Source organism: Nanorana parkeri, unplaced genomic scaffold (assembly GCF_000935625.1).
Source record: "Nanorana parkeri isolate BGI_ZX_2015 unplaced genomic scaffold, ASM93562v1 scaffold1510, whole genome shotgun sequence".
NCBI classification, from domain to species: domain Eukaryota; kingdom Metazoa; phylum Chordata; class Amphibia; order Anura; family Dicroglossidae; genus Nanorana; species Nanorana parkeri.
The window spans coordinates 26745-97864 of NW_017307778.1; the positions used below are offsets into that span (position 1 = coordinate 26745).

At 40.2% G+C, this 71120-nt stretch overlaps 1 long non-coding RNA gene across 1 annotated transcript; it reads left to right on the forward strand.

The window, feature by feature from the left end:
• The first annotated feature begins 36546 nt into the window (after window positions 1–36546).
• Window positions 36547–53188, forward strand: LOC108798576. The gene is made up of 4 exons (XR_001941961.1): window positions 36547–36556; window positions 39870–39875; window positions 45681–45683; window positions 53077–53188. It is a non-coding gene; the product is annotated as an uncharacterized LOC108798576 (long non-coding RNA).
• Window positions 53189–71120: the final 17932 nt, after the last annotated feature.

Here is a 71120-nt window from a genome sequence, read left to right on the forward strand (position 1 = left end):
TTCATATAAAAGATCTTTTAATAACATTTTCAGATACACTTTGTGTGTGTCTGATAGTTTCTGGTGCATATTTAACTGAGACATTTTTGAAAAATGTGGTATCACAGGAGTAAAGTACTTTGTGTGCAAACTTGGCAAACTATCTAGAAGGGGTGTTCCCAGCCTTGTTACTGACTAAGGCGAAGTGTCATACAGCACCCACTGGCCTGGCCCATGGCTAACACTGTAGCTGTGCAAACCTCAGAAAAAAACACTTCATTAGCTATGTGTTCATTTTTTTAAATCCTGCAACCAAATATCTTCCATTATTAAAAAGACAACTTTCACACAGACAGTCTAGTCCAGTGATGGCGAACCTTTTTGAACCCCAGTGCCCAAACTGCGACGCAAAATCAATTTATTTACCTCAAAGTGCCAGTGCTGAAAATAAGTTTAAGAAACGTTCAACATCACTGCCTTAGGCCCTAATTCACACCGAGCGACATACCTTACAAGCGGGTCCGGGATAGCGCGACTGTTCGGGGCGACGTTCCAGCAAAGATCGCGCGACCCTCACTGTCGGGCTGCATTCAGAAGTAGAAAAATCGCTCGACATCCGCGGGAAAAAGGGGCCTGCTGAAGCGACAGAGACGAGCGACATGGAGCTGTACATTAGAACAGCTCCATTGAATAACATTGGCCGGCGACTTCTCGCGATAATGTGCGAAATAGCTGGATTTTATGCACAGTGTGAATGGGGCCTTAAGCAAAATAGGCAAACACGCATATTCAAACATTTATACACTTACAAAAACACATACACATACACACGTAATGAAACACACACACATCACACACTTATTAAAACACACATTACACACACACAGAACTACTAATAAAAATGATGCGATAGATCAGAGATAATTGAATGTAAATGGATTCATTTCCACTTACATCTGATTGCTCATAGACCTAACATGTGTCCGTTAGTTCAGATTTGCCTCCATCACAAGATGAAGGAAAAACTGAACAGACACAGACGTCAAAAAAGTGGCATCCATTTCGATCAGCAGGGGATCGGTGCATGGATTATTCACAAAGGAGCCGAAGCAACTAGCTGTAGCTTTGGCTGATCATTCAGCTCACCGAAGGGCTGCTGTATGAGCTATTCACAGTAGCTCGTAAAGCAGCTGAAGGCAGCCAAGTGGCTCAGCCAAGCCAAACGCATATGCTTCAGCTCCAATGAGCCGAAGTCACAGCTGAAGAGGGGACAGCGGTCTGGCAAATTCGCAAATGTAAACAACTGGGCAGAGTCAATTGTGATGTTGCGGCCGACTCCACCCATCTGTTTTGATTTGTCCTGGACCTGCGGACTCTGACAGGTGCCAGACAAATGTAAACAGTTGAGCGGAGCTAGCGGTGATGTCACCGCTAGCTCTGCCCAACTGTTTATATTTTGCCAGCATCTGTCAGATTCTTCATTCTGCGGTGGAAATTCGTTGCAAGTGGTTGGGTTGCAGGTTTTTTTTAATTTCGACTCGTCGTCGTTGTGGACAATGCTGGGGTCATGACCCCTGGATTACGTTTTTTTTTTATTAGTAAGGGAATTGTCAAAATTGTTATTGTGGGTTTTTTTTTCAAGTAAAGGATTTTTTTCAAACGTCTGGTGTGTTTTTATTTTACTGTTAACCCTTTAGTGAATGAGTAGGAGTATAAGTACCCCTTACTCATTCACAAGAGGGGTAGCATCTGGGTGCCACTTAATTAAAGGGGTACCCTGATTCAAATAAGCCCCCCTGCCCACAGACCCCCACAACCAACACCCCAGGGCTTGTGGGAAAGAAGGCACGTCCCCTGGAAAAGCATCCTCCCAGGGATGAGGGCATGCGGCCTGGCGTTGCGCAAGCACATCCCCCTTTCCTGCCCTGCCAGGCCTGTGCTCGGATCAAGGGTCTGGTTGAGAATTTTAGGGGGGACCCCACGTTTTTTTATGCTATTTTGGGTGTGGGGGTTTCTCCTTAAAATTTCTACTAGACCTAAAGGGCCTGGTATGACTTGGGGTAAAACCCAACGCATATTTTTTTTAAACTTGGGGTCCCTCCTAACATTCCTACCAGAGCTAAAGGGTCTGGTATGGTCTGGGAGGGAGACCCCACACTGGTTTTTTTAATTTTTCTTTCTTTTACATTTTTTTATTATTTTCTTAACATTTTTTAAACTTTTTCCTTTTTGTTTACATTTTTTAAATGTATTTATCTTTTCTTTAAATTTTTTTTATTCTACTTTAAATTGCAATAGCCAATAGCAGACTGGCTATTGAAACCTCTTCTGCTAAGCAGAGGAGCAGACCTGAGAGAGAAAGTTCTCTCTTTGGTCTGCTCCTCTGCTCAGTGGGTGGACACAATAGCCAGCCTACTATTGCAATTTGAAATAGCCAATATCAGTCTGGTTATTGCTCCCGGCTGCTTACAATAACCAGTTGGCTGCGAAAGCTAGTCGGCAGGTAAATGGGGCTGTGGGGGATGGTGGGGCGCCGCAGGAGGGTGGTTGCTTGCAAATTACTATTAACTCTCAGAAACTTCAGTTATCCGGCACCTACCGATCTCCGTGGATCTGATGACATGACGTTTCAATAAACGAACACTTTGGATTTCAATATTCCTGGTGTGCTGGTGACATCCATTCATTTGTACTACTTGGCAGCACCATCTGCAGTCACTGCGAGCACCCCCCCTCATCTGATTTGGGGCTTTCTGGTAAGGAGTGCGACAAGGCAACTATGTTTGTTCCAGTAACCAGTTCAGATACCAGTGCAGATACTTGCCATTTTCACGAGAACTACCAGGGGTGCAACGGTTGCACCTCCGACTGGGACCTGGTGCTCCACCACTGATCCTGAAATCATTAGTCTGTATTGTTTTAGAAAACCTGTGACATGACACTAAACAAAAATGTACCAGTAATTAAAATCATCCCTAATATATATATATATATATATATATATATATATATATACATATATATATTTATATATATATATAAAATCATGCATTAAAATAGGGATGCACAAATCCCAGGAGCCCCGTTGCCAATGCTCCTTTTGAGTTATTCTCTAGTCTAGTCTTGGAGCTGGAAAAGTATCTGTACTCTTACTTGTACCAAGTATGGTACTTGGTATCTGAACATCCCTATAAAGTATGTGTAAGATTGGTTAAGCCAAGCGTGCAAGTTAATAGGGTTCCCTGCAGTGCTCTGTAATGAATTTGCCCTAAGGACATTTTGATCATGTCTGTACACTTGTCAGTCCTCTGTCATCTGTGTGCAGCTTATAGGTAACTTAGCTACTAACTTTTTCTTGCAAATCATTTTTATTTTAACATAGAGTATAAGAGAGCAAAGTGTGCATATGCAATATCTCAGCCATTGTACTAAAATGGGAACCTTAACATATAGATTATAGATAGACTGTATATGTATATGTAAATGCAGGATGTTCAAGAGAGTGTGAATAGTGTTTGTGCTTCTACATGCATTATCACTTTCTAAAAGATCAGTTGACTGTAGAATGACATTGTAATGCTCACAGATACATGGAAAAAAAGGGAAAGGGGTGCTTAGTGTACACCCCCAATCCCAGTCCTAAAAAGGTGTATCCAGTTGCATGGCACAATATATGCAAACATGTAGGTCTCATAAAACAGCCAATTCCCCAAAAATTAGCTTGCTACAATAAACCGACACAAACAAATATTGGACTGGTTGTCATTAATCAATAATCAACACTGCTTTGTGTACTTTATTAGTTAATGAAAACGCTTCACTAGGTATAAACTGACATTTTCTTGCTGAGATAACAAAACCCAACCTAGCATGAGGAAAAAAAGTTTATTTTTCATCAATCAGTTTATGTTAACAGCAATTACATTTTTAAAAGGATCCTTTTTCACTATAGTAGTTGTATACAGTAATGACAATAATAAGAGAGACACGATATTAAAAGCCATACCTATAACTGTCTTTGATAATTATTTTTGTATTTACTGTTTTCAACATACCATCTGTAGAAACTCCACTTTAGCACAAGTGTGGCAATGGAAACTGAAGGGGTACAGGAAGATATCTCTGTTAGGATTAGTTACATTGCAAAAAGACAAGTGCAGGATGTGAGCCCTGCTTCTCCATCATCCCTATCACTGGCTGCACTTCTGGGACATCACAACTAATTGAACAGCCCCCTCAGCCCTGGAGAGAGCTCAAAACAGGAGGCTAAGCGGTGAATCAAAGCCAGTCAGGCCTCTTGCTCAGCTGCAATTGAAGACTAACCACTGGGCCATCTGGCCGATCCCATGACTATTTTCTGAGCCAGTAATCTGTAACTGATTACTTTTCAAAAAGTAATATAACAGGCAACCCAGCTAGCAGATATTTTACTTTTATTAGTGATCAGCCTTGTGACCACACCTACTTCATAGGGGGACTCTGGCTGAATACATTTATGTGTATCTGTAACAAGTGCAGCAATAATTACACTTAGTTGTTGGTGGCAGATTGTTTCAAGCTTATATGAAAGAATATAGCACCTCTGTTACGTTTTCCATTGAGAGCACAACTATAATAAATATTCTCTACTATCATGACTTATAGTAGAGTGCAGTTCAAAATTTAACCCCATAACTGTTAGGGAATTCATTAAATTGTCAATATGAATGTCACTAGCAGAGACTCAAACATTTGAATTTTCTGTTTGTTAATAGGGTTCATTTCACAAGTATGCTTAAGTAGATCCTCAGCTACAGGATTAATGCACACGTAAAGGCTTTTGACAGCCTTCACCAGGTGCAGGTCGCTGAGCTTTACATTGAGCAATAAGCATGAAGAGGCTGAACATGAAACTTGCTTGTAGAGGTGTTGTGTAATGTGATTCAAAGATATATCTTATGATTAACACTAATATGCATAACAGCCATTCAGAATGTGCAGGTAACACAAGCCCCCTTCAAAAAAACTGGAACTGTATGCTTACATCTATGCGATGACAAAACTATGTCAATGAGGTCCTTGTTCTGGATATAAAACAGCAAGCCACAGCTCCATGCAAGATGGTAACACGTGATGCAATAACATCAGTAAACTCTACCTGCCCGGCTAAATCTGCCATCTCTTAACATTACAGAGGAGAGGGGCGTTCAAGGTACAGCGTGCTTCTGCATCATATGTGCAGTAAGTACATAAAATTCAAACAGCTCTGACATCACTGGTGTCAGAGTTAAAAAATATTCAGCTGAGACAGCGTATAAGCATTACATTTCATACTGCCACACCTGAAGATATACCGATGCGTGTCACGCTTGTTCATGCCTTTTTTTTTTTTACAGTCATCCCAACTTGCACAGTAAAACAATTCTGATGTTTATTGTCTGTTCTGACCTTTCCTTGTATGTCAGATTTCATTTATGTCTGCTAATGCAGCCTTTTAAAAAAAAAATGTACACCATAGATCAGCTATTACCAGTGTACATACCTGAGAATCCCTGATCTGGGATCATCAAGCATTTACTGTAAATCCCATATTACCTTGGACTGGATGCTGTTTAGGTTCTGTACTATGGGTACACATTAAAGCACAGTCAGGAATGTAAGCAAATTCTGATTACTTTCTGGTCCGTTCCTCTATTAGAAGGTCCATACAAGCTTGGCCAAGCTGAGAACAAGAACAAGTCAACTTACCAAGGGGGTACAATAGTAATAAATCCAAGAGGACCTATTGCCATTTCCCCAAATATCCTTTGGCTGGTACTGTTCATTAGTGATGGGCCGAACACCCCCGTGTTCGGTTCGAATTCCAACTTTAGCACATGGAAAAATATGGGGGCTAGAACTTTGAAAATCAATTAACCCCATGCTGAAGGCTTATATGCAAGTTATTGGCCATAAAAATGGTATGGGGATTCGGGTGCAGCCCTGGAGGACAGGCATCAATGAAAAAAACACTTTTATAAAAATTTAAGAAATACAGTTTTTAGAAGAGCAGTGATTTTAACATCACTAACCCTAAGGGAAACAATAAAAATAAAAAAATCCTTTAAATATCGTGCCTGGGAGGTCCCCTTAAACCGGTAATGTGGCGCACCTGTACGATGTAAAGAACCTGCTGCATCAAAAATTACATTTGTAAACAAAAAAATGACATTTAAAAAGAAAAAAAAGCGTGCAATTCCCCTGTCAAACAATACCAGACCCTTTAGGTCTGGTAGAAATGTTAGGAGGGACCCCATTAAAAAACATCATACCAGGCCCTTAAGGTCTGAACCCCCACAAGCCCTGGGACGTTGGTTGTACTTGTACCCCTACCCATTCACGAAAGGGTTACTTGCAAGTCTTAAGAAAGATGCCAGACTTTTGAAAAAATCTTTTAATTGAAAAACAAAAACAAAAGACAAGTTATTGATAAGTCTTTTATTGTAAAAATAAAATAAAAAATAGATCCACCGATGTAATCCTTTGCATACCTTATTTCTCTTTTCTTTCCCAGTCTTCTGGCAGTGGCCATGTTAACTAAGGGCAGGTTACTAGCTCTCCCTTTACTTCCTGAAAATCTAGCACGTGACTAGACATGTGACCATGAACATCATCTCAGGGGAGGAAAATGCCTTTCCCTGAGATCTCATTAGATTACAGATGACATTTCCCAGCAATGCTCTGCTGATGTAACCTTCGCAGGATGCAATGCTTGGGTACATAACATAATTTGTGCCAGAACTGGACCAGGAATTAGATTAACTCTATTTGTATGTAAATAAAAAAAGTTTGTTCAACTAATGATTGTAAGATGATTTTAAATAATTATGCAGAGCTGCACGCTGATGTGATTTTTAGTAAAAGGGGGTAAAAGTCCACTTTAAGAGCATGTCTAAAGCTCCTATACCTGTCACAACCTCCCAGCTCCCTCTGGTGGCTGCTTGTTGCCACTGCACCTATCCCAGTCTTTTGCCAGTCATGTGCTAATGACCATGGCCACACAACCTCAGCATCTCTCTGCCAACTGTGGGCTAATGAGTCTGGCCACACATCCCTCAGCCTTTGGTTTGGTTTGTGGTGCTTTATTTAAACATCACAAGCCCAGAGCTCTGGGCTTGTGATAGTGCTGTCTAGTTCTGTCTGCACAAGCCTGTATCCTGCCACTGTGTATCTTGTAACTGCTATCTGTCTAGATCCTGTATCCTGTACCTGTCTTGATCTTGAATTCTGTACCTGCCTCGTATGTTGAATTTGATATCTGTCATGTATCCTGAACTCTGTACCTGTAGCTTGAATCCTGCACCTGTTTTGTATCCTGCACCTGTGTTGTATCTTGCAACCTGTTTCTGTATTTCTGTATCTTGCTTTCTGTTTATGCCTTGTATCTTGTTACCAGTCAGTGCTACTGCTTTGCACCTGCAACATTCATAGTCAGAATACCTAGTCCAAGTCTTGGGGATATCTAAGTACCAGTAGGCACACTTGCGTTATGGGAAAGGCTGCTGCTAGAGGCTAAGACACTCAACACTATATACTCTGACTAGAGTCTTTGCATCCTGACAGCCTTAAGATTTCAATTATCAATGACAAGCTCTTTGACCAGATTAGGTGATGTCATCACAGGGTTACTGGAATATAAAAGTAAACCTGCAGAAAAAATAATGAATATACTTACCTTTCTGGTGGCTCATACAGAAGCTTAAAAATGCTGCTGCTTCATTACCCAGCAGTTTTTTTTTATTTTCGTGTCTGTAACACAAGTTTATTAACATTAGATCCTGCTAGTAGACCCTTTTATTTTTTTGCTTCCTGTAATAGGGTGACAATGCTGTTCGCTTTGCAATGAAATAGCAGAGCAGCATTGTCAGGTTAGTTTTAGATGGACTAGTAAAGGACAAATAAATTAGAGCCCGAGTCCAGCTAACACTTTTAAGCAGTTACAGCAACAGGTTTTTTTCTCTTTTGGGAAATAGGCTTTAGCAATATGAAAAAAGTTGACCATCATAAGCACCCTCGCCATTGCAATATGGCTGGTTCCAACCATTGTAACTGCCACTGCTGGATAGGTTGACCCAATACAGAAAGTGGATAAATAACAAACCTACTTGGAGGATCAACATGCAAAAAAACTATGTTGCAGCAGGATTTAGGCCTCATTGACACGCTCTAAAGTCCATCTGCAAATTCTTGTGGCAGAATTTGCAGGCGGCTCTGGACAGCTGTCAGCCTGTTATTTCTCTGTACAGGTTGAGCAGCCACAGCTGCCCTGAACCATTGTGATTCCTGCCACAAGAATCCATAGAGTCTTACCACACAACTTCCTTGCCAAACCTTAGAGCCTCGTGTGAATGAGACCTTAGGAAAAAACAAACAAACTGAGGTGTTAATGCTATTGACAAACTGTATTATACGCATAGGGGTGCACACAGGGTGTGCCTGGGCACACCCTAATCACCCCAAGCACAATACCGAAACTGCAACATGGGGCACCGTGTTTTTAGTCACTGAGCCACCCAGCTTCTTGATTGCCTGGGAAGTGGGCTCCATGCTGCTTGGCTGGCTCGATGCTGACTGGCCGGGAAGCCTGCTTCCCAGCCAATAGGCATCAAGCCGGCGGTTTGGCTGTCTCAATGCTGATTGGCCGGCAAGCCGGCATCCCAGCCAATAAGCATAGAGCCGGCTTCCTGGCCAATCAGGAAGCTGCAAGGAGAGTCATTACCTGCTGCCCAGCTTCCTTATTGGCCAGGAAGCAGGCTCCATGCTGATTGGCCGGGAAGTCGGTCTCGTGGCCAATCAGAGTGGAGCCAGTCAAACAGCATGGAGACGGCTTCCCAGCCAATCAGGAAGCTGGGCCGCGAAGAATCTCCCTCTGACCAAGTACTCAGCCAAATACTCGGTATCGGCACTGATACCAATACTACTATAATATATTATAATACTATATATTATACACACGCGTGTGTGTGTTTGCACTTTTGTCTGCACACTGAAATGGAATAGGCCGCGCACGCCTATGATTATACTGCATATGTAATTTTTTATTTGCCCATAGGTATGCTTTAATCTGTAACACCAATCTTTTAGAAACTGTTGAAACTTCACTGATAAAATAGTTTTGCAGTAAATAAAGCTGACCTGATAAAATTAATTTGCAATGTGGGAAATTGCAATTTTTATATATTTTTGTAGAAGATGTACTTAAGGAAACCAGTACCAAGTCAGGTATTTAAAGTGAATGGTACTAATCTCTGCATTTATTTGTGGGGAGGAAATGTAGTGATTAATTGGACAAAATGTAAAGGACAAAGCAATCATGAGAAAGTAGATGCTTCTGGTATTATCATCAATGCCACCAGCGTATTGAAAAACTCTGAAACTAATGAGCCAGTTCTTCCTCTTTTGAGTTAAATGGATGATCCTTTTAGTAACTGTACACTGCAGTAAAACGGTGTAAGGAAAGTTGCAGCAGTCCAGATGGGACTGTTAGTGTGGCAAGAAATTACACATGTGTCCTCACCAAACAGAGAGTGAGACGTGTGAGATGTGCTTGTCCATGGGCAGCCTGCTGAGCTTTGTAGTGTACATGTGAAGTAATGCAGGACCTTTTCGATGGTGGGTCCTTGGAGTGGGCTCCTTTAATTGTGTGAAGATTGTGGAAGTAAGTCAGGAGTGCTGTCCTTGAATAGAAATTCTTGAATACTTTAGCCGATTGGAGAACAATAATGACTTAATTGGTGTAAGGCATAAAACATAGCCAATGGATTTTGGGGATTTGGGGATTTGGATCTGCCTTTTTTTCAGGTTTGGTGGTGTTAGATCTGTTGGTCATGGTGACTGCAGTCTGTGTCCTAATATAGCTAAAGCTGGTCATACACTAGGAGACTCTTTTATAAGGTTGGATATAAATAAAATTAAAACGCTCTTTAACCTCAATTCATTCATAAAACTGTTTATTTATTTTACTCATTGTTATAATACTGACATAATTTACAGTGTTTTTATTACAAACAATGAACAATGCACATCAATTTGTGCCCTTAATGGAGCTTACCATCTTATGTTCCACATAGACTGTCCCTTCAGACAGTTTGGCTGGAAGCCAAATTACCTGCGGGTATGGTAAGAGTTCTAACCATTTGGCTACTGAATTAAAACATAGAGGATATTTTGTTAGATTGTTAGCCTGAACAACATCATGCAAAACCCCTGCAAACTTCAACTTTGCAAAAGACCACCTGGATGTTTCACAATACTTCTACAACAATGTTCTATGGATTAAAAATATAAAATTTGAAGTCTTTGGCAGAAATGTGCAGTGCTATATTTGAAGCACAAATTTTCATAGAGGGTGGGTGCTTTGCTGCCTGAGCCAGGACATATTGCTATTATAGAGGGAACAATTAATTCAAAATGTTGTAGGACCGTGTCAGGGAAACAGGCTGCCACCTGAAGCTTCTTAGAAACTATGTGATACAAAGCAATGGTCCCAAAACATACGAGAAAATTTAGAACAAAAAAATACTTGTATTTCTGGAATGTCTAAGCCCAACTGCAGACCAAACCTTGACCCAAATGAGAAGTGACACAACTCGGAGATGTTCCGCAAAGAAAGCCAAAAATTGCAGTTCAATGACAGGCTGAACAAGTCCACAGGTGTTTGCATATAATTGCAAATGGAGCAATTACCTGCAGTTTGAGACCGATGAGTGCCTCTGGATGCAGAGAGATGAATACAGAGCTTCTCATCTGTCCCTAGCCACATGTAATTGCTCCTTGAGCGATTACATGTGAACAGCCACAGACAGCCATGGACAGTGACAGTCTGTCTATGGTTTGTAAAGGCTTGCTGTCCACAGCTCCACATAAACACAGGGTCATACCATAGTTATGCTGGTCTGGGTGATGTATGGCCCTGCACACCAGTCAACACAGCTAAAGTAATCACCGAGGTTAAAATAGCAGAAACACTCAATGTGGCAAATAAGTTGTCAGAAGTGAATAAAATAAGAAACGAACTACCAACATCAAGGCCAAACAATAAAACTAGTGGGGAACAAGTAGGATATAAACTTTTGTCCCATAACAAGACAGGAATTAAATGTATGTACACCAACGCTAGAAGTCTAGTAAATAAATTAGAAGAGCTTGAAATTATGATACTCGAAGAGGACTTCGATATAGTGGGTATATCGGAGACCTGGCTAGACGGCACACATGATTGGGCTACTAATATAGAGGGCTATAACCTATTCAGGAGGGACAGATGTGGGAGAAGGGGGGGTTTGCATTTACGAATATAGATCGTTGGAGTACGCGATCCAGTTTTGGTCGCCGGTACTGACAAGGTATGTCCTTGAACTGGAGAGAGTCCAGCGGAGGGCAACAAAACTAATTAGGGGAATGGAGGACCAGAGCTATGAGACAAGGCTTCTGACCTTAAACATGTTTACGCTGGAATTAAGGAGATTAAGGGGGGATATGATTTTCATGTACAAGATGTTCAATGGTGACAGCAACATTGGCAACAAACTGTTTGAGATTAACTCCATTACAAAGACTAGAGGCCACCACCTAAAGTTGGTGGAGAAAAAATTCCAGCACAATGGGCGAAGAGGGTTCTTTACAGTAAGAGCGGTTAGGGTCTGGAACTCACTGCCATCGGCAGTGATTTCAGCCAAGAGTGTAGATTTGTTCAAGAAACGTTTGGGCAATTTCTTGAGGGACCGTAATATCCAGGGATACCAGTATCCCTAAGAATAAGATGATGCGTGGACCTATATGGGTTGGACTTGATGGACGTATGTCTTTATTCAACCCCAAATACTATGTAACTATGTAACACCCATGTGAATGAGGCCTAAGCCTCCATTCACATATAGCATTTGCGTCCCCCGCATGGTTTTCCGTGTGGAAGACCACACGGCACGCACATGCTAAAGTAATTTTTACAACTGCACGGATTCCGCTTATTTGTGGCTATTATTATAGCCGCGAACGCGCTGAATCCGCCCCTGAAATTGCGCTTGTACTATTTTGCGGGCCACCGCAAAAGTCTGAACAATGCTCATTACAGTGCATTATTTTTTATGTTTAGAGCGGTTCCACCCATATGTACGGCCGAATACGCACGGACAACCGCTCCTGTGTGAATGGAGCCTAAGTCGGTAGTCAGGATAAACAGATTGGGCGGAATTTATCAAAACTGAAGCAGACACAATCTGGTGCAGCTCTGCATGGCAACCAATCGCCTTATCTCTTCCGTTTGTTCAGTTGGATTTTAAAATGAAAGAGAGAAGCTGATTGCCATGCAGAGCTGCTCCAGATTTTGTCTGCTCCAGTTTTGATAAATTCCGCTCATTGTGTTTGTCCATTATTAACATTTACCACATTGTAGAAGCCATTCATAGAGACATCTATGTAATTCCAAAGAGTTCACTAACTTTTTAAGTCAGCTGCTGATGCAAAGCTCTTTTCTTTTCTTTTTTTTAAATGTTTGGACATCTCCGCATGTCGTTGTTACTTTGCACATTTGAATACCATGGGTGGATTTCTAAATATGAATAAGAATGCTGACTTTAAATAGTCTTATTTCAAAATTGGTGGCAACGTCAAACTAACACTTCCTAATAGGGAAAATATCCTTAAAACTGACCTAATTAATCAAGATTTTTTTTCTGTTTCTATACGAGGAAAAAAATTACTCTTTCAACTGTTTCAAAAAGAGAACATTATCACACTATCTCTTAAAAGATTAGGCACAGAGAAATAAAACACCATTGCATGGGTTTTCAAAGCACCTTCCCTTTCCATCTGCTTTTACATCTCTTCAAAAACCTACTGAACTTGCTTTTAGAAAAGCACACAATGATTTTGTTACTCATCTTTTGCTTTTAGTGAAAAATGCATATTCTAATGCAAAATTCTAGCTGTGTTTGTTCTTTCCACCTTTTCTAGTACAATTTTTTTCCAAGTATAATTAAAGAGACTGTGTCAGTATAAAAATGTGGAAGCTCCTATTTTGTTAATGCTTATACAACCCCAATTCCAAAAAAGTTGGGACAATGTGTAAAATGTACATAAATGAAAGAATGCAATTACTTGCAAATCTCATAAACCCATTTTTTTTATTCACAATAGAAAATAGAAAACATATCCAATATTTAAACTGAGAACATTTACCATCTTTAAGAAACAAAAAGGTAATTTTGAAATTGACGGCAGCAACACTCTCAAAAAAGTTGGGACAGGGCCATTTTTATCATGGTATAGCATCCCTTCTTCTTTTAACAACACTCTATAATGGTCTGGGAACTGTTCGTCAGTCCTGGGTCTTCTTTGTCGTATTTTTTATTTCAAGATGTGCCAAATATTTTCAATTGCTGAAAAGTCTGGACTACAGGCAGGCCAGTTAAGCACCTGGACTCTTCTACGATGAAGTCATGCTGTTGTGATAGATGGAGTAGTATGAGGTTTAGCATTGTCCTGCTGAAATATACAAGGCCTTCCCTGAAAAAGACATTGTCTGGTCAGGAGCATCTGCTGCTCTAAAACCTGGGTATATCTCTCAGCATTAATGGTGCCTTTCCAGATGTGCAAGCTGCCCATTCCATATGCACTAATGCACCCCTGTACCATCAGAAATGCAGGCTATTGAACTGAACGCTGATAACAAGCTGGAAGGTCCCTCTCCTCTTTAGTCGGGAAGAAGCGGCACCCATGGTTGCCAAAAAGAATGTCAAATTTCAATTCATCTGACCACAGAACCGTTTTCCACTTTGTAATAGATCATTTTAAATTAGCTTTGGCCCAGACAGCAGCGTTTCTGGATCATGTTCAGATATGGCTTCTTCTTTGCATTACAGAGCTTTAATTTGCATTTTTGGATGGCACGGCGAACTGTGTTCACAAACAGTGATTTTTGGAAGTATTTCCGAACCCAAGCATTGCTGTCCATCACAGAATCATGCCTGTTTTAATGCAGTGCTTTCCGGGGGCACAAAGATCATAGTCATCTAATATTGCGTTTCTGCCTTGTCCTTTGCACCCAGAGATTTCTCCAGATTCTCTGAATCTTTTGATGATATTATGTACTGTAGATAATGATATATTTAAAGTCTTTGCAATTTTACATTGCGAAACAATATTCTGAAATTGTTCAACAAATTTTAGGCACAGCTTTTCACAGGTTGATGAACCTCTGTCCATCTTTGCTTCTGAGACACTCTGGGGGTGATTTACTAACCTAAACACACGCACGCACCAGGTGCGTCTGATTTTTACACAGCAAAGCGTATTTATCAACCAAAAAGTCTCTATAAGCATATTTCCACTAATGCCACATATGGAAAAATCATGCACATGATGCATATAAAATGCTGCTTCACAGTTTAGACAAAAATGGTTAGCTCATGCATTTACATTCCTGCATTCATCAACGCAAGCAACACAACGCAGAGCTAATTTACACAACATCACCTTGCAATTCAGGGCAGGGCTTTGCACAACACACCTGCTGGGTGTGTACACACTACAAAGGTGTTTAGATTCCACCCATAGATCATGCTGGGAGGGAACACACTACAGAGGTGTATACATGTTCGGGGTGTGTTTATAAGGTTAGTAAATCAACCCCTATGACTCTCTAAGATGCTCTCTTTATACCCACTCACGTTACTGACCTGTTGCTAAATAACCTAATTAGTTGCAAAATGTGCTTCCAGCTCTTCCTTGTTAATACCACTTACTTTGCTAGCTTTTTGTTGCTCTGTCCCAACTTTTTTAAGATGCGTTGATGCCATCAATTTCAAAATTACCTTTTTTTCTTCTTCTTTTTTTTTTTTTTTTGCAATAAAATTTTATTTTATTTTCAAATTTTAACACATATCAAAGATGATAAAAGTATTAATACTGAGTTACATACAATGTTTTGCAAATCATTGCAATTTGTTTTTATGTAGATTTTACACAGCGTCCCAACTTTCTGGGAATTGGGGTTGTTCTTTCTTAAGTGCTTAGTGAGTTACTGACCTAAAACAAGTTACATAGTTACATAGTTACATAGTATTTGAGGTTGAATAAAGACATTAGTCCATCAAGTCCAACCTATTAGGAAGATAAGTGTCTGTATCTGTACAGTTGCTACATTACTAAAGCATTCGTTCTGTAAAGAGTTCATTATTAGCATCATGACTTACGTGGCAGAGGGACTTATGGGGATTTTAGTGCTAAGATGGGAAGAGATAATGTTGACTTGCACACAACAAACTACAGTTCCCAGGAGGCTTTGACAACCTGGAGGAGGTGTGGACTCTCGGGGAGCATGGGCGGAATGGGGGAAAGACTGAAAGTGTCCAGACCTGTTGCTGGATGCTGTCTGATTTATCACTCTGGAGAGAGACCTCTGTTATAATGGTGGCTGCTGAGAAATAGCTGTGGACACCGCTGAGTGGTGAGCTACCTGCTGCACTATAGACAGATACCACTGCCTTCTTGAATGAACGAAGGTTGCAGGGACCATGTGGCTGTCACTGCTGGAGGGATAGAGATTGGCTGCTTCAACACCCCAGACCACCTGCAGAGCCAGGGGAATAGTCGGCTGGAGAGGGGAATGCCCCTTTTGCTGGCCAGTGAGGGAATCACCACCCAGGTTCATCTGCTGCAGGAGTGGTGAGAGGCCATTGGCCATTTGTGTTACTCAGTCCCCAACGCCAGCTAGCCAAGTAAAATAACACTGGCCAGAGGCTAGAGACCCAGGTATATTTGAACTGAGACTTCATTTTCTCGGTTTGCTATAGCCTGACAGAGTTACTTCTAGTCAGTTTAGTACTGCATAGGGTGGGGATTAGACAGCTCCAGCTGAGGGTGTCTGAATGCTTAAATGTGTTATGTCACATGTATATCCAATTCTGAATCTATTGGTTATAGCTATCTGCTGTCTGTACTTCCAAGCCATAGTTTACACAGTAAAACGTCTATAAAAGAAACCCACAAGATGTGTTGGTGTGCTGTGGATCTAGTCTGGGCGATTTAAACTGGTGTGGGAGAGAAGACCCCAAAAGATACTGTGACTCCTTAGGGGGTGAGCGCAACACAAAAATAAGCATAAAAGGTGTCCCAAAACATGCTTGTTCCAATTCAGTGATTCACCAAGTCCTGAACCCAGGAAAAGAGTGATAGCTCCAAAGCATGTACAGTACCTACAAAATAAGGCAGTGATGGTTTCTCCCAAATATGTCTGCCAATAAGAACATTTTAAAGTTGGATTTCCAAAAAAAAAAAAAGCTTTCATAAATTTTAGTATCATAGAGAATTGTAAATTAAATGTTACTTATGTAATTTTAAAGAAGAATTATCCTAAGTGCTACTGCATATAAATATAAGATATTTACATAATATAATCTAATGAAGTTTCAAGAAATAAACTGCTTTTTTATCCTCCAGGTTTTTTTTACTCAGGCTCATTGGTGTACAGTTTGGGTAGTAGTTCATGCTTTTAAGCCACTGCACCACTGCTCTGTACCTCTGTACCTTTAGCAGTTATCTTTTGGGGGCACTTTGTAGACATGCACATAACTTCATAGAGGTGTACTCTAGTTATACTCTGGGTTATCAGCTCTTCATAGCCTGGACGGGACAGGAATTCTGAACAGGAGATTTTTAAGAAAATAGTAAACTAGCAAGGGCCAAAACCAAAAGGGTTATTCACGAAGGAGCCGAAGGAACTAGCCGTAGCTTCGGCTGATCCTTCAGCTCACTTCGGCCGCCAGAGCCCTTCTATTCAGTCAAACCTAAGGGTTGCTGTATGGGCTATTCAAAATAGCCCGTACAGCACCGCTCAGCCTCGTGTCACAGATTGGCAGAACGGTGTGTGGGCGGAGACAGCCAGCGCTGTCACAGGAGGCTGAGCTCTCCACCCTGCACCGCTCACTCAGCCAGTGACAGCGAGTCCGGAAGGAGAGCGGTACAAACACTCAGTGTTTGTAAATAATTGAGGACAGAGTATATTTACTTTTCCTCAATTATGAGTGAATGGGAAGAAATCGACATCACCTCCTGTTGATAATTGTGGTTATTGTGGTTTATTCCATGCATCAGGTTATAGCAGACAACAGGATACAGAAGAATTAATTGGCAGTCAAAGATAATAATGTTTCCAAGCATGCAATGCAGATTAACACTTGGTCCTGTTACAAGTAGCCTTGACACTTGACACTGAGCAAGAAGGGGGAAATACATCATAGATGGGAGGAAACACAGAAAACATGTGCAATAACTAAGTGCAATAACTAAAATGACCACAAGATGTCAGCATATGAAGCAACTATAATGTCAATGAGAAAATGGCTTAAGGAAAATAAACTATATAAATTCTCGTTTGTAAGAATATTAACCATGACTATGAACTGTCATATTCTATGCATCATTGTGGCAGCACAGACACTGTTGACCACCTGCTCCTCTTCAAAAAACTCCACTCGCTTGCAGGCCCTGATTCCCCACAAGGCCATCGAGAAAATAATGATAAAAAATAAACAATAATAAGATAAAAAAATTATAAAAAATTAAAAAAATAAACGATAAGCTAAAAATGTTTTTAAAAAAAGTGATAAAGTAAAAAAAAATAAAGTAACAATAAAAAAAATAAAACTGACCCTGCCGCCCTGCCATCCTGTTGCCATTCTCCATTGATGGGGGGTGATCTTGCGTGTCACTAATCTACTAACTGACATATCAGTCTGGATGTCGCAACACTTCTTAAAACTCAACCTTTCAAAAACCGAGCTCATGATATTTCCTCCCGCCCATGCACCTTCCCCCAACTTTTCCCTTGAGACACAACTATCTAACCCTCCCCCATGCCAAGGTGCTAGGTGTCATCCTTGATTCGGACCTCACCTTTCTTCCCCACATCTAATCACTATCCAAATCCTGCTGCCTTCACCTTTGCAACATCTCCAAAATACGCCCCTTCCTCACCAATGAAACTGCTAAATTATTCACTTGTTATCTCCTGTCTTGACTATTGCAACTCCCTCCTCATTGGCCTACCACTACACAGGCTATCCTCCCTTCAGTTTATTATGAATGCTGCTGATAGACTCATCCACCTAACCAATCGCTCAGTGTCTGCAACCCCCCCACTGCCGATCCCTACACTGGCTCCCAATTGCCCAAAGGATAAAAGTCAAAATATTAACAGCGACTATCAAAGCCATCCACAACTCTGCCCCTGGCTATATCTCAAACCCTGTCTCAAAGCATCACCCTAACCGTCCCCTCCGCTCTTCCAAAGACCTCTTGCTTTCCAGCTCCTCCCATGCTCGCCTCCAGGACTTCCCTAGAGTCTCTCCCATCCTATGGAACTCTTTACCCCAACCTGTCTGACTATCTCCCACTCTGACTGCCTTTAGGCGATCCCTTAAGACTCACCTCTTCAGGGAAGCCTATCCCACCTCAACCTAATCACTCAGCCATCACGCACTCAAACAATTCATCTCCACACAGCTACCTCCTCATATATCACTTGTCCCTCCCTTTAGATTGTAAGCCCTCAAGGGCAGGGCCCCCCTTACCATCTTGTCTTGAATTGTATTGTGATTGTAATGTCTTCCTTATATTGTAAAGCTCTGCGCAAACTGTTGGCGCTATATAAATCCTGTATACTAATAATAATATTAATAATAATAACCTCTTGGACTTTCTGGCCCCTATCTGACCTATTTGCTACATTTTATTCGAGCTCTCTACCAACAATCAAGGTGGTGTTGCTGCTTTATTTTGCTTTGTGCATACAGGGTTGCAAATTAGTAATACTACTGCAACAAAGTCCTGCTAATAATGTGTTGTTGATTGTTAAAAAGTGCCTTGCGAACACAGAACTTGGTACGCTTTACGCCTATATTTCTCAAAGACGTTCAAAGCTTTTGGCCATAGTCTTTTGGACCTTGCATCAACCAAAATCAGCCAACCTCTTTGCTCATGTCTAGCACAAAATGAGAAATAAATATTTCAAAAGACATTTCACTGATTAAGTGGTTTAGCTGTAGATCAGTAATAGAAGACCTATGCATTTAAAATCTTCAGCCACAAATCACCAAGAGAGATATCACTGTAAATTCCTACGCATATCTGAAGGATTAATTTAATTGCAAATAAACAGAATTAAAAATAAATAAGTGTTCATGTAGCAATTATGTTAGTAATGTAAATGATGAACAAAACATAAATTCTTTAAAAATACCAAACCTCAACATGCAACTGTACTAATTAAATATAGGGTAATTTCTGTGCCTTCTCTCTGAGTTTTGTTTGAACTATGGTGTTCCAGAGATTTAAAGAACAGGATGGCTGCTTCAAATTTGGCTTACAGGACTCTGCTCTCTCATGGTTCTCCTGCTACCTATCTAAGCGCTCATTTAGTGAATTTGATCCCTAATGAACACAGCAGGGAGATCTCTAGGACACAGCAGGCTGTTCTCCCACTTTATTTGCTGCAGCTATGGCATATTTCTGAATGGCTGGACTATTAGAAAGTATATGTAGGCACAAATAGACTCATAGCTGAACTCCATGCACAAAAATTATCATTTACAAATATTTCTTAATAGCCACAGAGGATATACATCCAATTTGTGGGCACCAAATGCCTTTGGATACCAAGCTTAGCACTTAGCCTGTGAACAAAGCAGAGCTCTGTGTGGCACCCAGCAGGTCCACCCACTTATGGCTGCCAGCAGAAAAGTACGGGAGGGTGGCGAGGCGGGCAGATGCAAGACCAGTCACCCTACCAATAAGAGAGAGCTTATTCATTACAGGAAGATCCTGTACAGAGGCAAAGTGCAGGAATTGTTCCTGCTGGATTAGTGCCCTAATATGGAAGTAATGCACAAAGGAGACTTTGATTAAAGTAAGAATACAGATGCCTCTTGTATTTAAACACTTAATGGAATCCATTGTGCCCTTTACCTATACAATAGGTATCCCTGGGTGTCACAGATACCCCCATACATATTAGCCGGTATGGTGCTTTTGTCTTCAGATACTTTTTTTTGTTTGTAGTTAGTTTATTTTTAGATCAGACTACTTGGATCAAAAGTGGTGTGTGCTGCATACTTCAAGCATTGACTTTCGAGATGAGACTTCTTGAAGTGATTCCTTTTGATGAATACTCCAATTGATTTGTGTAGGCTTAGCGGCCTAGTGAAGCAGTTCACCACCACCACACTCATGTCAGCTAAACTTTCCAACAGGTTCTTTGCTGCTTTGCTTTTCGTATGCATCCAGACCATGTCTTAACAGTTTATCTTAGCATACACTCCTTAAAGCTGTTCTACTAGCTTTTTAAGATGGCCCCAGCTCCATGCATCTTTGTCTCCATTAAATTGGGAAATACTGTCTCCTTAATGTGATTGAGGCAGCCTTTCCTGTTGAGTAGATTTATGAGGAGTGACCAGTCTCCTCAATGCCCCACTAGCTCTGTAGGATGCACCTATACCAATGCCAGTTGATGACATTTCCCTGGCTTAAAGGAGAACTATGGGGTAAGTGTTTTTCCCCATAGTTCTCCTAAGGGTCACGGGAGGACATAAACTAGCATCCTCCCATGACCCAAAGCTCAGTATATCGCGAGCTACAGCTCGTGGTATACTGAGACCGCCGCAGCCGGGACAGATCCCTACATTACTGTCGAGATTCACCCAGCTGCGTGATTGACAGCTGGCTCTGCCTATCTAGAGGGGGGAATCCCTGCAGGGAGCCGTGAGTGACAGTCACGGCTCTCTGCAGGGACATGATCGAGAAGTGAGCGAGCGACGGTATGTGTTCGCTCACTTCCCGGTGTATTGAGCCGACGTGTGACAGTTTCATTGAACCTTTAAAATAAATGTTTCCCTTAGCAGAAGGGAGGTAAATTAAAAAAGAAAAGGGGAGGGGGAGGGCAGGGGTTTGAGAGTTGCTCTAGAGGGATATAGAGAAGGTAGGGGGGCTTAATAAAAAAGGACTTGCTTAGAGATGAGCTTTTAAAATAAACCTGGCGAAAGGCTGAAAGATTCACAATAGGCATATATTTAACAGATTCAATTAAAAGAAGACATATGGTAAAATGAGTATATCTTGAGAGATAGGCAGCCGTAACTAAAGCAAATATTTAAACCCCATGTGTAAATGATGAGATGGTTCTAAAATAAAGGAAGATGAAGTAGCAGTATTGTAAAATTTCAGCTTTGGCTTGCCCCTTCCAACCTCCTGGGCTTCTTTAATGGTCTTTTTAAATCCATGGGGGACCTCACCAATCAATAGGGGAGGTAGGGCCAGGTTCAACTCTCAGAGCAAAATTGAGATTTGCATAGAGCTACAACTGCCTAAACTTAAGATCAACTCAAAGTTTTAAATGTTTTTTTTGACTGTAACCTCTGATTATGCATTTATTTGTCTCGGGCTCTGTTTGAATTGCCCAGGTTTTTTTTACATTCTAAACAGCAGAAATTGTAAGCAAGATCATTTTGATAACTTTTTAGAGCCTTCCTCTGCTTTGTAAAAGTTATCTTTATGTCCCAATGTTTATTCAGCAGTTTAAAGGAAGTGCCTCCCTGGAACACCCTCAGAGATTCCTGGGGTCAGATGATTTATTAAACTTTGGAATAGTCTTCACAAGATGAAAATATTGCTTTACAAGCCAATTCAATTCTAAGACCTTACAAAATTAAAAAAAAATTTCCAAAACATATTCAATTTAGTAACCTGATAGTGCTGTAATTTGCTGTCACATTTAAAGCAGAAATCCAGGGCAAATTATTATTATGGGTAAGTGTTCGTTTAGTCTAGGGAGGAAACTAACAAAGTTATACTCACCCCGATCCTCTGAGTCAGCCAGGTGTGACAGCAATCCTCACAGCCTGTCTCCTCCTCTGCTGCCTCGATAGTATGTCCTATACATTGTGTATAGAATGTGATGATTTACGGGATCTTAGACCACTGCAGCGAAGATTGGGAGAGGCTCCAGGGACTTGTCTAAGAGCCGGGTGGCTCGGAGCATCAGGTGAGTCTAACTTTTTAAAAATCCTAGGCAAAAATAAGCACTCAACCCTTGCAGTACGGGAGTAGCCCCACTACAATGGTTAATAATAATTTTTCCCGGAGTTCTTTAAGTCTATTCCTGTCAGATGATGTGTCATTTTCTTTTCACTTACAGGATCAGGAAAATATGTACAGTATTTCAACCACCGGTAACCAAACTTTAGCACACAAATGTACATTTTGTTGTCTATGTACTGTACTAAATTATTAAGCTGTGAAAAAGAAAAGGCCTCTGTGCTGATGACGATGCCATTTGAAAGACAGAAACTAGCTTCTCCGCATAAATTCAGGCCTTCATATTTTCTCTACCCACAAAGATTAGGGAACAAGTCCAGGCAACAGTTCAAAGCAGTTAGTGAGCTACTGATGCTATTAACTGAACCCGTCAACTGTACAAAAATCTGAAAATGTACTCAGCTTACCTTATAGCTGATCTGCAGGCAGCGTTTTAAGTCCCCACAATCCTTTCTCTTTCACTGCTTAAATAAAAGTGATAAAAGCCTCACTCACATGCATCCATTTCTATTATCTTAAAGCACGGAAATGGAGGCATGTAGACTAGCCCAGCCCCTTCAATGCAGTGTCACCATTGGTGCTGAAGAATTATATAACATAAGAGTGGGGCAAGCAGAAAAACTGCCATCCCAACCTTCTGGTGATAAGAAAAATAACTCATACATCTAGATTAATAGACAGAAAAGAAGATGTTCAATATGATGAACTGCTTTAACCATGGGCTGAGAACAAAGACTTGGATTTCGGGTAAAATAATCAAAACAAGAAGACTGCACCAGTGACCTCTGAAATTTGACTTACTATCTTCATCTCAAAATAAAGCAGGACACATAATTAGTAATTGTGAACAGTCTGCTTTTAATATTTACCTTAAATAAATACAAAGTGAACAGGAAATGTTTGAGTTAGAATCCTTGTAATGGTGTGCGTCAGAACAGCTAGCAAATAATTACATTTTTCTTAGAATATGGAATATGTTCTTTCTATAAGAATAAGATATGTGAAAAGTAAACCACAGCACATCACACTCTTATTATAAACTGTTAGCCAGAAAAGCTGCCACTTCCTACTATAGCTCATTTAGGAACGAGTGATCAGAATATAACAAAAAAAAAATTATTTCAGCTTTTCTTCATTCCTAATCAGAACTAAAATCTCCCTAAATGTAACCATTCCAAAGGCAGAAAGGGTCATAAAGTAATATACTGGCCTCAAAAAAACAATCTTATCCTGTCCATACAACATTTATTTTGTAATAGATTCCCTTGCTCATTAACTAAAACATACCTACTAGAAAAAAAATAAGGTCTTAGGGCCTAAAATAGAAAGAATTCAGAAAATGTTTTCTTCCGTTATATCTAATCAAGTCAATATTTCTATAAGAGATGAGCAAAGCAATCTGTATAGGTCAGGATCCACCCTAATAATAAGGCTAATTTGTGAGTATTTATGAATGTCTGCCAGTTCACTGGCATATTTGCTAGACTTGTCTGCTCAGTTTTTAAAACCATCTTTTACATTTCCCCTTGTTTAGCACTGCGTTCCGTGCTTTATTATATGTCCATATGTTGCAGCCCTTCAAATATACAGTATATATACAGTATATGTCTGAATTATCTGGTGCTCTGCTTGTGCTTACCCATTGCTGCCACACTGGGAAAAGTAAAATAAAAACATTTTCTTCCACTGTCATCATCTTACTTGTTCAATATGCCTACATACAACCTAGGAAATGAAATTGTCAAAAACATCCTTTTTCCTGTATTATTTTCATGTGAATACCTTTCTAGATGTGAGTTCAAGTCAAAAAAAGGAACTGGGCAGGGGTCATTTTTTTCATCTATTTCCCCAAGAGGTAAACATTTTAACTCTATAAAAACCCGCAGTGGAAAATGCATGAAGCACAATGGATTAGTATGGGGCTAGCACATCTGGCAATTTTTATTGCTGTCTGTGACTCCTCTGGAAATATATCTCTTAATTTCCTGTCTCAGTGACCACACAGAAAATTAGGAGAATTTCCCAAATAATGACACAGAACAGAAAAAAATGGGAGAGAGATTGTAACATTTCCTTACTGTACAAAAGAAAGTGGTTTTATTGATGTGTTCCTGTTATAAAATATTCTGCTCATATCTTGCCCTAATGACCACATAGGGAGCAAAGAGAATCCCCCATCAACAGGGACACACTTATGTACATTCATTCTGTGCGAGTTAACTAGCTGCTGTGAGAATGGGTGAAAATTGTTCTTAGAGTATTTTCTGGTATTCTTCTGGTTGAATGTTCTTTAGAATATAAATGGCATAAATGAGCTGGCCCTTGCTCTCACTAGCAGATGAAATGACACTACTATATTACTCTACATTACATTACATTACATCTACACTACACTACATCTACACTACATTATACATATTCCCATAGATTGCTAAATATACTGACAGCCTCCTGCACGGATCAGTAGCTTAGTGAATATATTTACTTTTCTGTTTTGCAACATTGTTTCAATCTACCAAAGGCAATATTTGGCATTAGTCTATGGTCTTAAAGGAGAACTATTAGGTGAGTGATTTACATAGTTATAGCCGACGTGTAATATTGAAACTGTCACATGTCGGCTCTATAGATCGGGAAGTGTCCGTCCTCGCTCCCCGCAGGGATTCCCTACTCCCCTCTCCAATCTTCCAGCGCTGACTGGAGGTGACGGACGGGGAAGAGGTGGGCACAGCTGACTCGGCCTCTAGATAGGCAGAGCCAGCTGTCAATCAACCAGCTCGGACGATCTTGACAGTAGCTGCGGCACTCTCAATATAGCAGCAATAGCCCACTATATACTGAGCATGGAGTCACGGTCACGGGAGGATGTTAGTATACGTACTCCCTTGACCCTAAAGAGAACTATAGGATAAAAAGGTTACCCCATAATTCTCTTTTAATATTTACAACACTTTTATGGCTAATGTATCTACTTGCAACACAGCAATACCAGTGTTATTCATGATATGCCATTAGTCTGTTCTCCTTTTTGTTGGAGTGCCTTGATAAAGAAGGACTGTGCTACGTTGAAACATTGACAATAAAATGCTGTTGCTTTGAAGGGTGCCTCTATACCTACTATAGATTTGTATGGAAATTTCTTTGTGGATAAGCACTGGGGCATTTACCCCACAAATTGCACAGGACTGCTTAATATACTAGCTGGTTAATTCGCACAGAACCAAGTCACATGCAGCTTCACCCGATGAATAGCTAGATGATTTTTTAATAAATAGACCCCTTAGTCTGTTGTGAGTAAAACCAAGATAGTGACACAACTGGGTGCTGTTTATAAACATGTAAGATTCCCCACTATTGTGAAAGTATTTAAGACTGCACCTTGAAATATTCCATTTAATGGTGGTGTATATATCATCTTCTAGTTTGAGGAAATGATTGGTAATCAATTGCAACCTGGGCAGCAACTAGCTTATGCACCTATACAGCACAGTTCTTCAAAGCTGACCATTCATATCAATGTATTATATGGACCAAAGTAGCTAGCATTTGAAGCTTGGTTGTCTTGAAAAAAGGGTAACTGCAGAGCTAGACTTTTTATAACTAAATAACAATGGACTTGTAAAAGCATTTTTAATGCTGACTAATGATTTCTATTATGCAGTATTGCTTTGTGCTATTCTCAGAGCAAATCTTTTTAAGCCGAGTCTGCACATATCAGTTTAGATTGTACATGAATGCCACAATATCTTTAGTTATATGAAGGTGAATATCCGTCAACTGTGAAAACTAATATTAGAACAATCTTTGTTAAAAATGTACTCTTTCTAAGCATCTCTGAGCTTTCAGTAGAAATTACCTTGGATTCTTTGTTTTAAAGAATAAAATACTTGAAACTAGATCCAACATGCATAGGCTAAATGAAGATTTGACCTTTAATTAAAATAAACATGCAAACAATGTGTTAACTTCTAGAACTATAAATAAATCATATAAATTAAAGACATTGGGTTTTTCAAAATGTTTAACTTTACTTATTTGGTACACATTTTACATGCCACCCACAAGATATGTATGGACATAGTTAAATCTCTTTGACATCATTTTGATATACCACCCAACAAGTATGGACTCGAAGGCCTGTGGGAGAAGCTTGAGGCAGTCTTGGTAATGTTGAGGCATGAGGGAAGGGAAGTCCTGGTGAACTTATTGCACGTCATTAGCGCACACAGTTATAGAGTCAGCATAAGAAATTGGTGTGTGCCCAGTCATTCTCCTTTTTAACAAGAAAAAATAGAGGTGATGGGGAAGGAATCAGCTGTGCTCCGAGGAAGCTGAACTAACTCCTGTTATGCAGTGTGCTGCAGTGATCAGTGAGATTTGTGCACTAGCACAGTAGGCTGTGCAGAGAGTATCTTCCCTAAGAGGTGGAGAGGGTAGAGTGCTAAAAAAAAAAGACTTAGTTCCATAGCAGGACTGTTATCCTTATTAAGAGCTCTCTACACTTGAAGCTACTGAGCTTGTTATACCCAGTTGTGCCGAGTACTCCTTGGAAAGGTATTCTCAATGAAAGAGACTGTTTGATGAACTATGCTGCCATAAAGCCTGGATTGTATTCTCTTTTATCAATGTGTGCATAAACCTGTTACCTAACACAATCATGTCTCTGTTAACCTCTTGCCGTCCGCCCGTAGTAAAAAAACGGACGGACGGCACTGCAGCATCTGCGGGTTGCCGTCTCCAGACGGCAATTTTTTTCTGCACGCGCGCGCCCCCTAGCAGGCACGCACGGGCAGAAAAGACCCGTCCAATGCGAACACCCGGTACCGGGTGTTTCACATATAGGCGATCAGCGGGACGCGGATGTCAACTGGTTAAAAGCATGCATGTTGTGTTAAAAATATGGGGGCTGCCATTGCCACCCTTCTAAGCAAATGTAGCTGCCTGGTATTTTAATTAATTGGCAGTAATACCTTCTAGGTCACTGACCCAGAACAGGTATGCAGATTTGGGAAGTCAAAGAAATCTTTGTACTCTTTATCATCATACTCGTTGTAAGTCATGTTTTAAAGCATTGAATAGAGGGTCAAGATGGGAGCCCGGAAACTAGTATTTTTATAGGGAAAGGTCAGCAGTGGAAGTGTCATGGGTACCGTGCGCAGGTGTCCTTACACATCATGCAGGTACCACCACGGGTGGATCAAATGCGTGACCACATGAGACAAGGCCAATTGAGCTTATATATATATAGTTTATTATACAAAGCAAAACATAACACAAACCCCAACTAAGTAACAATAACCAACTAAATACACACCCAAGCACATACAAAAGATAATATAAAGTAACCAAAACTAGGAGAAAACTGCAGAATACTCACAAACAGTATAACAGGGCAGGGCAACCTGGGGAGCTGGGCAACAGGACTCAGGAACATAAGCAGGTAACATCTCAGGACAACAAGCAGGGAACAGGGCTCAGGACAACAAGCAGGGAACAGGGCTCAGGATTCTCAGGAAATGGCAACAGGACTGGGGTCTCAGGATTCACATGAAACAGGAAACAATACTGAGCCACAGACCTGACTGCAGGGAGGGATTAAGTACCCTCCCAGGGAGCACCAGGTGGTGGATAATCGGTGGCAGCTGGGAGACACCCACCGGTGAGCATTGGAGTTGCAGGTTCCAGAACCACCCAGTGGTGGTCTGGCACCTGACAGTTCCTGGCTAGCTGGAAACACCTGCAGGTGAGCGCATGAACTGCAGGACCTGGCTCCAGCGCCACCTGGAGGTGCTATGGTCCCTGACAGGAAGTCTCTGTTTTGCTCAAGAGAGTTTTCCTTTAAACTGAATCTAATTTAGGGGGAACAAAACATCTAACGCAGATATGAGAGCACATAGCGTGCATCTCTGGGAGTATTCATGCCAGATCTGCTTTTCAGTCCATGTATGCTCTGGTATGGGAAAATGAATTGGGTAGAGAACCAGCCCTTGCCCCATTTTGCCCCTTGCGCTGCAATGGTATGAACAGCTTCACTAGCCAATATTGAGGAGGTAGAAGGGGTTGACTCAGGCTTTCCACCCTTGAAGTTGATTCAGTATTAATACATCAGAGCACCCTCTAACTCTGGACACTTGAGGTGCTTTGTTGGAAATCAGAGCTGAGAGAGAAGTGCTGCCATGGTGGCTTAGATTTATTTTCCTTATTTCAGGTCCAAGTCTATTCCACAACATCCAATATCCAGATTACAGTTGCAGAGAGTGAAGCAACCCGACAGTGACTGTTGAGGAAGCACTTGAAGTAGAACCATCTGTTTTAGTTCAGGATAGGTTAGAACTTCTCTTGGGTTTTTACTGCTGCCTCGGCCCACATTTGGAGGTTTTACCCTCACTTGCCACTGTGCTACCTGAGACAGAAAATAAAGATACATTTATCAATTTGGAAGAGTTGAGAAGGGCTTCTGTCAGATTTATTGTCTGTTCCACCCAGGGGAGATTTCACTTTACTTGTTTTCTTGGCAAATGACAGACAAAAATTACAGCAATACAAATCTTACAATGCGTTTAAAAATAATAAAACAAAAGCCATAAAACACTAACAGGGTTGTTCACAAAAGGATGAAGTTTTTTGTAGAAGGCAGGAGAAGTGAATAATCTAGGACAACATAGCTGAACTGGAAAGTGAGCTGAATTGGAGAATTTTTCCTAATCAGCTATGTTGGCCTAGATTGTTCACTTCCCCTGCCTTCCCCAAACTCTTCACCCTTCTGTGAATAACCCTATTATTTAAAGATTTTTCTTTGTTTTTCTAGTTACATGCAACTAGAATAACATGTTTCCACTAAAACATTTTTTTTTCTACGCAAAAGCAAAGGAAGCAGGCCTCACCAAGTCGACAAAAGTAAATGACACATATTGTATTTATCTAGCTTAAGCTAAAGTCATTTGGTGGATTACATCTTTAAGTACAAATAATAAACAGAAAAAAAACTAGTAACACCTGGTGGGCTAAAGTGAGGGGCAGAGTATATGTGTTTCCCTTTAAAGCCAATCTTTCTCATCGGACATTAAATTCACTTCCTGATCTGAACACTGATCTCATACTTGTTTATAAATTCAGCTTCAATATATATCAAATTGTAGCTGCATATAAAATAAACCGTTTCTGAGAAATCCTGCAAATCCAGAAATACAGATTGAAATGAACTGTACAATACAGTCATTATGGAATGAAATCTGGAAATATTCTAGGAAATCAGACACAGTAGTCTGGTGAAATAATTATAAGTAGTACAGAAAAAAAACTAAACAAAACTGCTAATGACTAGCTTCCGAATGCATTCCCCCCCTTCCATACTGCCCTGCAGACATGCATCCATGTAGAACCAATCTGCATACATGTTCCACACAGCAGCAGCATCATAATGAGAGTGGAACAGATAAATGGTGTTTGAGGACAAGTCATTAGTTCCAGCAATATTATCAGGTTATTTGTTTACGACCATCACACTGTAAGCATAAAGTATTTGGCATCATGGCTGAAAGGCATTAGCATAACATTATGGGTTTCTTATTTACAATCAGATGCTTGACAAGAGAACATGAGCATCAAATAACCTTCCATCCTTTACCATGGGAGCCCACTGGTGTTTTTTCATGTTATGTGACATTCCATTTGGAAATGTGTCTCAGCATGAGCCTGTCAGGATTCAGTCTATCACATCCCCCATCGCTCCCTGTGTCACCAGTCCCATTTGTCAGGGTCAAAGTAATGATATAAGGAATTAATAAAGCATCCAGCAGCAAAGGGTTAAGAAACCGATGATAATGTCTGCTGTCTAGCAGCTCGTATTAGCCAGCAATCCTGAGGAGAGAGGCAAGGATAAATCATATAAAGCAAAAGTGAATACTTGCTATTTGGTGATCATCTGTAGCGTGTGATGTATTGGCCCAGAGTTTCATCTGGATCATATAATTATTCTACCTCTTGGAATTACCTACCTGTACATCCATTATGCAAAGAAATCTCTAGCTTTAGAGAGTTAAATGGCTGAGGGCTCTTCACATAGCCTGAGTGGTCTGCTGTTGCATAAATGCGCTGATCAGTCAAGATGAGAGAGGGCAGAGGGAAGAAATGAAAAAGAAAATGTGTTTGTAGCATCTGCACCTGCTGCAGATGGAAAGCATATCTAAATAACCTTGGAACCTGGGAGCTTGTCATTAAATACTATTCACACCTTTTCAGTATCAATTTATGGGCTAATAGGGTTGACGCAATAGAATGTATAGACAAAGCTGTGACCGTTTCTTAGTGCAACTGGTGACCCATCATCTTTGCTCAACTTCCTACAGCATGTAGCCTTTTCGCCCCATCTAAATCCATACACAGTCTCCTTTACTGCATAGGCTTGCATTTCTTATTGTATCATACTTAAGCTTTTATATGTTTGCTGCCATTTATAGAGCCGCGTATCCCCCCAGGATTCGCAGCATAAGCCCATTGCTTTGGATAATTGACTATATTAGAATGAATTGAATTTTAGTGCTATAAAATAAGCTTAACCCTGAAGAGGAAAAGAGATGCAATTCAGGCAGGAAAACATCATGTTGGTTTCTTTTTAAGGCCTTCTGTTTAATTTTGAGCACCAGGGCTATTGTAAAATGGCCCATACTATGAAGCAAATAATGCAAATTATTCCTACTTTGCAAAAAAATGTAGGTGAAAGAAGAATGTTATCAATAATTCAATAACTTTGCTGCCATTCCTGTTTGCATATAGTTTCATATTTTCCATTAGTGTCTTATTCTTGCTGGTATGGCTTCACCCAGGCTTTAACTGGCCATACACAAGCAGATATCCCTTGAGATTCATGGATGGTGGGATATCTACCTTATATCACCAGTCCATAGTGAGCACCATAACCAATGGTGATATACTCCTAACATTCATAGTGGTACCAACCTGGATTTTAAGGTCTTTAGCTCTTAACCATAGAAAAGCAAAAAATCAAAGATGCACACGCTCAACAGGTTTGAATATTTCCCTATGTAGTGATAATTTCCTTCAACTGAGGTGCTCTCAGGCAGTTAATTGCAAGTGATGCTCAAAATCGGGAACATAATTTGCTTTTATCAGGCCATCCACAGCCAGTTGGGAGAGCTGAGGTTTGACCCTCGTTGGCCTGAAATTGGATTTGGAAAAGCTGTATCAAAATCAGCTTTTGAAATATGAAAAAAAAAGAAATAGCAATAAGCTCTTTGATGCAAGCTTCTTTTATCAAACCTTCTTCTTTTTAAAGAAATTGCTAAGGATCACCACGAGTCGCCACTTAAGGGAAGCCTGCAGTAAGAGAAATATGTAGACTGCCATTGCTAACCTGTTTTTCTAAAAAATGTTTGTTGCTTGGCTGTTATGTTTATGCGTTGGCGTTGATATTTATTGAGTCACTAACCCCGAAAAAGTGCTAAGTGCTAACAAAACTCTGACTTTTTCTGACTTATTTGCTGCATGCCTTCTCTGGGTTGGTTTCAAACCAGACACAGTCAAGCAACTAGCGTTGTCAGAACAAGGCCAGTAATTACAGCTTTCATATCTCTCATGACACAGGTACCTTCAAGAACAACTCCGGGCAGAATAGAAATGAATGCTTGCAGTGGGGCTACCCCCACACTGCAAGGGTTAACTGCTCGTTTTGGTCTAGGGACTAGAATAAAATAAGTTTTACTCACTTGATCCTTGGTCCCGTCTCCGTGTTAACTGTTTCCAGTGGAAAAGTTTACTAAATGTGGGTGTCATAAAATGTTGGCAAATATGCAGAAATTTACTCCAGCCTGACATCTGTACAAAGCAACACTTATGCCCTTCCAAATATGCAGCAAATCAGTTGTAACAGACATGGTCAAGGTCTCCTCGCTTTCTCATAGGGAAGGGGATGTGCATTTCCAATAGAGCATTAAGAAAATCTATATATAGCAAGGCAGACGTGTACTGTTCAGACGTGTCTCTTGTCAAGACAGGCAAGACAATGCACCTGCACATGTAATAGCAGATTCAATGGATGCTATCAACAAAGCAGCTAGCTTTTAAATTCAGCTAGGGTGTAAGACTTTAAAGGGTCCATGCACAAGAAACTCCAGCCTCTTGGCCTGTCTTGAGCTCAAAAAGCCAAGTTTGGTGGATCAATTAAAAAGCAAGTTATTATCTGAAATCACTTTAGCTCATTTGTATATTTTATTTGCCATAAGAGAGCAGATAATCTATGGTCCAGGGCCAAAATGTAATTCCTTGATGTATCCTGAGTAGTAGACATGTAAAGGAATGACACATTTACCGATACATGTAACCAGTGAGTGTTTAGAGTGGATTCAGGGAATCTCAGGTGCCTGTGGTTTGTTAGGTGCGGTTGTGGTTGTGTGGGTACATCTAAAAATTACATGGGGCGGTTGTCTGTTGCTTTCAGTTTAAAGTGTGACATGTTGCTGCAGTACAGTAAAAGTTAATTAATGTATGACCTGTGCCTGACTCATAAGCCTTGTGTCACCTCTGCAGTTGTTGAAGCTCCCCTCTTCAATATGGAAGCTTAAGGCATTTAAAATGAAGGTTGCAATAGACAAGTAAGCAACATTTCAGAAAGCACAGGGGGCTGAATGAACCTTCACTTGGGTTAATTCAGCCACAAGGGCTGTCTGGAATTTAAAGCAGAAGTTGCAGTAAAAATGCAAAGTCTGCTTACACTGTCCAGGCACCCTTTACAAATCACCTACTATTAGTGTACAACGTACCTGTGAAGAATAAAGGAAGGATTTATACCTACCTCGCCCCCGTCTCCCTCCTGTGGTGCCTACGTGAGGATGACATCACACTCCTGCTGGCTAGATTAGCCAAAATTTCACAAGATGTAACTGTAGAGACTTCTTGCAAGATTTCTCCTGCTTTGTGTTCCCCATGAATCTTCTAGGTAGGGCGGTAATGTCACACGCAGCGATGAAGAAGTGGGTAAGGTAAGTATAATTAGAATTTTTTTTACAGGTAAATATTAGACCTACTAAAAGTAGGTGATTTGAAAAGGGTGAGGGGGTCTGGGCAATTGAATACATTTCACATTGCATATTAATGCATTTTTGGGTGGTGAGCCCTCTCCAGTCTTCCAGCCTACATAAATACCATTCTGCTGGTTTGACATGATTTGTGTTTATGTTCTGAAATTTTTTTTATTTATCCAATAGTTTTCTATGCCGAATGCACTTCTCCTCACTCATCTTCCTTTGATGTACTCCCAATCTTTTTTTGGCGTTCTGTAGATATTAATCTTATGGAGATGCCTGTTTAATCCCAGCAGCAGCAATCTTGCAGTTTAATCAATGGTAATGTGCAGGGACACAGACATGGATACCAAACTGTAATAAAACGTACCTCTAAAATGTGTCCTTTTGCCCCGACTAAGGTATAGTAAATAGTCACCATGATTTTAAAAACATTTTGGTAATTGCAGCATGAACCTGTTCAATTTCTGGAAGTTTGTATAAATCTTTGCACCTGTCATGTACTTGTATGTGGAGCCCGAGATGATGAGCAAGGCCTCTTGCACATTTCCTGTCCAAGCACCCCTGGAAGCTGAGACGGGGCCTGCAAAGATGAAGGAAGGGCACACGTGCCTAGGTGCAGGAACTGGAGACTAGAACTCGAGATTTCTGGTATCAGATATACAGAGGTACAGCTGGCGGTGCACCAAGGATTTACCAAGTTTAGATGGGAGCAGAGTCAGGTCACAGGCCAGGGCCCTTAACAGATGAGCAGTGAGGCACCAAATTGTAAGCAGGTTCAGGGTCAGAGACAAGTCAAGGTGAGTAACATGTAGGCAGCGAAGTAGAGTCTCAGTGAGCAGAATCCTGGTCAGAAGTCCAGACTGAGGTCAATGACAAAAGTGAACAGCAATCATAAGCAGATAAGGGAAATCCAAAAGCAGGTCAGCAGGACACAGGGTTAGGAATGAAGGTCAGGCACAAATTAAGGATCAGAGATCACAAGTTACAGGGGTACAGACTGAAAAACCATTCAGCAATAAGACCATGGAGAACTGAGGTTTAAATAGCCTGCTTGGTTCCAATGTAATTTTGGGCATGCACACATGTTCACACGTCAGCGTGCTCTAGCTAACCTGTGAATGTAATGTCACTAAATCTATGTAAGCCTCTGAGCACGGTGACATATGTATGTGTATAACATGTATGCTTATTATACATATAATGCATAATGTACTTATGCGCATGTGTACAAATCTGGTTAATACAATATTTCTGACATCAAACCTTCCTCATTCCACACAACAGGAGAGTTCCAATTGTATATGCACAGAAGGACCCCTCTGGGGGAGTTGGAGACTCCTCCATGTTTGTACAGGGAGGACCTCCAAGAAGAAATGGCATTTATTTTAAACTGGAAATTCCTTTTAACATTTTTTTATGTTTACCTTTCATGTATAGTGTTTTATGAGATATCACGGCAAGCTTGTACTGCACAAACTGACAAGCTGTGAATATATGATAATAATAATAGACTATAAGTAATGTTTCATGCATATCCACATTACATTGTAATGACTGTCATTTAAGGCCGGATGCAGTACAGTATATATATAGCAATACAAAATACATGGCAGAAATAAATGTGTATGTAGAAACACTCATCCCTGATCTTGTCAAAACACACAGACATTATTAGCAGAAAGTGCATATAATATATTAGCTTTTCATCTGCCTGCACACTACAGTGAATAAACTGAAAGGCAAAGCACAGGCGGAGAGGAAGTGAGCTGCATGTGGCCCCAGGGCCATATTTTAAATTCCTACATTATAGATCAAGCTGAAATGTGCTTTGGTAAATTTAAGAAAGGCTGGATTAAAAGGGCATAAATCCATTTCAGTTAATAATTACAGTAGAGGATGTAAGACAGCAATGTCTAAGCTCTGAAAAACAGATTACAGGTACAAGTGGTTGCATGAATTGTCTGTTATTCATCTGGAACAAAGCTATGTTATTTAATGATGATTTAAGTTTGTTTCCAGATTGAACATCACTAGGGTAAGGTGCATTAGAGGCATAATTTTCAGATGAGTGTTTTCAGACTGCACAACTCCTCCTATTTTGAGTCTTATGTAATTCACGTTGACAAGATCAGATGTTCAGTGGGTTGTTTAATATTTCTTAAAGGAAACATGTGCTGCCATTGATGGTCTCTCTTTCTAGTTGTCTTTATTTTATTCTAATCAAAAGTATTTGGTGATTTGAGAAATACAGTGCACACAAAGCATGCTGCATTTTTATAGGTGCCCTATACCTGTACAGAACAGAGAACAGCTAAACACCTGTATATTCCTGAATGATCAAAATAAAGGATGAGCACACCCACTACACAATGGTGTCAAATTCCTAAAGGAGTAGAGGCTGTTCAGCAAAAGGAATATACCTTTAAAAGTGTATGTTCTTTTTGCTCATTAGTGAACATTAGTAAAAATAGGTAAAACTCTGTTCACTAAGAACACCCAATCATATATGATGAAAATTAAAGTAATAGGATTTCTGCTAATATATGATCGGTTGTTTGAAGTGAATACAGTTTTACTAAGCCTTAAACATTCCTTAAACGAGATCTGTGGCCAAACCTTTTTGGCTGTAGTTCTCTTTAGGGTCACAGGAGGAATGTCTCTACAGCTCCTCCATGCCAAAAAAGTTCAACCATAATCCTTTTAGTTTGGTGGAGTAATTAAAGGCACAAGGAACCATTTAAAGCCAATTGTGCCCTTAAACATCCCACAAAACACCTTTTAAATTTGTCTTCCCTATTGGCTTCCTTGCATTTGGCTAAATAGCAAAATTGTGCCAAAATGTGCTGATTTTTATTCAACAAGTAGCGAAGTTAAAAAAAATCCCCAGTTTACTCATCCTAAAACCAATGGGGTGCGTTTACTAAAGGAAAATAGGCAGTGACTTTGCAAGGGAATTTTCACTTGCAGGGGAAGTATACCCTTACAGGGTTATTCACAAAGGGGCGAAGAGTTTGGAGAAGGCAGGAGAAGGGAACAATCTAGAATGGCATAGCTGAACTGGAAAGTGAGCTGAATTGGAGAATCTTTCCAAATCAGCTATTTTGGCCTAGATTGTTGTCTGCTCCTGCCTTCTCCAAACTCTTCACCCTTTCATGAATAACCCTTTTAGTTGTGGGAAGGAGGGGAAGCTCTACTGACTTCCATCATCTAATCATGTGCAAGCAAAAGTACTTTTTTTTGTTTTAAATTTGGTTAATCAACCATAATGTGTGTGCAGCATGCAGAAAAAAAGAACATCCAGTGTTCCATTAAGACATAAATAAAGGAATTTTAATTAACTTACTCTGCACAACTATGCCCTTTACCACCACTTCCTTATCAGATTTTGTGTCCAGCTCTGGCAACCTGTCAAGTGTTCAGCACTGCATGTCATATCATGGTAGCCTTTAATATTTTTCAGCTTTTTACTATGATTTTTATTATTTGCTTCTTTCTGTGGCCTTGTCTCTCTAAACAAAGCAGCTCTGTTGAGTCTTGTGAGTGTGCAAATCTGTAAATAAGAGCTGTCACTCTCAAAGGAAACAAAAATGGCGTTTAGGGGTTCAAAACTCTGTCTTGCACCGTTCAGTATGTGGTTGGTCATGGAATGTCACACCAAAGCTCTTCTCTGCTGTGTTTGCTGCTTGGGATGCTGTTTATTGCCTCAGGGGACAAGACCTGAAAATACTGTTGCTGATATTTTAACATGGTGGAATAATCTAAAGATGGTAACAGTAGGTGTAAAATGGCAATTATATAACAGTTTGAGTAAAGCTATAACTTGGTTTTAAATTTGACAGAAAAATCGTGCCAGGCTTTAACAGAGAAATAATATACTGCACCTAAATGATTTAATTATGCAGGCATGTAAAGGCCTATACTATGCATGAAACAGCTCTGTTAATACTTGCAAGAATGGAACAATTGGAAAAAATTGGTTGAAAGCTCGGTATCATGCACTTTGATTTGTACTGACATTAAACTAGATTTATTTCTTTCATATGTCTAAATATCATTATATTCCAGCTTTAAAGGACAGAAGATATAGCACAGTCATTTACATATTTGTATATAATTGGGTTAGGAGGTTATGAACCAGTTTATTCAACACTGAGCTATGGCACACTTTTTAAATAACTTTTGATCGCAGCTTTACAAAAGAAAGAAAAGCAGTAATAAAAGAAGGCATTTAGGATTGTGGAATAAAAACATACAGCATTCCAACTGCATGGTAGACATTGGAACTATTCATGCTGTTATTGATTGCGCCCCCAACCAATTTACTGTACTCTACCTTGTGCCGTGTAATGGAACCCTGAATGCATTTTATTTACTCAACATTTTTAATAAAGAGGAACCATACAGCATCCAAACATTTACAATGACTGGGGTCCAGTTCTATTTTTTTGACCACACTAGAGTTTGTTTATGCTATTAGGTCGTATGTTACTTGTCCTATTTCAAATAGACCTCTGTCCAGAATTATTTATTTTTATTTTTCAGTTTTGGACAAAGAAAGGAAAGGTTAGAAAAGCCTCTAGGTTTCTGTTGTTGTCTGTTCTGTTAAAGAAATCCCCATAACTTTCATTTAGTTAACATTGGTTTCATTCAGTTAAGATTGATAAATCTTTATGCAGGTCATTTGAAAGAAGTACTATATTTATACTGGAAACTATCCAGGGCCGAGGACAGTTCTAATTTGTTACTATTTTCTGCCAAGATCAAATACAAATTCCAATCCAGAAGTGAAAATAAGGCTCGATAAAGTAAGAATCATTTTAGGTTGGAGCGCTCTTTGGATAGTGACACAGTGACATATATATATACAAATAAAACCAATCAGCAAAGACCAAAGAGCCCAGTCTTTCTACAGGAAGACATGACCCATGTGGAATTTATACTTTCTCTACTGGCTTTCCATGAAAATTCAGCATCAACCCTACAATACACTGCCCCCATACATTGACCAAAATTGAGTGCACTTCAAGTTTGCGATTGACATATTTGATCTTTGGTGCTTTACATGCACTTCATATGAAAGAAATGTAAAGTATTAACCTATTGTACCTATTGTAACCGTTTACATAAACAGCAATCTGATAAGATATTTTGCCACATTAGAATTAGGCTTATGTGACTTTCCTAGGGTATCAGGGCTGCTGACCGGCCAGTTGTGCACGTAAAAAATATTGTTCTATGTCATATCATGTATGTACCACTGGGTAGCTACAATTCACTTACATAATACATTGAACCTGCCAGCAAGTTAGATACCAGTGATTCCCAATTATATGTTGTTATGCAGCAGTGGCCAAAAATATCAGTTAAGAGAGTTACCTCTTTATAAAGGCTAATAGGTAATTTTACACATTAACATGTATGTAGACTGTAAGGGTCACAACTCAGCATTGTATCATCTTCCTATAGCATGCAACCGGTATCAGATACTGTATGTCAAGGCATTCAGCGCATGGCTGCTGTGCATTTTGCAGTCAGTTTATAAGGGCAAAGTTTCGCTTTTATCAATCTCCATTCCTCTGACATAGGCAGTGATTTTTTATTTACAGGGGTTGATTTAGTAAAGGCCATTTATTTTGAAAGGGAATTTTCCCTTAGCTTGGTGAATGTGGTGAAAATTCACTTTGCAATGAATACCCAATAACAAGCAAGGAAAATAAAAACAGTATTTTTGCTTGAACATGATTGGATTCTTGAAGTCAGAAGAGCTTCACCTCATTCAATAAACTAGGGAAAATTAAATTGCAGGTTAAACACCCTATGTGCCTTTAGTAAATCAACCCCAAAATGTGTATCTTTAATTTTAAGTAGTCAAACAAAATCTAAAAACAAAAGTGCATAACTAATTAACATGTGTGCACCAAAACCAATTTTTAAATAATAATAATAATAATGGCTAAATGTTTAATACTCTTGGTCCTGGGTTCCTACAGGCACTCTGTCTGCAATAACGTTTTATGTTATCCCAATGTTTGCGTGGGTTTAAATATACTGAGAGATATAAAATTTTAAGTCAGAAAATAGTTAAGGAAGATTTGCCAGATAGCTTCTATTTGCCTTTTTTGTCTTTAGACTGGGTCACCTTTCCACCAATGCATCATGAAGGCTCTGTTGCTTCTGTGATGTATTAGTAGCATGCATCATCAAAGAAACACTAAGTTCCTGATGCATTGCTCAACAGCATGGTGTCAGCAAGAACATTTCCCGGACTTTCATAAATTATGTGGAAATTACAGCCCCTAGAAAAAGTTGTGACAAGTTTCTTTTTTGTAATCTTGTAAAGGGCAGGTTGTGAATATGAGCAAACTATTGCTAGCTATGAAAACTTTTAAGTTTCAGATGTTTGTAAAACTCTTTACTGCACTGTGAAGTTTAAACAAATTCTATGTAGACTTTACACAGAAATCATATTAGGAAAACCCAAATATAATAGACTTTTTAATCATTCCAAAAAGAGAAATGTTATAACTAATGAAAAGAAACGGGGGACATTAAATATAGCATCCAAGAAGATTGGGTTGTATAAAAATAAACAAGTTTTAGTGTTGCAAAATATATAAATGAAAAATGTATATTAAAAACTTATAGATATAAAGTATATACAGTATATTTTACATGTATTACTCCTTTAGAAGGTTGACAAGTTTTGCAGTTTTTATCATGTGATAACCCTTATACACCTAGCATGCTGTCACTGGGAGTCTTGGGCAGGAATGTTTTTTGGACTGACTACTCATTACAGCCAGAAAGTATATCTGTTAATATATATTACATTTTGGAGAGGCAGCATATTTTAGGCCTCTTTTGCCTCCATTTTGTTGACCATCAAGTGCAACATTAAAATATTGTTATCATTTTACAATTGACAACATTATATAAATTACCTTTTGGTCATCTGCCTTGTCTAGGCATAATGGGAGCAACATAACTGTATTTTATTTTTACTATATCATATACAAATGTACTGGTCATATAAATGAAGCTTTGAGCAAATATTCTCTATAATGTACCGAAGAAGCAGATATAATCCACAGCGTATCACCATTGCGAGGGGATAATGAATGTAATATGCTGGAAAATTACTGTCTATATTGTATATCTGTACATTTTTACCATCTATTTTGATATTTTAAAATGTTGTAATAATAAAATGTATGATTTTTTATATAGCAAATCTGTTTATACAATGGCTCTTGGGTGCTATATTCATAATCCCTCGAATAGGGATGATAGCTCCTTAACATTGTAAAACTGATTTGACTACATTCACTGCCCACATTTTTCCTTCAAAAAGAAAGATGTGCTTCAATTCTTTTTGGTATATGCAAAAACATCTGAGCCCCTTGGCTTTACTTTGTTTTTTTTTTAAAAGGGTGCTTCCAAAACATCTAATGCAATAATTAGGCTTCTATATGTACAGTGTATATAGCTTTATATAGCAAATTTTATGTTCACAAAATGTACCAGTTCATTAAGAGGCTGTGGCAATCAAAAGCACCGTGGCGTAGTGGTTAGCGCTTCTGACATGTAGCATTGGGGTCCCTGGTTTAAATCCTGGCCAGATCACTATTTGCAAGGAGTTTGCATGTTCTCACTGTGCTTGTGTGGTCTTCCTCCGGATACTCGGGTTTCCTCCCACACTCCAATGACATGCTGGAAGATAAATTGGCCCTTTTATGTATGCAGGTGAAATCTTAAAGACCTTAGATTGTAAGCTACTTAAGAGCAGGGACTGATGTGAATGTGCACATGTAAAGTGCTTCATAAATTGTTGGCACTGTATAAATACCTGTGTAGCAATCACCCCTGAAGGAGCTGCCAGAATAACCTGGGTCATCAGTTGTTGTCTAGGGGTTTTGGTCTTCAGCTGCCCCATTAGCATTTAACCGCCCTCTTCTAGTGCCCACAAAGCTGATATGCACTCCAGAAGTATATTGTGAAGAACTTTTATTAACATCTTCACACTGGGGAGAGAGGGTATATGGATCCTAGACAACCAGGAAAGTACAGTCATAGACTCCAGACTCACCAGACCTTTTTAGCATCTCATTGTAGATCCATTCATAGCACGGCAGATAGGAATTTGAGTAGCCGATGGGCAGGGATGAGCACAGATCCTCAGCAGGAGAGACACCAGACTTGCTCCTGAGGTCCACTATGTTCCGGGCACCTCCAGCAGCCATCAGCTTCCCTGGTTTTCTTCTTCTGACAACAGCACAGGCCTCCTCCATTCTTGAGGCTTAGTGAAACACTTCCAGCACTCCAGCATCCCCACCCCCAGGCCTTAGGCCTAGCCTGGGGGATGGCTGGACAGCACCACAACCTGGACTAATCCATGGCTGGCACACGACTAGACTGAGCACATGGCAATTCCCTCCAGTATATGTACCATATCCCAGCATGCAACACTGTTAAAAGGAACAGGAAGCACTTTTAACAGGAAGTGCTATGACAGTTGCCTGTTCCCAAAGAGATAGGAATAAAAGGTGCATGTTTCCAAAAAAGATGTTATGAGAACTGAAGAAAATGCAGTGAACACTGCATATTAGCACAGCTGCATGCTAATAAAGAGAATCTCATGAATGCCATATGTTACCAAAATGTGAGCTGCAAGATGCCATTTCATTAGAGTGTACAGTGAGCAGTACACACATTACTGATACTAGTATCGACATTAAATGCTGCAGCACATATTTTTTAATAGACAGCTATATTTCCTCTTTAAAAAAGGTAAGAATGACTAAGGTTATTGGTAATGTCATATAAATTGCTTGGCTATTGGGTCTCCCTGCTGGTATCAAGCTGTGAGTGCAAAAAAATGTGTTCACTGGTTTGTGAAGAGATAGTACATTGCAAAAGTTGTACAGAAAGCAAACAGAAACATAAAGAATGTTTCCACAATATCACTCACTGTCAGAAACAACGAAGATGACTGATTACATTTTAGAAAATACCATTGCTGCTATTCCACGTTTTACCTTGTTTCTTCACCAGACATGTCTCCATTACCTGCAAAGTTGAGTGAATGGAAGGAATTAATGGTTTTGACTTGGCTTTTATTGGGGTTTTCTTAATATGAATAAATAAAAATAAGAGAAAAAAGAAAGTACATTGCATATTTGTAGACATGGAGAGGGGCTATATGTAAGCCATGGCTAAATATTTAAGCAAAAATGTGTAATAACACAGTATAATGAGCAGTAATTTTCAGCAAGTCACAGCAACCAATGGGTATTTAGCTATCTTTAGTCTACTCTACCCTCTCTAATGTGTTAAAGGCTGAGCTGTAATTGGTTGATATGATTTACCACATTTTTGTTTAAATTAAACCATCAGCACATGTGCTAAAAGTCTTTAATTGCAGTAAAACTGTAGTAGGTATTGATAATTGTGTTCACCATAAAGGTAAACTAATCTTGTAGTGACATAAACATTTGCCTTTTTTAGCACACATACACAGTATATTCACCATTTGTTAAACACATGTAAATATAGCTAGAATAGAACTGCACTGAAAGTTTTCACACTGATCACTCGTTTTGAAAACTGATAATCTGATAATACCCTTGTAAAAGCATTAGCAGAAAGGTAGAGATGCTTGATTGTTTTCAGTTTTTGTTTTAGCATATTTTAGTGTCCTGCCCACATTCCACACCCTTTAATTTATGCAGGGGGAACTTTGGTTCCCCCTGCATAAAATATTGTAAGGAATATTTTGTTCTCCCAGTCAAGGTCTATCCAAATGAGCTGCACAAATATAGGGAACTCTAATTCACACTACAGTGCATGATTTATAGTGTCCCCTGGTAGCACTGGTCGAGTTCCAATCCTGCACCAGAGGGCCTACTGCAGCATGTGGGATGCACATAACAACCCACCACAAATGAAAGCTCACTGGATGTCAACAAATTGGGTGATGCTGGCTAATGTCATTGACCAAATATGGTCATGACCATATTTGGACAATTATTTAACCTGGGATTCCCTGCGCCTTGATTACACTTTGAAACAAAGCCAATGGGTGCTCAGCCACAAGCTTCATCTTGTGGCAGTGGTAATATTGCTCCTAAATTAATGAGTTCTGGCTTCAACAGCCAGAGGTGCAGACAGGGAAATGAACTGGCCAAATCTGACCATTTAGTTCCCACTGTTCGTGAACTGCAAACAGCTTGGGTTCGGGTCAAAACACATGGTTGACTTGAACCTGAATCTCATCTATGCTACTACAACTACTAATGAAGGGAGGTTGTAATAGCGAGGTTAATTATTGCTGCCAATGACCACAAAAAAGGGGGTGGGGTTTAATTATTACTGCCACTGACCACCAATGAAAGGGGGAGAGGGGTCATTATTACTGCCACTGGCCACAAATGAAAGGGGGGTTAATAGCATTACCACTGACCACTGGTGAAGGTGGGGGGGCTTTAATGTTACTGGCACTGACCAGAAGCACTGGGTTTCATTTACTGCTCTTTCTGACACCATTGTTGAGGGTTACTATTATTGCCACTGACACCAGAGATGGGACTTTAGCAAAGGGGGAAAAGTGCAACATTACAAGCCACACACTGTAAAGTTACACCCCTTTTTTGACCATGACCTCGTTTTTTAGCAACACCCACTAGCAGTCTGCAGGTGGTGAATTCATTTATTTGTGCATACCAGGGTGCCCTGGGTTTTAGAGACTTTCAATAAGAATTCTAACCTGACCTACGGCATCTGATAATACCTACCATTATCTATATGGGACAATTCACTCATTTTTCTCTGACCTTAGATACACTTTAAAAACAATTTAAGCCAAAGGAGAAATCCTATTGCTTTTGAAGTTTTTGCTGCATTTTGATATGTATCTATGTTATATTGTTTGTTAACTAATTATATCTGAGTTGTTTCCTCTTTTGTGGGTCCTACAAACTGTGGGCCTTAGGCACACGGTCTACTCTTGCCTGGCAATGGGTAGTTCAACACTGCCAACAGCTGATCAAGCTACATTTAGAAATCTATGTCGGCTGCAATTCACCCTATTAGCCTGCATTCACACTTGCCGTGGCATCACGTTCGTGCACGTTCTTGCGTGTGTGTATTCACTGGGGCCTGCACACATAACAAATGCGGAAAAGAAGCTCATGTAGTAGTTTTTGCGACAAGCATTCTGTGCGTTTTCATGTGAGGCCAAACGCAGAGCAAATGCACGCATCTTCCTGGCCGTGTTTTGGGTGCCATTAGCATCGAATGGCAATGCAAGCGCATTGCGCATTTTGCCATGTTTTCGTGAAGATGCACCAAACCTGCATGAAAAAGCACGATTTGATGTGCATTCACGCAATGCGTGAGTGTGAATGCGGGTTTACAATCCCAATCCTAGCTAATTTCTAATCATAACATAAATAAGCCCTAGGACTCCATGCAAAGATATTTTAAAATGATGGTTTTATATTTGAAAGATTTGGCTTTCAAGGGTTAGAAGTGTTATGTTTTTGATGCCTGTAAATTATTACCCTGGTGTAAATAAATATACTTTGGTCAACACCTGCAGAGAAAACTTGTATTTAAGAGGCTTCCTTATTTCTTATTAGATCTTTTTGGCTTTAATGACATACCTCCCTAAACTGATAATCTCTATATTCTCTTCTTCTTCAATAAAAAGAAAAAAAAGAAACAGCAGTGTTTCTCTCCTTGGTGGCCGGGAGCAGGAGACTCCCAGAGCACCAGGGAGAGTTAGAAGGTAACCAGGGACGCTGATCTCTCTGCAAGTGGCCGGAGCCAGCTGTAAGATCACGGCTGGCTCCGCCCAGCTGTCAAAAGCAAGCTGTCGCCCGCCCGAATGGCCGGCCGATCGGCCAGCTTCGGCTTTCAGCACGGCTCAGCCGAGCCGATGCATATGCGTTCGGCTCGACTGAGCCGCTCGGCCACGTTCGGGAGCTGTACGGGCTATAGTTAATAGCCCGTACAACACCCCTTCAGTTCTACTGAACCGAAGGGGTCCTGTAGCCGATGCTAGCCAAAGGATCGGCCGAAGCTACGGCTAGATCCTTCGGCAGCTTCGTGAATAGACCCCATAGTGTTCTCTTCTTTACATGTTATCTACTGGACTGTTGATTGCAACCATTGTTCCACATCTTCTAACAACCATGTATGTGCAACTAAAACTTATTTGCAAGAGCATCCTCGTCACTCCAGCTCTGCCTGTACATTTTTGTTATTCCAAAGCAATTTTTCTACTGAGCAAGCAAAATTCTTCAAGAAATAAAGCGTAAAACTATATGAAACATTAAACAAGAGTTTTCCTCGCTCACTCAACTCAAAACAAATAAATAAATAAATAGCTGCTTCACCATTCATTCTCCAATAGCTTTTATTCCCAAAAAAATAGAAGCATTTTGCAGTCTGGATGAAACTCTGCCGTGGCACCCTATCTTAGCTTCATTCTACATGTAGCTGCACACCACTTATGTCTTTCAGATACCATAAGTAATGTATTCTGTTTTTAAGCTAGTAGTAAAGTGCTAAACTAGTTCCTTAAAGCGGATAGCATCAGATTTATGTTAAATTACAGGTATTTTTTTACCTCCCACAGAGATCACAGTGACAATGCCCTCATCTCCCTTTGGCTCTCCATAAAGTTGTTGCCATCTTTGTTTAGGCATCATACAGGGTCAGCATCTATGGTACTTCCTCTACACGTCTTAGTTAAGTTTACAAATGTTTGACATTACCTCTGCAGCCCTTCACCTTGTGACTTAATACCAGGGGAGGACTGTGAATCTTGAGACTGTGAATCTCATCACTTACCGTTTCAGGTTATCATTTATCCAGCTTCTGAGACTGGAAAAGTAGCTGGTGATGCATGATCTGTACTTCATCAGCTTCAATGTGGTCCATAGGTGACACATTTAATAGAACCCTGATGTCTCAATATAGGGGACCTCTTACTTCCATTATGCTATCACATTGGAGGCTTATTACCCCCTGATGTGTTAACAATAAAGTTAAGTGTAAAAAAAAGTCACATATAAAAGAATTATAAAACACACAAAATGTTTTAAAGCCCTCCACTCCCACACACACACAAATGCAAACACGTCGGGTGCACCTACAAAAACATGTATACATTTAGAAAAGCAATAATAGTAAGAGCAATAATTCTAGGGCCATCAATTACTGTTAACGCTAAATTGATGATCGGTAAAGGCTTTTAAGATGTCGCTTATGAGCAATTTTGGGTTCCGTAGCTTTCACAGGCATGTGCAATTGTAAGGCCTGACCTGTTTGGTATCTATTTATCTTATGTAACTCCATCTCTTATAGTTTACCAAACCTTTGTATTATATTGTGTTATGTATTAATAATGACTGGTAGGCTCCCCAGTGATTGGCGGAGGGCTACGGTAGTCCCAATATTCAAAAAGGGGGCAAGGTGCCAACCTGGGAACTATAGGCCGGTCAGTCTAACATCGGTAGTTTGTAAAATGCTAGAGGGCATAATAAAGGATTACCTGGTAGAATTTGTTCAGGAAAACGGGATAGTTAATGAAATCATTGGTGGTAGCAACATTAGCGATAAACGGTTTAAAATTAACTCCATTACAAAAACTAGAGGCCACCACCTAAAATTGGTGGAAAAAAAATTCCAGCACAAGGGGCGAAGGGGGGTCTTCACAGTAAGATCAGTTAGGGTCTGGAACTCACTGCCACAGGCAGTGATTTCAGCAAATAATGTGGAATTGTTCAAGAAACTTTTGGACGATTTCTTAAGGGACCGTAATATACAGGGGTACAGGTACTCCTAGAATGAGATCCTAATAGGTTGGACTTGATGGACTAATGTCTTTATTCAACCTCAAATACTATGTAACTATGTAACTATGTAATTCTAGTGTATTTTTTCCTGAAAATATTTATTTGAGAAACGTTTGCACAAATATTGTGCAACATAAAACGTTGAAACTAGAAATTTATAATTCTACATGGCCTCTGATTTTAGAAAATATATCATAGTTTGGGGGTTGTAAACAGTTTTCTAGCCAAAACTTAAAAAATGCTCCGGTCCTGAAATGGTAAAACAGATGTAGCCCTGCCGGGGGATACTTAAGCCACAGAGCCTAGCATTCCTAAAGCTGTTCCACTGCAGCTGTTCTTTCTCTCACACTGAGATAGGACAGTGTGACAGGGAGAAAAGGGAGGAGGTTTTGGATTGGCTGCATTAGCAGCCCAACTTTAGCCCCACCCACTGGGGGGAAGGAAGAAGTGCAGGAGAGTGTGGGAGCTGGGAATAGAGAGGGCAGCCAGGGAAGACTGTTTGGCCAGGGGTGCAAAATCTGGTAGAGAGAACTGCCAGGAGCTTGCAGGTGTGCTGTGAGCAGGGAGAGAGGGGAGCCCCGAGGTGCAGCTGTAGGGGGAGATTTGAGTATCCTTGGAAGGATACTTTGCAGAGAGAGGAGCGGTGTGCTGCAGAGATAGGAGTGGCCTCCTGGAGCTGCCAGAGCTGCAGAGAGAGGACAAAGACCCATTAGACCCCAGGGAGATTTTCTGAATCTGAACCAGCAGAGAATGGGGTAGGGACAGCAGCAAACAGCCCATCTAGAGGTATCCAAAAGAGCTGTCAGGGCAAAAAAGATGTAGACACTTAGAGCCTGGAAATGAGCTTCAGTACATAGAGCATAAAGAATCTTAGGATCCATTTGGGCACAAGTCACTGGCACAGGGACTCCAGAGTGTGGTGTGACCTCTTGCCTGGCCTCCAGGAGAAAAGACTGTTCAGCCTAGGACACCTACACAGCAGACGTTTGGCCGCCTGTATTTTTGTTAACCTTGTTTGCTGGCTACCTTGGAACTTTACTGTCATTAAGAGAATCCGGCATGGACACTTTGGTGAGGGTTGTTTGAAAGTTGTAGAGAATGGAGGCTGCTTGAAAGGAAGCATAAGGTTCAAAAACATTAATTTAAATGCATACCTTAATAGCTACAAAGGATATCAATCCTGATAATTACAAACGAACGTTCGGTGCAGCAAGTGACATAACTTTTTTAACAATAAAAAACTGTGCAGTTTCCCCCCAATTCATGCCAGACCCTTTAGGTCTGATAGGAATCTTATGGGACCCTAATGCCCAAAAAACTCCTTACCAGACCTTTGATCCAAGCAGCAGCCTGGCAGAGCAGGAAAGGAGGGGTATACGCATGCACCATACCCTACACCATACCAGGCCACATGCCCTCAACATGGGGAGGGTGCTTTGCTAGGGGGGACCCATGCAGATAAGGACAAGGGCCTCTTCCCCACATCTCTGGCCCGGTGGTCCGGTGGTTGTGAGGGTCTGCGATCAGGGGGGCTTATAGGAATCTAGGTGCCCACTTTCATAAAACACAACACAGTTTTTGACAAGTCTTTTATTTAAAACAAAAAACACACAGCTCAATGACGTCGTCCAGCGATGTAGATCCGATCATATGCAAAATGACAGCTCTGCTCTCGAATGTCAACAAAGGGGCAGAGTGAGTCGTGACGTCACTGGACTTTTTCCACCCATTTATATGCATTCCGTGACAGCTTTTGGTCCCCTAATGGAATGTAAACAATGGGCAGAACAAGTTCCGTGATGTCATGACTCTCCGTCCCTTTGTTGACAGTCAGGAGCAGAGCTGGCATTTTGTGGTCGCCGGGATCGGACGTGTCAGCAGGCATTGGGAATTTTTATTTTGGCTAGTCAGCAGCTGTCATCCATCGGAAATTGATGTGGATCTACATTGTTGGACCATCCCCATGTGGGGGGCATGTGGCCTGGTATGGTGCTGGAGCGGGGCACAAGCTCGCACCCCCCCCCCCCCCCCTCTCCTCCTCTGACAGGCTGCTGCTCGGACCAAGGGATTTTAGGGGGGACCCCACGCTTTTTTTTTATTTTAATGTTTAACAACATAAATTTACTGAATGACATTTGGAAAAAAATGCGGATGCATCCGAAATTTTGTTATCAAAAATTTGTATACATTCAGATCTGCTAATCTTTTTATTTGGAAATTCAGATGCATCCGAATGTCCAAATATGCCGATATTTGTCTAAATTTGAATTCAGGATGAAATAAATGACACATGTCTAGAGAACAGCAGTGACTGGTCTTTATTAAAGGAAGGGCCTGTACAGAGGAAAGGTTTCACACTGTATTTCTGCCCAGATCTGGAAGAAATACACAAATCACACCAAGATTTTAGGTATATGTAAACCCAAAAGCAAAAATTGCAGTGTTCCAATCCTTACATGTGGTGTCTGTATTAGGTTTATTTTTTAGGTTTTTTTGATCTTCCTTTAGCAAACCAAGCCACCCAGCAAAAATGGAAGCTGAGAGGTTGAAACAAACCATTCAACACTGACAGCGGTGCTTGCAATGATCAGGTTTTATTAATTTATATAAAACCTGTATCCCAAAAGGAAAAACAACATATTTTTTGCTGTAACTGCTTAAAACCTGTTACCTGGAGTTTGGATTTAACTTATTAGTCAAGTCTTCTAAATCTTCTAATACATCTAACACTACCCTCTCCACAGGATGACAATGCTGCTGTCCAAGGGACGCTCCATTGCTCTTCCATAGAGTGGAGCCACCCTAAGACAGGAAGTTTGTTACTAGCCAGATCACCAAATCAAAATAAAGAAAAAAAAACTAAAAAATGAAAACTAATCCAGCTACCGAGTTAAGGATTGGTAAACTGCAATATATTACATTTTTGTTTTTGGGTTTAGATACACTTTGAGTAAGAATATACATGGCTCTTGTATTTGGACACCATTTACTTATCTCGGAGTTCAGCTTTTACATGTAAAAATATATCTGATGCTAGGTCTACTATGGATAAAATGCTTATGGAAACAGGTACACTGTAATTTTAAGCTGAATGGATTGGGAAAAATACCAAACAAAATTTCATGAACCACCACAGGAAATAAAAAAGCTATAGTAATTTCAGTTGTAGGCAAAGATGGATTCATACAGAATTCCCATCTTTAAAACTGTTTCTAGCAACGATTTTATAGGTATTCAAAATGCATCAAACAGAAACTGTACTAGACAAAGAGGGAAGGGGTGAACAATTTTTCAAAGAATCGAAAAGCTTTAATATCACGCTAAGTACACACAGAGAACAGAACCTACATAGCTGCTTCAATCAAGCTACTGGTATGATATTAGTCAAATAGTCAATGATCTTCCTCTGCAGTGGAAATGTAAAAGCGAGGAACTCCAAAATCCACAGTTTAGTTTCTTACAATAGTACCCTTTTGACTGTCAGAACGAATTGCCAAACATCCTTTAGAAAAAAAGAACAAAATATAGTCAGTCTAAGATGTTATATCTGCATATGTTACTTTGTATTTTGCTGACTATATTATAATTGCTGCAAAATGCCAGAAACCATATACATTTATTTATGGCAAACTACATCATTTCTATATTTTTTTACCTAAACAAAAGAATCTGAATGGATCTGTGCATATCTAGGTCAATAGCACAATATGTAAGGTTGAATGTTCTGCGCTAGGAAACAGACCCAAAAGGGGGAGATTTCACAGAGAGTAAGGGTTAACCGCAAGCTGCTGAAACTAAGGCCAGATAAGCCTCATAAAATGGTTTTAGAATAGTGAGCGCTATGGGTCTCCTGGAGTGAGGTGAGGATCCAACAATGACTTATTAAATAAGTGATATAAAAATATATAAATATCTCTAAGTGAACATCTTATTATGTGGAATAAAAATTGCTGAAGTGATATGTGAATAAACGAAACAAAAATCAACAATATAAATTGACTAATAAAAATTGCTTAAATATAAATAAATGTTAATAAATAATAAAGTAAAAATTGCTTAAATGTAAATAAATGTGAATAAATAAGTAAATAAATAAATAAATAAATCTTCAATAAACCGTGTGTCCGTTATTTGTTTTCTCTGATTTTTTCTGTAGCACAATATGTAATAATGAGAAATAAATTCATAAATTACACATTGGCAAATTATGAATTTTTTGATTCACCGGAATATAGACTCTATATTCATCAAAATCCCAAAACTAACCCTGTTTTTGGACTCAACAAACTTTCACCACATCATTTCCTGCATACAAAATTAGACTATAAATGGCCACCATGTACAATTTTCTATAAAACCATAGTTTTATTGCACAATCATGGATCCATCAATTGGACACCCAAAGGAAAATAAAACCCTCATAAAAACACACCATGGTAGTATTAAAAATCCCTACAGACTGTATCATCCATTGAATAGTATCTAATAGTCACTTAACAAGTAGTTTTACAAATGTTCCAGTAGATGGCACATGTTTCTGAATTATCATTAATACTACTTCTTGTGATATTACTATAGGATAAAGCATAGGTCCTGGACAGTGAGTGCCATTCTAAACTGTTTGCAGGCTTAACCTTTCTTTCCATTCCATTTTAGAAAAGGTTTATTAATGTAGTGCAAATTCACTAGGCAAAGCATACCCAGTCATGTGCAGGGAAAATAAAAGAATAGTAGTTTAGCTTGCACGTGACTGAATGATGGAAGTCATCAGAGCATCACATCAAATCCTGTAACTCTTTAGCTACCAAGGTCCGCCAGTTAATGTTAGGGCTTTCAACCCTGTAAATGTACTAGTCCTTAGAAAGCTGGATGGGACCACTGGTTAGGTAAGTATCTTTGATATTTATCCTTTTAGATTGTAAGCCCTCAGGGGCAGGGCCCTCCTTACCATCTTGTCTTGAATTGTATTGTGATTGTAATGTCGTCCTTATATTGTAAAGCGCTGCGCAAACTGTTGGCGCTATATAAATCGTGTATAATAATAATAATTTAGTGCTCCAAACCATGTAGTGAGTGTGTAATGTTCAATACACTGTCGGAGAAGCAACTGTTGCCAGACGGATGACGTATATAAACCTAGTGAGTGGCAGCTCTGATATAGCTTAGAGGTGTTGACTTGGGCAAGGTCAGTCCCTGGCTTATTATGCAGTCATGGACAAATTTATTGGTACCCTTTCACAAAAAAGAAAGAACCTAAAAAAAAGAATAACCTACAATTTTCTCTAAAATAACTTGAAACTAACCCAAGTAATTGGCATCCATAATTTTTATTCCATATTTAACAGAAAAAAACTTTTTAGACATAAAACAAATTGAAATTGCATGGACAAAAATGATGGGATCCTCCACCCAATATTTTATTGCACAGCATTTAGAGGCAATCATTACAAACAAAGGATTTCTGTACCTTCAAATAGGTAGTTTGGCGCACTCTTCTTAAGAAAAAAGCTCCAGCTGTATCAGGTTTATAGGGTGCCATCCCCAGACTGCATGGTTTAGCTCTTTCCACAGATGTTTGATAGGATTCAGATCAGGACTCCTTGAGTCTTGGGTCTTTACCCTGTTGGAGGACTTATGACCTATGACTGATACACAGCTTTCTCACACTGGGCCGCTTGTTTTGCTCCAGAATTCCTTGATAGTCTTTAGACTTCATTGTGCCCTGTACAGATTCAAGGCACCCCATGCCAAATGCCTCAAAGCAGTCCCAAAGCATATCTCCTGTTTCACAGCAGGTATGGTGTTATTTGAAATCTTCATTTTTCCACTCTAAACATAAAGGCTGATGTGACTTGCCAAAAAGCTCCAGTTTTGTTTCATCTGTCCAATAGACATTCTCCCAGAAGCATTGTGGCTTATCAGTATGAATTTTAGTAAATTCCACTCCGGTTTTGTTTATGTTCTTCTTTTAACAGTGACATCCTCCTCAGTCTTCTTCTGTTAAACCCACTGTCACCTTGACTTTTTAGTTCAGCTTTTATCTCTTTTCCTTCGTTCTTTGTCTGCTATTCACACTGTCTGGGGTTCAGTCTGTGGTTCATTTTCCTCTTACAGCCACATCCAGGGAGATTGGCTACACTCCTATGGACCTTAAACTTCCTAATATTTGCAACTGCAGTCACAGGAATATCAAGCTGCGTGAAGATGTCTTTTAGCCTTTACTGTGCATGCTGGTCTATAATTTTATTTATGATCTCCTCAGACCATTCTCTCCTTTGCTTTAGCTGGTCAATGTTTAGTGTGGTACACACAATGATAATACAACAGCAAGATCTCCTTGCAATAATTGCCGAATCTGTGCCTGCCCACCTAGGAGGTTTGCATGCTCCTGCCAACCTTTATGTGTACCAGCGCCTCCTTTTGCACTGCCCATAATAAAAAATAATAAAAAATCAAACAGGGAGAGTAGCAAACTTATTTAATGACCACAGCAGGTGCTCAAGATCAGTTGTCCCCATGAGATATAAGAAACTGCCAGGTGGTTTTATTTTTGCAGCATCTACCAAAATGTTCAATGATTGCTGAAAATTAGAACTGTCTGGAACTGTTTAGATTTTGTATTCTGGACTTAGTCCTGACTTGTAACTTTTTGTGCCTGGAATATTATTCTGATTGCACCTTCAGTACAATTAAGGATACAACAACCTGCTTTGCATTTATTATAGTTACCTGACAACCCCAATCTAAAAAGCCTTTTTGCCGACACTGAGTGATTATGCCAACTACGTGTATTGTTGGTGTTAGTTGTCATAGTTGAAATCCTAAAGCACCCTGTGCAACATGATTGCCCACTGTCTGGATTGCATTTGGTTTGAGTTTGCAAAGTGGATCAGTCAGCCTGTAGAATTTTGAACGAAATTGGTATTATGTGGAATGCAACAAGATATGCAGGAACTCCCCAAGGTGGACAAGAACAGCAAAACTCAAAGGTAAGTGAGAAAAAAAATTAGATGCATGAAATGCAAGATAAGAAGCTGGGAATGAGCTGAGTTCCCAAACCCAATCTGTAACTGAAATATAACTTTTGGATGGACTAACCCTTTAAGTGTTGCTAACTTTTATCAGTAGGAGTGTCAGATTCTTTCAGCATAAAGAGTGTGTGGACCTTTACAACAAAGTATGCTGAAGTAATGTGAATAAAATGGAATGGCGACATATTTATAAGACAAGACAATATAGTTCAATAGACTAGAAGAGACTGAAAGTGATATAGAGAATTTAAATGTTTCATAGGGTCAACGAATAACTGCCTTTGCAACAATAGTCTGCAGTTTTATGAACAGTTAGGAGCCAGGAACAAACTGGTCATACAAACAGAAAATTATTACTGAATGACAGATGTGCACATGTCAATAGCTATACTTCCCTGACCGTATATTCAGTATAATTCTGATTTGGTAAAAGGAGTAACCCTTATTATAAGATTCCTTCTAGGCTGTAGTTTAGATGGTATAAGCAAGCCTCATTTTGACATAAACATTGCAGTCTGTAAAAGTAATAATTAGTGAACAAACGCAGTAACAATGAAATTACCAAAGCCTTATTTATTTTGTTTTAAACAAACAAGCGTGACTACCTAATTGCCACTTTGTTATTATGGTGAATTGTTTACATAGGCAGTGTGTTGTGTCTTTTTTCCATTTAGTGTCCTGAACAAAAATGCCTGCTTAATATGCAGAGAAGCTTCTTGCCCCTTGCTCTGCAAGTTTTCATTGAAATGAATGGAGCAAGTGAAAGGATGCTTTCCAGTACATTCAGAATGGGAAAGCAGGAGGCCTCAGATCATTAAACAAGATAATTATGCAAAGTATAGGGCCAGTCTACTGCAGTTTTCCAGAGCCATGCCTCATTTTATATTCTCACTAAAATGAGTAAATAAACAGTTATTTCAAAAATGTTACACTGTGAAAATAATTTGCAAATGTATAAAATGTTGCTTTGCTGTATTAGCATCATGGCATTCTCTAAAAAGGAATTATTGAACATCCGAATTTTTTTTTTTTTTAAATGATGAAGTAAATAGAGATCTATTTACACTGTATACACAGGCTTGAATTTATATTTTTTCTACCCAAGAGCAGCTACCTTGTGCCCCAAGCCCCCAAACATGCGCACGCACACATACACGAAAACCATACAGAACCACAACTAATCTCCAAGACTTTAGGACCTAATTAATGCAGACACAAGCTGAACCTTGTCCACACAGGCAATGTGTGACAGTTGCAGCGTCCCACGCTGGCTCTAAGTATTGGGAAGAGTATATTCTGATGAAGAGGATGTGATTCCCCAAAGTATGTCCCTAGCAGGGCCGGACTGGGACTAAAAATAGGCCCGGGCATTTTAGACTGAGCAGCCCAATCACGTGACCACAGAGACTGCAGAGCCCCCTCAGATGCTGCAGAGCCCATCAAAGGCTCTGCACAGCACACCTGAGACTCTTTGGTGGGCTGTGCAGAATCTATGCTGGGCTCTGCCAGCATATTCCTCTTACCTTGCACGGCCTGACCTCTTTGGAACGCGGCCTCCTTGTAATCTTCGCTGCCCGACTGGAGCTTCGGCGACGCCTCCCGCCTCCTCCGTCAGTGTCTCTGCCTCTTCCGTGTCTTCGCCTCTTCCGTCTCGGGGGCACTCGACACATTTTTTTCTCTCATGGGGGCCGTCTGCCACATTTCATACTTTAAAATAAAGTGTAACTGTATCCAGTTTACGTACTACAGACACTAATACACACACAATAAGGTCCTATTCATATCTGTAGGTTTAGGTGCGATTAGGGATTCCTGCATCAGAAACTTGCGTTTTACTGCAGCAGAAATCCCTTATCTGGCGTTTTCAAGTGACAGCTGTCACCTATTCAAGTTAATGATCAGGTGACAGCAGCTCCATGTAAACGCCTGCACACCGCATGTAATGATACGTGATATGATTACATGCGTCCAGGGAGAGTGATTGATTCCTAGCGGAATGTAATTAATATCACGTATCTTTGCATGCGGTGTGCAGGCGTTTACATAGAGCTGCTGTCACCTGATCATTAACTTAGAAGACAGCTGCCATTTGTAAATGCCAATTTAGGGATTTCTGTTGCAGGAAAACGCAAGTTCCTGACGCAGAAATCCCTAATTACACCTAAAATAAAGGTGTGAATGCAGCCTAATACACTTCTACTCCCCAAACACCCCCCACCCCCCGTAAAAAAAAATACATACACACACACAACCCCAGTTCGTGCCCTCTCCCCCAGACCTTACCAACCATTTTTTCACAATCCTTTTGGCCAGCGTTCACTGAAAGAGCGCTGGCCGAAAGGATCCGAGTGTAGGCGCAGATTCAGCTACACGGACTGCTTCCGACAGAGATGTAGACCATGTCCGCAGCTGCGATCCCTCCTGTCAGCTCTCTCTTTCTCCTCCCGGCCGTTCTGTAGCTGCAGCGGCCGGGAGGAGCTAGAGAGCTGACAGGACGGGTCGCAGCGGTGGGGACCTCAGCACTGCCTGCCACAATCCCTTCCGCAGCTCATCTGACGGCACCATCTCCCTGCCCCCGCACCCTTCGGCGGCCAGCAGCTGCGGGCATAGGGCCCGGGACGGGCCAAACACAATCAGCCTAATTTTCGGCCCGTCCTGGCCCCTATGCCAAAGCTGCTGGCCGCCGATGGGTGCGGGGGAGGGGAAAATGCCGGGAAAGTGCCTGGTATGCCCGATGGCCAGTCCGGCCCTGCCGGCTGCCAATGTAATGAAACTATTCGCACTGACCGCCAATGTAGCGAAAGTGCTGCGCTAGAACTCCTGTCCTGGAGGTGACAGGGTCAATAAAGAGAACCTGTCACCTCCAAATGCTATCACACAAGGGTTGTTAGCTCCTGTGTGATAGCAATAAAGTTAAGTGAAAAAAATTAAATTAAAAAAAGAATTAAATAAATATAAATAAACAAATTAGTACAAAATAATAAGAAATAATAATTAAATAAAAAAATTAAAAGGTGATGAAAAAGTAAAAAATACTAAGAAATAAATGAGAAAAGAATTATAAAAAATAAACAATAATAAGATAAAAAATTATAAAAAAATAAAAAAGTAAACGACAAGATAAATAAAAAAAAGTTAAAAAATGTAAAAAGTGCTAATAAAAGGGGAAACAAACAATAAAAAAATTAAAACTAACCCTGCCACCCCTGCCATTCTCCATTAATGGGGGGGGTGTATTGTGGAATCTGGCCTTGGGGCGGCAGGGAGAGTAAATCCCTGACCATACACATACCTTGTTCTTGCAGTCTTCTCTTCCCTTCTCTTCCTTAGCAGCGGGGGAGGGGCGGCGATTTGCATATGAATGAGCCGCGATATTTACATATGAATGGGCCGCAGCTTATTGATATGCAAATTACCGCGGCCCATTCATATGTTAATATCTCGGCCGGTACCGGGACAGTGCAGGCTGCAGGAACAGCACCAGCAAGCTCCGGAAAGAGCACAGAGTAGAGAGGGCTGGGGGAGGAGGTGTTTCTCTGGCCTCCCCCACCAGCGCCCTCTAGTGTCTACTGTGTGGTAGTGCCGGCTCTGCTCGCTACCACACAGTAGACACTGCTCTGCACGGAGCCGGCCATCGGCATAGCGGACCGGCCCGAACACAATCAGGTTGATTGTGTTCGGCCCGGCCCACCGGGCAAGTGCCAGGTTTGCCCTATGGCCAGTCCGGCCCTGGTCCCTAGCTACAGTAACCTTGTGTGGACAGAACTGTCAGTGTGATTGATTTCTAGGGGGAAACAGAAGGAAGTGATGGGTGCCACCAACTTTTTGGAAACGTGTCTAATTCTCCCCATCACACGGTCCACTCCAGCTATGGAACACCACAGCTAATTCATTAGATAAAGGATCTGTAGCATACTCTGTTGCACTTCTATTGCCACACAAAGATCTACACTTGTGAGGGCAATTGTTTAAAATGTTATATTTGACTCTCTCAGTACTTCTCCTTTAAATCTTCTCCTATAACTCTAAATATATTATGGAACCACTGAACATGATAAGGTCTAGACCGAAAAACATTTCTCTCTAACGCTACAAACCCTTACTGCTATCTTCTGCAGTAGCTAGTTGAAACAGGCAGAGGCATAACTAGAACCTTCAGGGCCACGCTGCAAGAAACTATGAAGGACCCCCCCCCCTCCCCAACCGCCATGGCACTGTGTGGTTAACAGGAAGGCTGCCGAGGTCCCCAGCAGGCGGGATTATCGAGGAAACAGCCATTTATTTACAAAGTATTTTGTTTAAATGGTTAATTGTGACCGTTAATAATATGCAGTCCATGGCAGTGAATAATGGATGGAAAATGATTAACGGTCACAATTAACGATTTAAACTAAATACTTTGTAAATAAATGCCTGTTCCCTCAATAATACTGGTCTGCGCTCAAGCGCAGATGCTGAGGTCGGCAAATTCGACTATGTCGGCGTTCTTGACTGAACACCGGTATCTGCGTTTATTATCGGGGCATTTTCACAAGTATGAGTACTCGTGAAAATGCCCAGTATTGGCAGTGGTGATCCCTACTGACCCAAAGCTCAGTATATCGTGAGTTACAGCTGAGTGATCAGCTGTAACCCGTGACCCAAAGCTCAGTATATCGTGAGTTACAGCTCGCTGTATACTGAGACTGCCACAGCCGGGACGGATCCCGACAATGCTGTTGAGATCCACACAGCTGCAAGAATGACAGCTAGCTCTGACTATCTAGAGGCAGAGCCAGCTATACCCTCCCCCTCCCCTGTCCATTCCTCCAGTCAGCGCTGGAGGATCAGAGTGGGGGGGGGGGATCCCTGCGGAGTGGCATTGAGTGACAGTCACGGCTCTCTGCAGGGAGATCAAGAAATGAGCGAGAGACGGTATGTGTTCGCTCACTTCCCAATCTCAGGGATCTCAAGTCTCCCTGATGTTCAGGGAGTCTCCCTCTAAATACATAGCGGCTCCCTGACGTCCACGAGAGAGGCATTTTCTCCCTGAAAGGTTTACTCTGAGTAAACCTTTCCGATAAGATATCAGTGGGTAAAGTTTCAGAGTGAGGCTTGCTTCCTGGAGGAAGGTCATGTGATCTCTAGAGTAGCCTCAGAAAGAGGCTTGCCTCCTGGAGGAAGGTCATGTAATCTCTAGAGTAGCCTCAGAACGAGGCTTGGGTCTCAGAAGGAAGAAGCTACTTGCTGCACAGGGAGGGCGGACATAGACTACTATTGAGAGCAGTTACAGGCACTGAGATCTACTGCTGCAGGGTTGAGAGAGTGCTGTTTACCCTTTGTGGATAATATAGAATCAATAATTATATTATTTCTTTTATATTCTTACGGCGGCCGCTGTAAAAAAAACCAGAAAGGGCACCTCCCTGAAATGAGACGGGCATTTTCCTGAAATAAGGTTTTGCAGGTTGGGATGTCTGCAATCTATTGAGCCAACGTGTAGCAATTTCCTTGTCATGCGTCGGCCCGAACTATGAGGGTGAGTGATTTTCACTCACCTCATAGTGCTCCTTTAACTTTGTTTCTCTCTTCTATTGACAGACCATTTCATTTAGCAGGCCAAAAGCTGATCTAAGTTGAAATTAAAAACTTTTTGTATTTTTTGACCAAGGGGCAAACCCACATAATCTTGAGGAGTGAATATAAATTGCATGAAGATTATATCTTAAACATAACTCAGTTTAGGACAAGTTCTATCCTAACTAACAAGATGAAATGTTGGCAGACCATTTTGTGAACATACAATCAGAATGTTGTATTCAGGTGATATCCACTTAAAAACAAATATTTCTTCCAGTGCATGGTATTGATGTTGAGAACTTTCAGGTATTCAAGGGAGGAGACTGGTTGACAGAACAGAAACTTAACTGAGGAAGGTGCAGTGCTTATTAGTGCATGCAGTGTTTGTGTGCATGTCTTCCCAGCTATGGGAATATATATGTGAAGAACCTCAGCCCCATGCTGCTTCTTGGCTTTCATCACAGTCTTACTTGCCTCTAAAGAGGTTTGCGTGTATCAGTTGTTTGACATTTGACACACGGTTAAAGCTGACTCTTATTGTTTATTTAACCCCCTTCATGTTGCATTGTCTCTCTGTTTCATATACTATTCCAGTACAGTTTAGAGCATATCGATTAAAATGTATTATATATGTACAATTATTTTCAGTGAACCTTTGTATAATATAATCAAAGATACAATTCAGGAGGGATTAAAATTTGGAGGAAATAAAGGTCACGCATAAAAAATATTATTTGTAAATCTGCGCTATTGGCCCTAATCTAAGTAGCTGTGATTATTATCAACTCATAAAAAAAACATATATCTAGTAAGGTGTAATCCTACAAAATGTGTATATTAAATGCCCAAAGTGCCAAGTTAATCCAAAATCTATAAATACTGTGCTACAATGTGCTAACAAAATACATGTATAACTAAATAATAATATGCAAATAAATAAACATCAAATGTGAAAAGTTAATATAAAATATAGGCGTATTAAAATTCTGTGCACAAATATGCAAATTCCTTGAGTCAGTACATAAACTAGTCCATATATTCATTCAGGTGATCTAAATAAATCCTTCAAATAATTCCAAAAGGTGCTTTACTCATGCTCAAAGGTAATGTGACATTTAAGCAAATCACCAGAATGTGCTCCGCCTTAAAGAGAAGCTTTACCCATATCTTTGAAATGACAACAAAGGCACCTCTAAAAATGTTTAGTATTGGCAATCTACAAACAGATACTTCCAGATAATTGCAGGCTCTTTTATTCTTTGCGTAGCCTATTTTTCTTTCCTTTCCATTTTTCTCACAGTGGCCATTTTTACTAAGGGAAGATTCGTATATATCTCCCTTTACTTCCTGTAACCCTGGCACATGTGACTAGGACATGTGACCATGCACATCTTCTCAGGGGAGAAAAAGGCCTTTCCCTGAGATCTCATGAGATTACAGATGAGATTTCCCAGCAATGCATTGTGATGTGCCTTCCCAGGATGCAACGGTTGGGCACATTATATCACCTTTGCCCGAGAGGACCAGGAAGTGGAAAAACAATCATTGTAAGTAAAATAAATATATGTTTGTTTAACTAATGAATGTAAGATGATTTCATATCAGCATGCAGAGCTGCATGCTGATGTGACTTTTAGTAAAAGGGGGTAAAGATCTGAATACACACTTACCATATAGAGCTGGCCAAGCACTACAAGCACTTTTCAGATAAATAGATCAAGGATGATCCAGCTCTTTTTGCAATGGTAATTGAGCTCCCACCTGCAGCTATCCCATCAAAAATCTATATTTTGTGATGTTTTTGCTGACACTATGGTTTTCAGGATGAGATCTAAATGTAGATTCATTGGAATCCTTGTTGTCATATACCCCATAAAATACACATAAAATTCTTACCTAATCCTGGCGTTATCGCTGCTAACTGGGAATAATGCTTACTTACCCTTAAAACCCTCTACAGATGGATGAAATCCCCTTGTTTTCAGAACTGCAGGTTGCTTTGAAAAGATGGGATACTCCAGCCCGGTCTTGGATAAGGAGGTTTTACTCAAAAGTTGCCCTCCTTACCAGATACCTTGCCTGTTATTTTAGGGTTCCGTCACTCTCAAATAATCTGAAAGGCCTGAAAAATGATTTGACAGCCCCCGTAAAATCTAGAGAATGGTATATTTAAATTCACATGGGAACATAAATGACCCAACAAACCTAGGACAATGAATGCATTCAAATATGACTAAGATGACTATCTGACCCCAGTTTATTAAAATATGTCAGATCAGCAAAACTAACACATCTGATATAGGTTACTTCTTTTAAACATGTCCACTCTTGGGTCTCTTTAGAATCAGAGAAAATGTTCTAATATTCCTAATCAGACATTTAGTAATGTGTATTATAGACACCTTAAAAACTGCTCCAATCTGACAGCCTCTCGATGGCAGAAAAGGTGCGTAGGTACACAAATGGGCACAGGCGCCAGGAGATGTGACCATTGCAGAGAAGGCAGTCTTTGCGATGCTGTCGAACCTCAGGCAGGCACAGGAGTGGAACACCCCTCCTGTGCCTGCCTGAGGTTCGACATGTGGGTAGAGTGCTACCAGGCAGCAGGCAGAAGTGCATTAAAGGAAAAACTAGAGATCCAACTCACTGATCAATCTAATTTGTTGCCCTATCTGCCATAATCCACAATACAATCATTGGGTATTTCCCACACCAGTTTTTGACTACAAACAACAAATTAGCACTATTATGCTCTGCAGAAAAAAAATAACACTGTAAGGGAAACTATAATTGATTTTTACACAAAATATGACAAGTTCAACCATGGATAACCCACTACAATAATTCTAGACTCTCTTTCCTTGTAACACATATTAGCCTTTTACACTGCCAGATAATATAGAAACATTTCTGCATATGTGCCTAACATTCATATACACCATATGAAATTACAACACTTATATTACCTATATGTTTTCCTGCAAAAAAGTTTTACAAACATGAAACTAAAATGTGTACATTGAAAGGGTTATTCACCTATAAAATATTAAGGACCACTCCCAGATTAACTGAATTTCAACTGCACATGCATCTCCGATTGCAACATGTCTGTTCAGGTATAATGGGACTGGTAGTGTCATTATTTCAACATAGGTGGATTTATAGAGGGGGGGTTCAAGAGATGTGGACACTCCAAATAATATTAGTGTATAAAATTAACCAGTCATTACCCTAACCTTATGGAACAGGCTTTAGAGGTACATTATAGGCACCTAGGGGTACCCACACATCTTTGGATTATTGCGCCAAATGACAGAATCCAGGCTTATGTAGCATAGAATGTTCTGCACTTCCAGATAGTATTAAAGCCTGTCCTTCCTCCTCCTATCTGGTTTTATAAGGCAATAAATAATGGGCAAGTAGGGCTGGTGGGTATTGGATGTGTCAGCTCAATATTTTTACTATGAAGTGTGTTGAAAAATTAAATGATACATCATTCCCAATTCTTGAGATTCGTACTGTGCTGGAACAGTCACAGGTATATGCAGACATTGCCTGTTCAGTACCACTAAGGTCATGACATGTTTCCTTTAACAATATTATCATAATTTAAAAAATGTTACATTAATAATGGAAAGGAATTGGAACCGTCGAGTTTTCCATTTACATGTATTAGGCAAAACATGCCCATTGGGTAAAGTATATCTAAACCTAAAAACAATTTTTTCTGTGCTTGCAGAATGTTCTTAGTCTAAAAACAAAACGAATGCAGCCACAACATCTAATAAGTAGTAAGCTACATTATACTGTATTACATGTTTATTTTTGGGTTAAGATATACTTTAAGCTCCTTGAGATCTAATGTGCATGTGCACCTGATCACTTTAAAAAGCACCACCCACGTCTACAAAAATAAATGGCATGGACTGCTAGCATTTGTTTTTTCTATAAAAACTGAAATGAAGCCACTGTAAAATACCAAAATGCTGGGAGAGGCATTCAAACGTGTTTTTGCAGGGCTATTGTTCAGTCTAAATGAGCAAACTGAATTCAAAACACACAGGACTCGGCATTTAAACGACCTTAACCAGGCTTTACCATACATAACTTTTAGGTATAAGTCAGTAGAAAATAAAATGTGAATTTTCTGTCTAAATATACAATTGGCTTTTGGAACATTTATGCCATTTCCAACATTGCCTTCTAATACTTGACCTGTATTTTGAAGGGGGCACACACCAATCACTGCTGCATCAACGAAAAATGACACTGTTTGACTGTCAGTATTCTACATCCATTATACTTTTTCCAGTGTTCAAGTAGGTCAAAATATTGTTTATGTATTTGAAATGTGTGATCACTTAAAAAATGGCTGCTATAACATTGAGGGAGAAACTGCTCTCTATAAAAAAATAAAATGAGAAGCATGTCTCCTGGAGCTGTGAAAATGCTCAACCTTCTTTACACATAGACAAAAAAATAAATAAACATCACATAGCCTTAGTGCACAAAGGAGCTTCTATTAATGGTGGAATTGTATCTAAAACCATATCACAAGGTAGTTGAGATGTAAACTATGAAAACATGATGTTTCATCAGTTTTACTATTTTTTAATAAACAATAGCAATAGAACAGACACTGGTACATCATTTCCACAAAGCCTATGGTATATACAGAAACGGAAAAAAGTGAAACAATAACAGTGTCAGAAAATGAACAATTACCATAAAGAAATAATACAAAATACAGTATTAGGTATTCTGCGAGAAATGAGAGCTACCTAGAGGATACATGCTACACCAGTGGAAATAGTGTTTGTCCTTTGATATAAAGTGCAACAACGTTATACCAAATACAATTTTCCTTTGAGGGAATAGAGGGGGAATAAAGGGCAAATCCTTGCCTCTAACACTCTTATCCTAGAACTCAAGTAAAATGATCAAAAATAAATGAGACAAAAGTGCACAGAGAGAAAAAAAGAGTATCTCTCTCTCTCTCTCTCGTTAAGTTAACTAATTTGTAGTGAGATTGTAGTCCATCATGGGGGCAAGCTTGGAGTTGTGGCTACTTTACAACACACACAGTGACCATGACAGTCACTGCTACTCCACCCTAATTACAAAGCTGGAAAGAAGCTATACATACGGTAGCACATGCCCCCCTCCAAGTCATATAATATTAGTAAGGACAAACAGCACTACTTTAGGAGAGGCAGTTTCATCATTTTTTGGGTGACTTCTATCAGCTTAACATTTACCCTGAGATGCATGGCCCAGTGTAAATAATATAAAGTAGGTAATGTACACATAAAAAGATTTCTAAAAACATTAAGCAAAGATAAAGAACCAGTCACATAGCAGATTTCCCTTTCTTACTTGCACTTGTGAAATAACTGCTAGAATCTGGTTAGGTGAACCTGTCACAAACCTATGCATATTAAACTGGCCATATAATTAAAAAAACAGCATAAGTATAGCTTACTTTAAGAAAAAATGCATGTCAAAATAATCAGTGGGCATCTAAGCATACTGTATCTGCTGTTTTTATCTCTGCCTGTAAAGGTTGTGCTTGGCCACACACACTACCACCTTTTTATTAGTCTTAAAAGTGTAAGAATCTTGGGATAGTTACCAGAATAGTAGAAAATATGGCATAGAATACTCAGGGCAAGCACAAGATAGAGATATGCTTTCACCAAGGTGCAGACTGAAATTACCCAGACTCAGCAGAACCCCTGGTAGTGGGGTGAGATAATTGGGCAGCAGGCACTACCAGACTTTGGCCCCTGGGGTGTCCTTGCTGGTGCTAACCAGTAGCTAGACAGGGAGACTATGATCAGTAAGGCTAGTTCAAAGTCGATGAAAGTATAATATCCAGAGTGAGAGACAGAGGTATAGATGGACAGAGAAGCCAGGGACAGCCAGAGCCAAAAATCAAGAACCAAAGCAAGGAGATAACACATAGCCAGATAACACATCAGGGACCAGAACAGGTGGAGCACAAACAAGCCTTTGATAAAACAGGTCAGCAGCTAAAATCAATACGAAACACAGTAGTCACACACAAACTCTGCAATGGGCAACTTTAAAGTGTCACTAGTTGTTCTTAAAACATTATGTGCGTTGATGCCAGCTAATATGTGCCTGGGCCACACTCTGCATGTAGTCTATAAAATGGAAGATGATGCAGTCAACTGGACTCTGAATGGAAGGACCCAGCAGAAGTAGCCAAAAGCAGTGCAAATGCATCTGAATAACTCTGAACAGAGGTAACTAAAGTAAGGTACACATGTAGCAAATGTCGGACGCTTCTTGATGATTGAAGGTGCAGGTTGGAAAATTCTGCGCTGGTGACCGTTGTCTGACTACAATAAAAGCAGCCGGGCATTCGGCCATCAATGCTGTAATCTGATGAAATCTGAGAAAAAGGAGCATGGTATGGACAAACATCAAATTCCTAGCTGAATGAGAGCACTGTAGATGAGCCTTTGATCCATATTATTAGTCTGAATTTCTCAGGTTTGTGACAGGTTTACTTAAAGCTATGACATTAAATAGATTATTTCATTATAGGGCTGTTACTGATTAAAATTTTCGTGTTCGATTAATCGAAATTTTTTTTAATCGATTAATTATAATGCACATACAGATCCAACTACATTGGCCTATACACATACAGCACAGCAATGAAGTAATAAAATGAACTAGGATCACACTAATCCAGCACGTTATTAATCTCAGGTGCCCAACTCAATATGGCTGCCGCTTGAGTGGGGCAACTCAGAATAATAACGTGCTGGATTAGTGTGATCCTAGTTCATTTTATTACTTCATTGCTGTGCTGTATGTGTATAGGCCAATGCTGAACCAGGATTTCCCCTCCTGGTCTAGTGAGGCATTGGTGATGTAGCCAGGGTCTTACCGGTTCCCGCTGGGTAAGCTACATCACCAGTGCCTTCCAGGGAGATCTAGTTTCTAAACTGCAAGAACCTGTGAGATTATGGGGAAAACAAAGATGACTTTAATGTTGTGGGGTGCATGTGTGAGATCAGGCATATGATGTTTGTCTCTCATCTCATGCATTCACTAATCCCCCCCATGATTGGATGAGATCTCACAATAAGTATTGCTAACCTTATTGCTTTTAAATAATAGTTTGCAATAACGTAGTCAGGTCTATTGAAGGGACAGGTAGGGGTGTGTGTGTACGTGTGTGCGTGTGTGTGCGTGTGTGTGCGTGTGTGTGCGCGCGCACCAGGACCTTACTGTGAGCAATTAAATTGATATTGCAAGAAATCAATAGCTCCGTCGGCTAACGAAGGGGAGGGGGGAGGAGTCTGGTGACGCCACGGACATCGACATCACCGGACTCCTACTCCCTTCCCTTCGTTAGCCGACGGAGCCACTTGGGGAAGGGGGGGAGGAGTCCGGTGACGTCGATGTCCGTGACGTCACCGGATCTCTGACTAAACTCCCGGAAGACCCGGAAGGCGGCGGAGAAGTGAGTTTTTTCATTATTGATCAAAAGAATTTTAATTGATCAAAAAAATTAACGATTAATTGAGGAATTAATCGTTCATTTCCGCAGCCCTATTTTATTAACGTAATATTTTGACAAACAATTAAGGGTTTATAGTGAAAGCTTGAGTTAGGTCAGTCCACAATTCTAGGGAGTTCCTAATCTACCATGATGGAATCTCAATTTCTCTGCCTTTGTCATAATATTGCAATTGTAACTGATTCTTCACATCTACCAGAACCACTAAAACAAGGCACGGTGCTTGTGCAAATGACTGAAATGCCCCTGAAATAGACCTATGTAATTAAATTTCCATTTGTACATCTATGATAGAAGATAGATACACGTATTGTTTTTTTTTTTGCTCTGATGAAGAGGGTTTTACCCTGGAAACGTGTCAGCAAGGCTTATCTAAATTGCTTCAGCTCACATTCTGGTGGTTCAACAGTCCATTCACAGGTCGACTGATGTCCTCCAAGTTTTGATGGTTGTTTTGAATGCTCATGTTACAGACACCGTTTGTGAGTATTACTTTATTACGTTTTTATATGGACAAATAAAACAGTATTTCACGAGGAGAAGGCACTGTTCTTTGTTTTCTTTTACATGATTGTTGAGGCTTCCCATTCTGTTTTGGAACAGCAGCTCCCTCTGTGTAGCCTATTGATGTCCATATCTGTGGATTCCCTACATGTTTCACTGAGTGACCCCCACCATGCGGTGGCAAATTGGAATTTTTTTTTAATACCCATATAAGAATAATATTCAAAAGCCTCTAATTCTTAAAAGAAAAAGGGTGCTTCAAATCAACGCTTCATGATTTTGAGATAACTGTCAGTGACCTAGAATCTTTTTTTTTAACAAAAATTCAAACCAGCAATAACTTTTTTTTTCCAGAAAAACTCCTACTTTTATTCCACATAAATGTGTGCTTCATTAATTCACAAATCCAATTTTTTAACATTTACTTCTGGTTCATATATGTGCACTGCAGCAATAAATATTAGCTGGATGTGATACAATAAGCACAGTCCTGCACAATACATCCTCTGATAATTTAATCTTGAGAATTTCAACATTTTGTGGCTCCTTTTCAGCGTATATTGTTTTGTTACCTGTTTTGTCTCTGCCTTTGTCGAGTGTCTGTCTATACAACAAGGGCCAAACTCCCCATAGATACATTGTTAGGAGCCGTATACTGTCAAGAATAGAAAATATGGCCTTTACTGCCACGTGACTCAGTGTTTACCACAATTCTAAAGCCTGCAGCCTCCTCAGGCAATCACACAGAACAGGTTAAGAAATATCAGTAGAAGTAATGGGTAAAAGAACCTCTGTGCACCACAATTAATCACTTGCATAGGGCTTCATGGTTTAAGCGCTGACTAATTTCTGAAGGGTCAAAATGAAAATGTTTAAGATTGGTCATTTTAAGTAAAAATAAAAAAAAAAGGGGAGCCAAAGTATTCTCAATGAACTTTCAGCCTTCTGCCCTCGCAGCGAACATTTGGCAAAACATGTGCCGAAAATAAGCACACAGAAGATTAAATTGGTTCAGAACTTGTCACGGGCGCTTTTCAGGAAGGCAGACAGTTGAAAGGTGAAGGCTAACCATGCAGGATAATGAATATTGCAAATACTAATCCTGACAGGAAACCGGCACAGCAGGGTGCCCAGGCTCTGCAGTGCCAATCAGTCCCTTCATCTCTAAATAGCTGTAATTTGTATAAGATAAAATGTACTGCTCTGCTTTTATGCGAACAGCACAAACACACATACACACACTCAGTATCCACTCATAGATTTACATACATGCATTAAACAGAAAGACATTATAAAACAATCATGAAATGCAGTGACCTTGGTGACCATTACATATTTCACAGGAAGACATAATTAGTATTTTCTATACTCTACAAATGTAAATGTTTTTGGTTGTGATTCAGAGGCCTATTGATAAATGATCAGTATTGATATGTCAACATTTTTCATGGGAGTTGTCAATTCCAACAGTTTTGCATAATTAAAAAGCTGATCTAGGGCAGTTCCTCTGCTAATGTTTACTATATCTGAATAAGAATCATTCAAAAACAGATTTGTAGACAGATTTCTCAACATTTTCCACTTCTTAAACAAAGAAAAACTGACAATCATGTATTCCAACCTAAACCATCATTTTCAGTTTTGAGTAAATGGAGAAGAAACTTTTCTGAAGGTGGCATAATTTTTTTTAGAGGGTTATTCAGGGTTATTCACTAACGTGCCAAAGGATCTAGTCGTTTCGCTTCGTCTGATCTTTCAGCTCACTTCGGCCACCAGAGTCCTTCGGTGCAGTTGTGAATAGCCCGTACAGCAGCTGAAGGCAGCCGAGCGGCTCTGCCGAGCCAAACGCATATGCTTTGGTTCGGCTGAGCCGTAGTCACAGCCGAAGCAGGAAGAACGGTCTGCCTACAGTTTGCAAACAGTTTTCCCCGCAAATGATAACAACTGGGTGGAGCCAATCAGGTAAGTGACCTCCCAAATAAAACATTGACCTTGACCCCTCCTTCCTAATCCCCTGTCTACCCTGTCATGTAGTCCCTATGTCTATTTCTGTCATTTGCTCTGGGATTATCTGTATCATTTTATTCTCACTGCCCCACTAGCACTAGTTTTCAAATCACCACCTACTTTAGTTGACTGGCGGACCTTCATTTATTTAAAAATAAACTTTCCCCCAGTCTAATCCTACCCCGTTCACAAAAATTAAATACATTAATTAGTTACTTTTTATTTACCTTTTGTTTAATTTTTGCTGCTGGTCCTGCCCCATGTCATCATTCTTGCTTAGGCAAGAATGCCAATTCACTAACTTGCTATGAGGCATATCTGTAAAAAATAAGTCAAGGCAACTGGACTTGCTGTATTTTTCTTGAAGACGTTTCACTGGTCATCCAACCAGCTTTCTCAATTTAGAATGACCTTTACAAATAATCCTCTGGGAATAAATATGGTGAATTTTGCTCCAATCCACGTCACAACCTGCAGTTGATTGCATTTGCATAATTGGAGTCCAGGAGGTGTTATTAACCTGCCCAGAGAGAGGTGTTAAAACAGCATTGTATGTGGCAGACAATAGATTTCTCACCCTCCCACCTCTATTCAAGCTTGGCTTCTCCATTTTTACATAAATGGCCTCTTTCACACCTCTTTTGAACCAGTCCTCCTCCCTGTCTAGGATGCGTACTTGACTGTCTTTAAAGACGTGGCCTTTTTCCTTTAGATGTAGGTATACTGCCGAATCTGACCAGAGGGTCTGGCTCTTCTATGCTGTGCCATATGCACGTGTAACTGCTGTTTTGTTGCAGCGACATACAATTCTGAGCACTCCTCACTGCACTGGACTGCATACACAATGTTGTTCATCTTGTGTTTTGGTGCCGGGTCTTTTGGGTGAACCAGTTGTTGCATCAGTGTATTGCTGGGTTTAAAGCAGACAGGGATGTGATGTTTATTTAAAAACCCTTCCTGAGTTTCTCAGACACCCCAGCATCATATGGCATGACCAAATTCTTCTGTTTGTCATGCTTTTCACCCTCACTGGTACTCTTGGCATTCTTTCCTCTCCTTTTTTCTGTTTTGACAAAAGCCCAGTCAGGATACCCGCAAGTTTTAAGGGCCCCCCTGAGGTGTTTGAATTCCTTCATCTTGGCCTCCGTTCTGGTAGGAATTTCCTCTGCAAGGTGGTGTAGAGCAGTGCTCCCCAACCTTTTTATCGCCGCGGACCGGTCAACGTTTGATCATTTTACCGTGGCCCGGGTTTTCTGGCCGGGGCGCATACATGTTCCATTCCGGCGGCGTATGGATACGATCACCCGCACTCCTACGGACCTGCAAATGAGGTGAGCGTAGGGGGGCGTACGGCCGCGTAGCCCCATAGAGAAAAACGGGGGCTGCGTTCTAATCACACGCAGCACCTGTCCTTCCCGGCAGCTACTTGGTACGGCCCCGCACGCAGCACGGAGCTGTACGTGCAGGCCGATTC